General features: G+C 33.5%; 3 protein-coding genes and 1 long non-coding RNA gene across 9 annotated transcripts in view; 2 read left to right on the forward strand and 2 right to left on the reverse strand.

The window, feature by feature from the left end:
- The window catches only part of LOC127144264 (uncharacterized), a 2,117-nt gene extending 1,932 nt beyond the window's left edge, over positions 1–185 (reverse strand). Inside the window, exon 1 of the long non-coding RNA XR_007815869.1 lies at positions 1–185. This exon is cut by the window's left edge and continues 1,285 nt beyond it. This is a non-coding gene — a long non-coding RNA (uncharacterized LOC127144264).
- Positions 186–15,561: 15,376 nt separating this feature from the next.
- LOC103500177 (uncharacterized) lies at positions 15,562–30,290 on the forward strand. Of its 3 annotated transcripts, none has more exons than XM_051080015.1 (6): positions 15,562–15,711; positions 16,148–16,264; positions 17,287–17,555; positions 17,971–18,182; positions 29,404–29,659; positions 29,761–30,290. In XM_051080015.1, the coding sequence occupies exons 3-6, from the start codon at positions 17,301–17,303 to the stop codon at positions 30,058–30,060; spliced, it is 1,023 nt and encodes a 340-aa protein (XP_050935972.1). In that variant the 5' UTR covers positions 15,562–15,711; positions 16,148–16,264; positions 17,287–17,300; the 3' UTR covers positions 30,061–30,290. The 3 variants fall into 3 exon arrangements, with proteins under 3 accessions (XP_050935972.1, XP_050935973.1, XP_016902785.2); XM_051080016.1 differs by lacking the exons at positions 29,404–29,659; positions 29,761–30,290 and adding exons at positions 18,288–18,543; positions 19,048–19,473 and having other exon boundaries at positions 17,298–17,555; XM_017047296.2 differs by lacking the exons at positions 16,148–16,264; positions 29,404–29,659; positions 29,761–30,290 and adding exons at positions 18,288–18,543; positions 19,048–19,473 and having other exon boundaries at positions 15,637–15,711; positions 17,298–17,555.
- Positions 30,291–31,022: 732 nt separating this feature from the next.
- Positions 31,023–33,256, reverse strand: LOC127144284 (uncharacterized). The gene is made up of 8 exons (XM_051080017.1): positions 33,140–33,256; positions 32,636–33,048; positions 32,322–32,563; positions 32,087–32,254; positions 31,917–32,021; positions 31,753–31,825; positions 31,570–31,665; positions 31,023–31,488 (listed from the first exon to the last, which is right to left on the reverse strand). Exons 2-8 carry the CDS (start codon positions 32,669–32,671, stop codon positions 31,405–31,407), a joined length of 804 nt encoding a protein of 267 aa, XP_050935974.1. The 5' UTR covers positions 32,672–33,048; positions 33,140–33,256; the 3' UTR covers positions 31,023–31,404.
- A 20,006-nt stretch (positions 33,257–53,262) lies between these two features.
- Positions 53,263–72,089, forward strand: part of LOC103500119 (uncharacterized) — a 21,482-nt gene continuing 2,655 nt past the window's right edge. Inside the window, exons 1-5 of one of the 4 annotated variants that reach the window (XM_008463332.3) lie at positions 53,263–53,390; positions 53,540–53,648; positions 61,851–62,114; positions 62,876–63,087; positions 63,171–63,426. In XM_008463332.3, the coding sequence (XP_008461554.2) occupies positions 61,863–62,114; positions 62,876–63,087; positions 63,171–63,426 (720 nt within the window). In that variant the 5' untranslated portion in view covers positions 53,263–53,390; positions 53,540–53,648; positions 61,851–61,862. The other 3 variants (XM_008463328.3, XM_051080436.1, XM_051080435.1) reach the window with 3 other exon arrangements.

Raw genomic sequence — 72,089 nt, forward strand, 5'->3', positions numbered from 1 at the left:
TACCCAATCAAGAACCTCAAGTGGCATTATATTCTCAAAAGTCGAGTTCTCTATATTTAATCGAGTCCCCTCGCAGTTGTCCATAAGATGACCTACATAAAGTAAGGACTATATCATGAACGTGGATGAAATTAGTGTTGGAATTTATGTCATAAAACTCGTAGTTTGTAATCATATTCGATTCAATAAAGTCGTTAGTGAGAAATTAAATACTATAATCTTAAAGCCAATAAATTTAACTAAGGTTCCAAGGCTATTTTTGAGTAAACTTAAACTTGATGTAGGGACATAAACATGGATCAAGAGTATATAGCCTAAATAGTCTTATAGTATACGAATAAGATTAATCTTATTCTGGGGACACTATGAGTGTGGCCCGCATTGTAGTTAGTACAAAAGATGTGATCATGAATTGTTCAGGTAGAGACATGGAAGTGGGGGCATCCTATGTAAAACGTTTACATAAAACTGGAACCATGAAATAGTCACTTTTAAGTTATAACGTCGTTGACTTTAATAAAATGGATTATTTTGTTCATAGATATCCAAGGTAACTTCATCTTAATCCTCTGTTAACTATGAACTCCTGTTCACACAAAGTTATCCTTATCTGCATAGGTGAGGACAGCTCATTAGTACTGGCCTAATAAGCCTCTCATTTCGGCTTAAGACCAGATGGATAGCTGAGGACATAGGGCAAGACGAAATTCACTCCTAACCACTTTAAAGTTAGGTAGGTTGTTCCCTTAAAAGACTGAATTCAAATCTCGAACAAGGGCCCCACCCTCTCATTGGCAGTCGGTTTATTGGTTGGACCTAAACCAATTGTTCAATAGTAGATGAAAAGAACTTAGTTTCGAGGGTAAAATGGTATTTTCACCCAGTCAAGATTAAGAATTATCATGGTTATATCACGTGGACACAAATATATTATAGTGAGGAGAGTGCGACTAGGGGACTTTAATAGAATGACCAATTAGTTAATGAATGTTGATTAGCTTGGTCTAAAAAAATTTAGCAAGTTAATGTCAGATCGTTGGAGCCCATAATCTATACGTCCATTAGATTCCACGCTAGCTCACATAGAATTAACTTAGAACGCTTTGTTAGAATAATTTGAATTATTCGAATAAGGTAAAGAGAGAGAAACCGACGAATGTAAGGCAACAGTGTTGTCATGGTTAGAAACAAGCAAATGTTGTTTTTGTAGCACCTATTGCAAGTTGTTGTCGTCGTTGTGGTCGTCGTGTCATTGTTGGTTGTCGAAGGATGGACATAAACAAAGAAAATGAATAACAATCTATAGCACCATCAACACCATAACTATTTACAAAGAAGAATAAAAACCATTATATTTCCTACCAAGTATTCAAAAATCATTATATACGATTTGCTCAAAAGACGTTGATTTAGACCATTGCCTATTGGCTCTTATAAACTGTATAACTAACGAATGACATGTAGTTTTAGGTTTTTCTATTGAATCTAATTTCCATTTAGCCATCTGCATAGTGATTATACTCGGGAACTAGAAACAAAAATCATCAGGGTACGTCGTCAGTCATACAAAACATGGCAATCTCATTTCATTTTATGAAATTCCATCAACCGACAGAACAAGCTAAAGTTATTACTCAATTGTCATATACAAAATAAATTTTCAAAACCACCACCAAGTCAATGCAAAAAGAAAACAAGTCAATGCACCGACATCCTAATAAAGAAATCAAGATCTCGAAAGAGCCAATGCAAGAAACAACGCAACAATCAGAATATCAAGAAGCATTGGACAAGCCAAAACTCTCAATCAAAATAGCAAGCAAATAGCTCGAACAAACACAGACAAATGAATTAGGCAAAGAAAGCAGATCCACAAGTATATTCCAAGCAGAATTAAGAAAATAACAAAAAAAAAATGCTAACTTATTTTGGGTTGCTTTTTCTTATATTGATTTGTTAACCTATGTAAGTCACTAAGATTGAGTTCAAGAAATGGTCTCCAAGACGAGAGCAAAACAATGTCTAATTTGAGCAAGCAATCCAACACTTTCCCACCATAGTAACACTAAGAACAAAAATGAGCGCTACAACTTCAAGCTAGAGTAACAATGAATCTAAAATACTCACAAAATTAATATCGCCAACAGGCTATTGCCAATTACTTCCGCAGCAATGTGAAAAAGAAAATAAAATCAAAATGTATTGAATTATAGAAAAATCACACTCTATTTAAGACGTGGAAGGTTTTCTCCAAGAAGGTATACTATTACTGGTCAATCTAAATCTAATAACATTATCTGACCCGTTAATCTGCCAGATTACCTTCAATGTATACCATGTAAGCAAAATTTAAAACCAATTCACAATTGCTTCAACAGGAATTTTATGATCCATAAAACATAATAATGGCTAATACACTGAATGTCATGCCGATATAATCATATTCTCACTTAAACTATCCATTAATTCCTGTGACATGAATTTGGGAGTGAAAAAAACTAAACGAATACGAAGAATTACAGTTTCTTTACTCAATCCATACGTTAATAAGTGAGCGACGTTTAAGATGTTTCCAAATTCATATTCCTGCAGTACAGTCTCATAATCAAGGAAAAATAGATTAAACGATATGTTCCATTCCATTGTCCTCATTCCAGTGAGAAAATAGTTATATAGATGAAACTGAAAGTGCAATTTTAGGGTCTGGAATGGGGTGGAAATGGAAGAAATTACCATATAGGTTGATTATGCGGTCCAAGCAAGCCTCAGCCAATTCTTCATCGAAACCGAGTTTCGCTGCCAAGCTTAACAATCGAGCTCTCTCCAATTCCAAGTCGTGTCCGCCCATTGCGATATAGATTAGTGAGGAAAAAAAACCAAAAGCCATCCTTCGAGTACTTCTGAGAAAAAATCAAGCCACGTCCCAAACGCACTTGAGCCTCCACTATTCCATGGCCTCCATAGAATTCGGAAAAATTCCTTTGAATGAGACTCTACAGTCAAAAAAACCCCTTCAAATAAGAGACCCATGCGGCTGAAACTGCTTTAGAAACTGGAGACTCACAAATCATCCCACTGTTGCAAATCGGCCGCTGAACTGATGCTCACAAGGAGAACTCAAATTCCATTTAGGGAGGAGAAGGAGAAAAAAGAACTTGACAAATTGCCAAAAATAGGTTAAAAAAAGAGGTTTAAATGACTTTTGGCACAAGTTTTCAAAAGAAAGACTTTTAGGACAATTTGGGTGTGAATGGACAAAAATACCCTTCTTTTCCTTTCTCTCTTCCACGTTTGCTTTCCCTTCTCTCCACGATTGATTCCTTCTCTTTCGCGTATAGTTCCCTTTCCCTTCTCTTTTCTTTCGCGTAGAACACCTGAACCTACTCCGCCCATCATCGCTTACCCTTCGTCGGTCGTTATCCAGTGCATTTCGTCGCTCCTCTTCGAACCATTCAATCAACTTCGAGCGTTTTCTCTTATGTGGGTGAGTTTCATGTCTAACCCATTTTCAATTTATTTGTTGTAAGTAAATGTTTGGTTGGGTTATTTGTTGCTATTTTCATCCGTAATTGTCTGATTTTTGGAATGGACTTATTTGCTGTAAATTAGTTTAGTCAAATTTTGGTTTTAGGTTCTTAGAAAGTTTAATGGGTAGTGAAAAATGAATTGAACTAGAGGATGAGGATTTAGTTGGATCAAATAGAGGAGGAGTAAGCAATAGGAATAGAAGGAATGGAGGTTTTTTTTTTTATCTCGCATGTTCCAAACTTTCACTATTTATTTCAAAATCAAATTGGTACACCTCCTAATCCATTTAGAGTTATTATTTGCATGTTTAGTAACTCTCTTAGGCCCTCATGCTTTATCTCGCACGTATCTCGCACACATCTCGCACACATCTCGCATGTATCTCGCACATTCCAAACTTTCACTATTTATTTCAAAATGAAATTCGTACACTTCCTAATCCATTTAGAGCTATTCTATGCATGTTTAGTAACTCTCTTAGGCCCTCATGCTTTATCTCGCACGTATCTCGCACACATCTCGCACGTATCTCGCAGGTTTCAAACTTTCACTATTTATTTCATAATCAAATTGGTACACCTCCTAATCCATTTAGAGCTATTCTTTGCATGTTTAGTAACTCTCTTAGGCCCTCATGCTTTATCTCACACACATCTCGCACGTTCCAAACTTTCACTATTTATTTCAAAATCAAATTGGTACACCTCCTAATCCATTTAGAGCTATTCTTTGCATGTTTAGTAACTCTCTTAAGCCCGCACACATCTTGCAATTATTTTTGTTATTTCTTTACATCTTGCACGCATCTTGTAGGTTCTTAAGTTCAAATCAATTTTTGAAGATACAAAGCTACTTAAGGTAGTTTAAGGATGGCACATGTTCGGATTTTAGTGCGTCATGGTAGTGCATGGGATGAGCGACGAAGAAAATATGAAGGAGTGTTAAAAAGCATTGTTGTCGATAAAGAAATAACGCACAAAGATTTACAGTATGAATTATATGACCTTGCAAAAGTTGACCCTACAAAGTTCGACATAAAGATAAGATGTATATATGAGATAAAAGGGGAAAAGGAAGCTCCTCCATTTGAGTTAAGCAATGACCGTGATTTGAAGTTTTATATTCTTAGTGAAAATCCATTGGAGGTCCCCCTATACCTATCATTTGAGCCTACAAGCAACCGCACATGAAAGTGTTAAACAAATATTACAATTCAGTATCTGGGAGCAACCAAGTTCAAAATTTAAACCCTCATCCTCCAATTGGAATGGATACATTAGATGAGAATGAAGTTGATATTGGTGAAGTTCAGGTTGGCTTGTGTGATAACATGATAGGGACCAATTCGGCTATATGGGAATCATATGAGTCATATATCATTCAAAAGATGATACTTTTACATGGGAGTCAGTTGAGATGTACAATGAATTGTTTGACATCCCAGAACAAAGAGATGCTCCTATAAAAGATTGCAAAGGAAAAGGTAAAGTTGACTACAGCTCCTCTAGTCGGAAGTTGAAGACAAAAGGAAGTGGCTGGTCCGAATAAAGTTGTACAAGTGAAGAGTTGGATGTAGGACAAATCTTTTTTTGCAAGAGAGATTTGTCAATGAGATTAAGTGTGTTGGCAATGAAAAAAAATTTCAGTTTGTAGTAAAAAAGTCTACAAAAGAGGTTCTTTTCGTTAGATGCATCGACAACAAGTGTGGTTGGAGATTGCGAGCGGTTAAACTGAAGGATTCAAATATATTCAAGATTAAAAAGTTGTGAAAGTTCATTCATGTTCTCTTGAGTTTTTGAATCGTGACCATAGGCAAGCAAAATCTTAGGTTGTTGGAGAATTAATAAAGTTGAAATTCAAGGGAGCCGGTCGCATATACAAACCACGTGATATCATAGAAGACATGAGGCAAGACTATGACATAAATATGAGTTATGAGAAAGCATGGCGAGTGCGAGGGTCTCCTGAAGAGTCATATAATCTTTTGCGTAGATATGGTGAAGCACTCAAATTTACAAATCCAGGTACAATATTTCACATGGAACTCGAAGATGATCGTTTCTTTAAATATCTTTTTATGGTTGTTGGTCCATGTGTTAGAGGATTCTTAAATTGCATTAGACCGGTCATAGTCATGGACGGAACATTTCTTAAGAACAAATATCGGGGTCAGTTAGTAGTGGTCGTTTGCTTAGATTGCAACAATCAGATCTATCCTCTAGCCTTTGGAGTAGTTGATAGAGAAAAAGATGACTCAATACAGTGGTTCTTAGAAAAATTGAAAGGTGCAATAGGGGAGGTGCCTAATCTAGGCTTCGTGACAGATCGAAAAACATGCTTCTCCAAGGGTATTTCATCAGTTTTCCCCTCTGCATTCCACGGCCTTTGTGTCCAATATTTGAGTCAAAATTTGCATGATAAATATAACAATGACACGGTTGCTACTTTGTTTTATAATGCATCGAGAACATATCGTGAATCAACGTTTGTAGAAGCGTGGAGACATCTTCTTGCATTTCCAAATGGTTCAGGGAAATATTTAAATGATGTTGGAATAGCACGGTGGTCTCGTGTTCATTGCCCAAGAAGACGATATAACATGATGACAACAAATATAGCAGAGTCCATGAATTCTATACTGAAAAAACCTAGAGATTTGCCTATTGCTTCATTCCTTGAACATGTTCGAGCTTTGCTACAACGTTGGTTTTGGGAGCATCGAGAAGAAGGCATTAAAGTGACGTCTACATTGACCAAATGGGCAGAGTTAGTTATTCAAAAGAAACAAGAAGGAGCTTTGACAATGAAGGTCAACCCAATTGACTGTTACCAATTTCATGTCAAAGATTTAGATAAGGAGGAGGTCGTAAATCTTCAGACTAAAGAATGCACTTGCAAGGAGTTTCAAGCTGAGCAACTACCATGCTCACATGCCATTGCTGCAACACGGGATCGTAATATAAATGTTTATAGTTTATGTGCTAATTATTACACTAATGAATGTTTGTTGGCTGCATATGCTGAGGTCGTCTACCCAGTTGGGAATCAGTCAGATTGGAAGACAAGCGAAGACTACGTACATATAACTGTTTAACGTGTATGTAGTCAAAAGAGTTGATCGACCGAAGAAAAAAAAGGATTCCAAGTGTTGGTGAAGCTCTGAAATTGCATAAGTGTGGTCGGTGTAAACAAATAGGTCACAACAGATTAACGTGTATCAATCCAATTTCATATACCGACAAGTCGAGCATACAAGATTAGAAATTTCTCTACCAATGTACTAATTATTACACTAATTAATGAATGTTTGTTAATGATGTGTTTTCTTAATGATGTGTCCCAACATTTTTACTTTCTGTGCTTCCAGATGGATGAAGAAGACAAAAATAACAATTGGCTTATTCATTTAAGAACACAAGAAACTGGTTTTAGGATCGTTTAAAAATAACTAAACGTTCGTTTAAAAATATCTAAATGATCGTTTAAAAATAACTAAACGGTCGGTTAAAAACAATCAAACCATCGTGTAAAAACAACCAAACGATCGTTTGAAAATAACTAAAGGATCGGTTAAACAAAACTAAAGTAAACGATCGTTTGATAACAACTAAACGATCGGTTGAACAAAACTAAACGATCGGTTAAAAAAACAAAACATCGTGTAAAAATAACCAAACGATCGTTTGAAAACAACTAAACGATCAATTAAACAAAACTAAACGATCGATCAAACAAAACTAAACGATCGTTTAAAACAACCAATCGATCGTTTGAAATAACTCAACGATTGATTATAAAAAACTAAACGATCGTTTTAGTTTTAAACGATCTTTTAAAACAACGAAACACAACCGCGAATTGTTTACAACCACGATTCAGCATTTTGAAAAAAAAGTACGCGAATTTACAATATTGCCCCTTTGGTAAAAACAACCGATATATACGTTACGCCTTCTTCGTTCATTTTCCGTCACTTCGCAATACACAACCGCACTGATCACTCACCTTCGTTTTCTCTCAGTCCATTGTTCTCTCAGACCATTTTTGTCTCAGTCCATATTTTTCGTCAACGTCAAAAGGTATTTTCCCGAACTTTTCCTACTATAACGTATACACTTTTCCTTTCTTTATATTTCAAACGTTTCGACTTCTATCTTGAAAAACTATCATTGTGTTCTTAAATTATTATTGTGAAGCGTTTAGGGTTTCGGATTTGACTTCTATCTTCAATATAGTTCTCCAAATTTTTAAATTTATTACTTTCCGATTAACTATATTTTCAGGATGGTTGTACCTAGTGACAAGTATTTACCTAGTGACATTTGACAAACAAGTTTAGGATGTGCCACAAGATATATATAAATATATAAACAAGTGGTTTCACAATCGTTTGAAAACAACTAAACGATCGTTTAACATAACTAAACGATCGTTAAAAAACAACTAAACGATCGTATAAAATAACTAAACGATCGTTTAAAACAACTAAACGATCGTTTAAAATAACTAAACGATCGTTTAATTTTAAATGTATGCATAAGTTTTGAAGTAAGAAGTAAGAAGTCACATACCTGTAATGCATGCGGAAATCCATTGATAATATATTTTTTTGTCTGTGTTGATTTCTTATTTCCCTTGGCATATTGCTTGTCCAAGGCTCTTTTCAAGGCACTTAGCGTGTATCCAAAAACAATCCCACCCCAATCATAATTATTAAATGTATTCCAATCATCAGCAATCTTGAAAAAACCAATGTCGACTTTGGTTCGCCTATCTTTTCCCAACAAAGATATCTCTATAAAGTAGACTAAAGCTAATTTCACAATATCATCGTCATCACCCTCGTATTCCAAAAATATATCCTCTAAGTCGTTAACATAAATACACTCCTTGTCTTCGAAAAACTTCTCCAACAGTCGACTATTCCCAACCAACTGAATATAGTTCTCTTTAGGACCCCATAGTCCAGTTATGATGTTAAACTCTCTCCTACCGAAAGTACAAACAACGCCCCCTAGTAAAAAACTTATAGAATCCTTTCCTTCATCTTCCACCTCCCTTAACAGTAAGTAGTGGATGAGTGGCCCATTAAAGACAATATTTAGGTCCAAAAAGTGCTCAAACTTTGTTTTCCTAAATAAGGCTAATTGATCGGGTTTGAGTTTGGCCTTAATATTATGTGTTGTCTTTTCTAAATGAGACAAAAAACTTACTAGGGAATAAAAATTATTTGGAAGGATTAATCTTGTACAAGGATCCGTCAGTCGATGTCGATGTCATGATTGAAGCCTGAAGAAAAAGGAACAAATTCCAACAAATAAGTCGATTCCAAAACCAAACATTTACAGCAAATATATTGAAAATGGGTTACAGATAAAACTCAATGAAATAAGAGAAAACACTCAAAGTTGATTGAATGGTTCGAAAAGGAGAAGCGACGAAATCCACTAGAGGATCGACGAACAATCGGAGTATCTTCGAAGAGCAGAGCGGGAAATTTCAAAAGCCAACGAAAGGAGATGTTTTTTTTTTTTTTTACTTCAGGTGTTCTACGCGAAAGAGAAGGAAAAGTGAACGTGGGTAGTCGAAAAATTCAATGAAGAGGGATAGAAATTTAATGAGGGCATTTTTGTCCATTCACACCTAAATTGTCCTAAAAGTCTTTCTTTTGAAAACTTGTCCCAAAAGTCATTTAAACCTCTTTTTTTAACCTATTTTTGGCAATTTTTCAAAAGAACTTGATGGGTAAAAGCAGAGTGATTTTATCTAAGTCAAATAAATAATGGGGTTTTTTCAAAAAAAAAAAATATATAAAAAACGTAAAAATATTTTAGAACAATTTAAATTTAAAAAATGGAAGAAGACTGAGGCCTAAAATACAAAGAATGATCTGCCAACCACGCCGTTAGCACGCTTAATATATTTGCGATTGTTTAGATTTGGTTATTGTTTGATACGCGATCGTTTAGATGTGGCTACAATTTATATGTGATCGTTTATATATGGATACAATTTATCTTTTCAATTACATCCTTTAATTTTGTTACACATCGTTTAATTTGGTTACGTTTAAATTTGGTTATTTAGATTTGATCGTTTAGATTTTTTTATACAAGCATTTACTTGTTTTACATAATCATTCACATTTGGCTACTTCAATCCAAATGATATCCAAATGATGTTTTTTTAAAATTCTTTATACACAATCTTTTAGATTTTTCTATTTTTTGTACACGACGTAGAAAAAAGGAAGAAAATGAAGACGATGGAAAGAAAACGCAGCAAAAAAAAAAAAAAAGAGGAAAAGTAGAAAGACGATGGAAAAGCAAAAAAAAAGGAGGAAAAGAAGAAAAGCGATGGAAAGATAAACGACGTAAATAAAGAATTGAAAAATAAGAAAGATGATGGAAAGAAATTCCATGAAAAAAATAGGAAGGAAGAAAGATGAAATCGGAGGAGGAAGACGATGAAAGAAATAGCAGGAGGAAGATAAATAGATGGAAGGGCAAACCTAGAATATTTAAAAAATGGCTAACTTTATGGAATTTGTTATACGGGTCGTAAATAGTTTGGTGTTTTGTTACATTTATTTAAGTTTTCCATAAATAATTATAATTTTATTATTTATATTTAATGATATTTAAAAAAAATTTATAGATTCATGATACTTAAAAAGTATCCTAAATTTTTTAAATTCGAAATATTTCGTCTTTTTCTGTCAAAAATGAACTTTTTTGGCATTGATAACACTGTTTCAACTTCCAACTTCAATTTTGGCTATACTCATATTTCTTATAGTGTTACGAGATATGCAAAATAAATAGTATTTATTTATAAATAAAATCTTATTTATTATATATATAAATTGGTTCAAAATTGGGTACACAGTCATTTAAATTTGTTTATGATGGAATAAAAAACTAGAGACATGCAGCAGCGGAAGATATATATCATGTTTTACTCTCTATGCATCTAAACTAGAGACATGTACCATGCGATGAACCTAAATGAAGAGATAGGATGGTAGGCGATGTACTTACCTTTGAAGTTCTCAACTTCTTCTTTGGTCCAAAACTTCTTCTCTTCCTGAAAATCACGAGCAATGACAACCACCAAGTTGACCTGCTATGCTCAGGACCAAGAACGGAGTTGTGGGACTCAGTTATGCGAAGAGAATTTTGGAGAGAGATGGAAGTCAATCATTTAGGTGTTTTTTCAGAGAAAAACCCATCCTCTTCTCATTCGGTAATGAGAAGTTTTTATATAAAATTTTTATGCAAATTGCATGTAAATTATTTTATATCTTATCAACACCTAATCAATTCATTAATTCTTTAATGAAATTAGTGGTGTTTAATTCATAATTAGTTGACATTGCCCATTAACCATTAATTAATAAAGTAATTAGCCAAAGAGGCATTTTGGTCATTTGACCAACTTAAGTCAAAGTTAAACTTTGACTTTTACTATTTTTTCCGTCTTGACTAATTCCAACCTCCCGAGTATGAATCCGTATTCATTTTTCTCAAATTCAAATCATATTTGAATATAAATCCGGTCAAAGTTCAAAATCAACATGTTGACTTTTGACTGTTTTCTAAACTTTTCAAGCTTTTAAATATGAATCTATATTTATATTTATTTAAATCATATTTAAACACAAAACTTAAAGTTTATTTCTACCGACTTATATCTTATATATTTGTCGGTTTCTTTCTCTTATCTTTATTCGAACGATTCAAATTACTTCAACATACTTGTTCTTAATTGAATCCATATAAGCTAGTAGGGGAACCTAATGGACCTATAGATCATGGGCTCCAACGATCCGAGACTAACTGGCTAAACTCTTTTAGACCAAAGTTAATCAACATTCATTAACTAAAGAGTCATTCCACTAAAGACTCTTAGCTGCACTCCCCTCACTATAGATATATTTCTGTCCACCTGATGTAACCATAATGAGTAAGTCGATCCTTCACAGGTTGTTCGTAATCTTGGCTGGGTCAAAATACCTTTTTACCCCCGAGATTACATCTTGCTCCTTAAGACCCACTGATCCACTATTGAACAATTGATTTAATGCCCAACCTATAAACCATAATCTTTCTCGGGCCAATGAGAAGGTGAGCCCCTTGTTCAAGACTTGGATTCAGTCCTTAAAGGAACAACCTATCTACTATCCCAGAAGTGGGTAGGAGTGAATTCCCTCTTGCACCCTATGTCCTTAGCTATCCACTCGGTCTTACCCCTGAAATGAGAGGCTTATTGGGCCAGCGATGTTGAGCTACCCTTACCTATGTAGATCTAAGGATACTACCGAATGAACAAAAGTTCATAGTTAGCTCAGGATTAAGATCAAGTTACCTGGGTCATCATAAATGAAATAGTCAGTTTATAGTTTACGGTGTTATAACTAAAAGTGACTACTTCGTGGTTCCAGTCTTATGCAAACCATTTACATAGGATGCCCACACTCCCATGTCTCTACATGAACGATTTAGGATTACATCGTTTGTACTAACTACGGAGCGGACCGCATCCATAGTGTTTATCCAGAATAAGGCGCCAAACCTTATTCATACACTATAAACCATTTGGGCTATTAACTTGAACTTAATCTATGTTTATGTTTCCACATAAAGTTCAAGTATATATGACAAACTAGTAAATAGCCTTGGGACCTTAAAAAATATTGGTTTTAATATTATAGCATTCAATAATAAATTGTATTGAATCAAATAACAAAGTATGAGTTTTAGGACACAAATTCCAACAGTTTATACGATCGTTTATTTTTTCGAAATTCTTTAGTACACGATTATTTAGATTTAGCTAAACAATTTTTTGTTTTATTTTTTTTTGTATACAATTGTTTACTTTTTTTTTTACACGATCGTTTATATTTGGCTACTTAAATCTAAACAATTTTTTTCCAATATTCTTAATACACGATCTTCTAGATTTAATTACCCTAATCTAAATGATGTAAAAAAAATTCAATATTCTTTATGCACGATCGATTTGATTACGCTAATCTAAACGACGTAAAAAAAAGAGAAGATGAAAGACGAAAAAAAACAGAAGAAAGACGATAGAAAGAAATCTGGAAAGAAATTACAACGGAAAAAAAAAAAAGAAGAGGAAAGGAAGAAAGAAGTACAATAGAAAACAATTGCAGCGAGGGGGAGAAGAAAGATAGAAGGGTAAACCTGAAATATTTAAAAAGTGACTAACTTTATGGGCTTTGTTACATGGACTGTAAATATTTTAGCAGTTTGTTATATTTATTAAAAAATCCCTATTATAAATCTAATACACAAATTTTGTATATTTAATCTACCAAATCGTCCTAATTTTCGTAAAATAATTTGCCTTAATTTATTTAACTACAATGTTTATTTTCAACATTTTTTAAGTATACGTTATGTTTCAATAAATTGATTTTTATGAATCTGACACGCAACCTGCAAAAATTAAATAAGTGCAAATAAGGGAAACTATTGTAAATGTAACAAAACACCAAACTATTTATGGCTCGTGTAACAAAGCCCATAAAATTAGCCATTTTTTAAATATTCTAGGTTTACCCTTCCATATTTCTTTCTTCGCGATTCGTCTTCCACCTCTATTTCGTCCTCCTCCTCTATTTCGTCTTCTCCGTTCTTTCCTGTGATTTCGTCTTTTTTCTTTCCTCTTTTTCTTTTCTGTGATTTCTTTCCATCATCTTTCTTTTTTTTCAATTTTTTATTTACGTCGTTTAATCTTTCAATCGTTTTTCTTCTTTTCCTCTTCTTATTTTTTCTCTTCGATTTCTTTCCATTGTCTTTCTACTTTTCCTTTTTTTTTATGTGTTTGCATTTAGGTAACCAAATCTAAACGACTTTGTATAAGACTGTGTAAAAAATAGTAAAATCTAATGTGTATAAGATTGTATACAAAAAAAATAGCAAAATCTAGAAGATTGTGTATAAAGAATCTTAAAAAAAATCATTTAGATTGAAGTAGCCAAATGTAAACGATCGTGTAAAAAAAAGTAAACGATTCTGTAAAAAAAAATAAAAGATTGTGTATAAAGAATCTTAAAAAAAATCATTTAGATTGGAGTAGCCAAATGTAAACGATCGTTTAAAAAAAGTAAACAATCGTGTAAAAAAAATAAAAGATTGTGTATAAAAAATCTTGAAAAAAATTCATTTTGATTGAAGTAGCCAATGTAAACGATCGTGTAAAAAACAGTAAATGATCATGTAAAAAAAGTAAACGATCATGTAAAAAAAGTAAACAAAATTACAATCGTGTACCAAATTTACAATCGTGTAACAAAATTAAACGATGGAATTGAAAAACTCATATCTAAACGATCGCATATAAATTGTAGTCATATCTAAACGATCGCGTTGTAGCCATATCTAAACGATCGCGTATAAGTTATAGTTATATCTAAACGATCGTATTGTAGCCATTATCTAAACAATCGTGTATAAATTGTAGTCATATCTAAACGATCAATAACCAAATCTAAACGATCAATGACCAAATCTAAACGATCGCAAATATATTAGGCGCGTGTTGTTGACGGCGTAGTTGACTTTGACATTTTTTGTATTTTACACGGTAGGCCTTTGGGTTTTTTCCATTTTCGGAATTGTTCTATTGAGTGTAAATATTTTGCTACTTTTTTATATTTTTGAAAAAAACCCTGCAAATAACAATTAACGCTTTTACCAACTCTAGTTTTATTTTATAGTGAAAAATTACAATGAATCTAGTTTAGGTTTCTCCTCAATTTATTTTGGTCTACTTTTAAAATATTAACTTTAATTTTTATTTTGTTCAACGGTGATTTATATACTTTCAAAATATTTATTTTAGTCATTTTGCAACAATTTCTAGATAAAAAATTCATGAACCTACCACCTCCATAACAAAATATTTGTGAAATTACAACCCCATCAATTTTTGTTTTAATAAAATAGTTTTCATAGTTTTCTAATTGTTGTAATCAATTTATGGTAATTTGTTAAACCCATTGTTTTTTTTTTTTTTTTTATTGAATTGACATTCCTTAGATATTTAATTAAGCTAATTAACAAATAACAATGAGGTTGAGATTGATATCAAAATTTTAATTTCACAAATATATTGATATGAATTTAAACGTAGAGTTGATTGAAGGTAATTAAATTAAAATTTTAATTGTGTAATCACACTAAATTACCTCATTCAAGAGTAAAGAAAGAAATTAAAATTTTAATTATGTAATTGTACCAAATTCATAACTGAAAAACAAGCTGTATTTTTAAATAAAAATATTAAAATTAACAAAACTCATAAATATAAAAATTATAAATGAGAAAAAAAATGGATAGAGGAAGAGTTGAGGAAGGATTGAGAAAGAGTTGAGGAAGAATTGAAGAAGAGTTGAGGAAGACGTCAGGAAGGGTCGAGGAAAATTTGAAGAAGGGTTGAGGAAAGAGTTTAAGGGGGTAAAACTATGATTATGATAACCCTTCCTCCAAACATGCCCTTGAGATTTAGGACATCCCAACCGTTTCTTTTCCAAAGCCCATGCTAGTTTTTTGGTTGCAAAATCTAAAGAAATCTTTAGGTATAAAAAGAAGAGCTTGATCTTTCTAATTTGACAAAATAAATTTTAAAAGTAGGTCCATATATAATCGAGACTTCTTACTGTTACAAAATTGTTGGAAAAAAACAAACCCAAACCAGATAATACAATATACTTGATATCATCGTTAATACACTATACACCTTTGATACATTTTAAGTATATCGAAGAAATGTGAACTAATCCTTCAAACGTTAGAGAAATGTGTGATTAAGAGAGTTCAATCCAACTAATATAGTTCACAAGGTTACTTCAAATTATATTTTATTTGCATTATAAATTTATTTTCTTAATTACGACCTCTCATAAAACAAAACCACCTTTCTTTTTCAAACCGCTATAATATCCTTCTCCTTCAATTTTCAACCTTTCTTTTCCTCTTTTAACCCTTTCTTGTTCTCTTGCTTCTATAATCTATACCCTAAAACTAAGACAGCTTGATTAGTACTCCATAAATAATTTTCTTTTCTCTTTTTCTTTAGCTCTTCTATGCATCATCGAACTCTTCGCTTCAAGCAATCCACAAGTTTCCATGCATTTTCCGCTGCCATGAGGTATAATTTCTTCTCTCTATGGTGTTCTTTTTTTCTTTTTCTTTTTTTTTTAATTTTCGACTAGAATTGGGAGATTTTATCATCGTTATCGAAATTATCAAGCCTCCATGTGTCTGCTGTAGAGTAAATCGATGGTCCAGATTCGTGATGAATCTTCCCAATAATTTCTAAGTAAAAAGTAGAGTATCTAAGTTGCAAAGTGAAAAAGCGTGTGACATGCTTCAAATATCATATTCATAAATAATAATACGACATAAGTTGAGAAAATGTATTTATAAATGGTTTTAGATTGAGGCCAGATTTGGCATTAGATTATGTTCTTACCAATTTTTATTTGAAACAAGCACTAATCTTATAAGTAAACCTTTAAATCTATTCCGTTTTCGGAGGAATGACAGAATTTACGTTTCATTTTTCATGATGAAATTTAATACAGAATATGATATACGTTATGGCATGCAAGACCATATATGAAAACAACTAATAATACAGCTCACTACACACAACGCAAAGAACAACTCTGCCCTTACCCACTCTTCATCACTTACTCGTTGTAAGTTTAATTCAATCCTTCCTTTTCTTTGTTTTTCCTTTGGTAGATTATTTTTTTTTTTTTTTTTTTTTTTTTTTGATAATCATGTGTTCTTTTACTAATTTTGTTCGCCGTTCAATTAAATTTTTAGGCTTTGGTTTTTTTTATTATATTCTATGTTCAATCCTAATTTCTAATCTCTTTGGCAATAATTTCTTTCATTTTTTTCCAGAAGTTAAATTTGAATAGTTTTTTGTTAATATTTTTTGTATTTATAAATCAAATGTGGAATAATTTTTAATAGTTTTCCGTTTTTGTGTAATAGTAATTACACCTATAATACATTTAAATACCATTAACATTTGTCACTTACTAGCCATTTCATTTTACATTGATAACATTTGAATACAGGGGTATCATGGCAGTCTCAAATTATTCTTTTTTTTTTTTTTACTTTTTTTTTTCTCTATACAAAAATCTAAGTATTTATATGAAAAGTTTGTAAATGTTTAAGTTCCATCGGCCATCTAATTGATATTAGGCCTCAATGTTAGATTGACCATTAAATTTGACATAAAAGTTTGGAGTTGTGGTGATGAATGGAGAAAACAGATTTCGTAATTATCGTACTTTAAGTTGTACCTTTAGTTAATGACAACAAGAATAACTATAGTAATATAAGAAAATCAAGTGAAGGCATATTAATTTTTGGTAATCTAGTTCGATGACTTAACATTTACATTTGGGGTCCTTAGATCATATATTGCTTGTGTAGTAATTGACGATTAAAATGTTATAACCGTGGAAAAACAACACTCTATTTGCTATATTTTGTAAATATTTTGTTAAATTTGCTATTTTTGATAATTTCTCTTTTAAAAAATTGTTTTTGTTTTTGGAATTTAGCTAAGAATCAACCCTTGTACTTAAAAAAATATTCAAATTATTATAAAAATTAAAAGGACATGAACAGATTTAAACTAAAAAAACAAACCCTAAATAATTAATAAAATAAGATTTAATAAGTAATTTATGTTCTTTAGTTCTTTTTCAGGCCATGATTATTATAGCAACAATATTTGCATTTGCATTGGGGATTGTTGGATGGATTTATGTAGCACTCAAACCACCAAGCCCAAAGATATGTGGAACACCAAATGGTCCTCAAGTAACTTCACCTAGAGTTAAGCTCAATGATGGAAGGCATTTGGCCTACAAAGAATTTGGAGTTCCCAAGGAAAAGGCTCAATACAAGATCATTCTTTCACATGGCTATAATGCTTCCAAAGATATGCACATAGCTGTTTCTCAGGTATGACCCTCTCACTATTCTAATCCTCTTCTTTATGAATGTCTTTTCCTAACAAGTTTGATGTTTTAAAGACTCACATAGCTACGGTTATTGAGAGGTTCATAAATCTATTAGACATCACTTACGATCACAGTGTTTTTATTGATGTTGCCGATTAGCTAAAATTAGAAATGTATTGATTTATCATGTGTGAACCTCAAAGTTGTATACGTATTTATGTTATTTACATTATATATGACTTTATATAAACTCTCTGACGCAGTATAATAAACTATTCTCTTCCTTTGTTAGCAGACGTAGTTAGTTAACACGTTGTTAGCGGATGTATGTGTCAATTTTCCTACCTTTTATGTTTTATGTTATTTTTTGTTGGTTGATTTTCCATAACCATATCGATAATAATGAATGATTTTAGGAATTTATGGAGGAGGTTAAAGCATACATGGTAATATATGACAGAGCTGGTTATGGTGAGAGTGATCCATATCCATCACGCTCAGTAAAGACAGAAGCATTTGACATCGAAGAATTAGCAGACAAATTGAAGCTTGGAAGCAAATTTTATGTTATTGGATGTTCACTGGGAGCATACCCTATATGGGGTTGTCTAAAATACATTCCACACAGGCATATAATTATAACTATATTTAATTTTTTGTCTCTACTATATTAATTAATTTATAATTATTGTTTTTCACTTTGATTAAATATCTTAATTAATTAATTTTGCAGACTCCTAGGAGCTTCCTTGGTAGTTCCTTTTGTGAATTATTGGTGGCCTTCCATTCCATCAACATTATCAATACAATCATTTTGGAAACTTCCTTTATGTTTCAAGTTTACATTTGGAATTGCACATTACACTCCTTGGTTATATTATTGGTGGACCAAACAAAAATGGTATCGATCAACGGGGATAGAAGTTTTGTTTACTAATTCAGATTTGGAGATATTAAAGGACGTCGTGAACTGCCCAACAAATTTTAAGGTATTTTTCTTATTTATTTCAAATAAATCTTACCATCCTTTATTTTCTTTTTCTTTTTGGAAATGTATTGATTGTGTTTTCATCCGTGGGTGCTACAATATAGCAAAATTATGTATTACTTTTGCAGAAATTTTATAAATTGGTTAATACTTGTTTGATTATATATTTGTACAATTGAATTGAATGTAGTAAAAAGGTCTTTTTTAATGATTAAAGTTAGTAGTCAAATAAAATTTTCGGATGATCAATTTGTTTTTAAACATTACAAATGAACTAAGATGTTTTTAAATATAGTAAAATATCTTTGATAGATAAATGTTGAAAGACGTTGATAGATTACCCTGCCATCTATTACCGATCCAAAATAACTCTCATATTTTCCAAACGTCATATAATAATTATGGTTTCAAAGAACATATGTTTCATATAATTTCTGTACTCAAAAATAATTGTTTGGAACATTTCTATGTCTCTTCTAATATTTTTACTTCCAACCAAGTTCAGGAAAAAATAAGACAGCAAGGTGATTATGAATGTCTTCATCGAGACGTATTGGTTTCTTTTGGAAAATGGGAGTTTGATCCCACTGAATTGACAAATCCATCCACTGAGAGTATAAGATCTGTTCATATGTGGCAAGGCGGTGCAGATCGTGTCATCCCGATCGAATTTAGTCGTTTTGTGGCACAGAAACTTCCATGGATACAGTATCATGAGGTTCCCAATGCTGGCCATTTAATAGTTCATGAAGGTGAAAGCCTTAAAGCCATAATAAGGGCACTTATAGCTGAATAACTTTATTCTCCTTCTGCTCATTTACTATACTGTTCTTTGTGCTCTTAGTTTTCTGAGGTGTTTGGACTATATATGTTAAGAAAGCTTCGTTATAGTGACGGATCATATTTTTTTAATTTATTATTTTGAGTTTAAGTTTCTCTTCTTATAAATATAGTTATGTTGTATCTAAAAAGGGAACATGTGGTCTATTTTGAATACATTTTTAAGTGTTCAAATAAAATATTTGATAACTATTTTAAATCGTATTTATATATAAAAAATTTAAACAAAAATGAGTTTTTTGAAAACACATCTCATGTCAATCCAAATCGACATGTGTTGTTTGGAGTAACACGAGTCGAAGTGATGGCCTCTTTTGTTTCTAACAGAGAGGTTTGTACAGAAGTTTTATTATGATCTTCACTTATGAATACTTACATGAATCAAGTTCTTTATATAGAGGAACTTGGTAACTGATTTGTAACTAATTAGCTACTAAGTTATAACAGAATGAGGGTTTATCAACTCTTAATACTCCCCCTCATCAAGTTAGAAGATGTGAATGTCAATGATTCCTAATTTGGACGTTAGTCGAGATAGCGTAGATGATGGTAGTACTTCAATGAACATATCTACTAAGTGTATGTTGGATTTGATGAGTAGGAACCTTGAGAAATCCATCAACAATCTTATCTCAAATGAAGTGGTAATAAATCTCTATATGTTTGGTTCCTTGATGAAATGTTGGGTTACAAGCAATTGCAATTGCTGCTTGGTATTCAGCTTTTGCAGAGGAACTTGAGACAGTTGCTTGTTTTTTGGATTTCCGAGAGATTATAGAATCTCCTAAGAAAATGCAGAACTCAGTTATGGATCTTCTAATGTGAAGACCATGCTCCCCATTCGGCATCACTGAAAAGCCTTTAGAAGAAAGCAGGTAATTAGTTTTATTAGAACACCTTTATGTTGAAGATCTTTTTAAGTATTTCAATATAATAAATGGTGTGCAGCATCTAAATGGGTTTCTGTGGGTTTTTGGATGAATTGGTTGAGGCGAAGAATGACAAAGCAAATGTTTGGTATGGATATTTTAGAGATATATTAGTCTTCCATAGTCTTATGTAACAAGTAATGTCCTCTTCAATAAGGAGTTCTCCTTCATCTTTTGAATCCCATAAGAAGGAATCGAATATATTTAGGGTCCGTTTGGTAGCGATCATGTTTTTCGTTTCCTATTTCTAATTTTTTAAAAAACAACGATAACGTTCTCTGTTTTTCGTTTTCAAAATAATTAGAAACGTTCTTAAAAACTTGAATTTGGGGAACAAAAGAGTTTCTCCTATTCCCATTTATCTTAGTTCTCAGATTTCGTGATTTGTCTTTCTTTTCTCCTATTTGTCTTCTCTCTTCTCCTCCGATGTTTCTCTTCGTTCTTCGGCTAGGGCTCCATTTCTCCGTTCGCCTTCTTCAATCTCTTACTCATTCCATCTCTTCGTTCGCCTTCTTCATTCTCCGATCATGGTGGCTCTTCCTACTCCGTGAAATTCAATTCCTCATGGCAGCAGATCTACAAGTGCAAGAGAAAAAAATAATAAAAAAAAGATGGGATGGGTAACGCAAACGCAGGATGGGTAACTCAATCCCTTACGGCAGAAGAGAGATTATGGAGAAAAGGATTTCGGTGAATTGCTGCAAGTGCAAGAAAAAAAATAGAAAAATATGGTTTTTTTTAAGTTCCCCTTTTTTTCCACTTGCGAAAGAGACAAACAAACGCAAATAGTTGAAGGAAGATAAAGGAAATTTGATCCATGGTCGGTGTTTTGCCCATTCCTTTTTGGTGTTGCCATAACTGGCCCCTTGATTACCAAGATGACTACCGAATTTTCTGAGGAAGAGGTGAAGAATTCTCCCTTTGTACGGAGGCACAATCAATGAATCCTTTAATGGGGGGATTAGTGGCATTGGAAAATTTTAGATGTTTTTCATTTGTCACTGAGTTGCTTTTCATCTGTTGAAATATGTTTATGGGTGATTTTGAAGGTGATAACAATTTTAGATTATTGACCTTTCGGTGAAGTAAATTAGGATCATGTTGGTGTATTCATCTGTCATATGATTGAGAATTGTAAGAAAAAGTGCACGTTTTAAAGTATATCCGATAGCATGTTGCACAATTCACAATTATATGTTTAATGTAGGACATTATTAAGAAAACAAGAAATAAAAAACACGAAAAAAGAAACAGTTATCAAACATGTTTGCTGTTTATGTTTATTTTTTTCAAACATATTTTTATTTCTTGTTCTAAAAAAAGAAACAACGAACAAAAAACAAAAAATGGAAAACAGAAAACGAAGAATGGAAATGTTACCAAACCGGCTCTTAGTTTCCAGATAATTGTGTAGGAATTGAATCCCATGACAGGAAGCGGTTTATCATTGCTCTTTTTTAAAAAAAAAATTACGAAGATGAAATTGTACATAATTAAATTAAAGGAAGATTATAAAAAATGGCAAATTTGACAAACTATTCACAAAATATAGCAAAAGTATAGATTCTATAAATAATAAACATTGATATGCTTCAATTATGACATTGATAAACAGCGATAAAAATTTAATTATGATAAACAACAGTAGAAATTTAATTATCAATTTCTATCATTGATAGAATAATTTTTTTAATATTTTATAAATATTTAATTTATTTCACTATATTTGAAAGTAAATTAAACCTACACAAAACACATCGCATATGGTAAAATCTAATTTGGGGCTAAATTTCAATTTACAAATTAATTACCTTTGAAGACGGCCATTCTTCACATTTATCTCTAAATCTTGATCTCCTCATTTCTCATAAACTAATTTAGTATAACTAAATAATAATCAATTAATTTAATGATTAAGTGATTAATTTACTTGAATATCTCATATTTAATTTAATATAAATTTAATCATATTCAAAATTCACTTCTCTTTCATAACTTTTATCAAATATGTTGACATTAATATAGAAAAGTTTTTATATAAATTCTAGATAAATTTTTATAAATATAATAAACTAATGAAAAATTTACGACTCGCCTGACAAAATGAAAATATCCATAAAGGTGGTCATCTTTTAAAAATATTCCGATTTTATGATCTCTTCTTCCTCTAGGATTTTTTTCCTTTGCATCGTCTTTTTTTCTCTTTCTTTTTTCTACTGTCTTTTTTCCAAACTGTTTTAAGATGATACACAAGAGAAATATAAAACATTTTTAGATTTGAATTTAACTCTTTTATTTAAGAAATATGAAATAAAGCAATGATAAGAAACATGCTTAATAGATTTAAGTAACCAAATTTAAAGGCGTGTACAAAAATAGTACCAAAAGAATCTTAAAAAAATCATTGGACAGTCAAATATAAACGATCGTGTATAAAAAAAATAAACGATAAACGATCGTGTATAAAAAAATCTAATCGTGTACAAAGGATCTTAAAGAAAAATCGTTTAAATTTGATTATTCAAATACTAAATCTAAACAATTATGTTAGGAAACGTGACAAACCAATAGCCAAATAACCACAAAGTAAGCAGCGACAAAAGTAATATGTGATACAAATTACAGCACGCTTGGAGGAATTTTATCGAGCAAATTCAAGATACAAATTAATATGCTCTGTCATATCAGACTTTAATATTGACCAAACACCAAGGAACTGAGAGAACATTAATGCCTCTTATACCGAAACCAAAACTACCGAAAACCGCCTCTTTTAATCGGAGACCTATGTGTCGAACACCCACTCAACAATTGAATGACCCACGGCTAAACCATATGATCTACGCTTGAGTACGATGAAATCCGCTGCTGAATGACGCTAAGACCAATCAAAACCTCGACAAAAATCGCCACGCAACTGCCCGTCGAATCACGCCGTAGCTGCCCAAAAACCGAGACCCAAACGCCCGAAAATGCCACCTCTAACCCGACGGAAACAACCCGTCGAAGTTGGCTGTCTCTTCGCCGAAAATCGTGACACAACCGCCGCGACCTAAACGCCCAAGACCCGAGCGTTCCAAACCGCTGTGGACGCCGACCTGTAGTGCGCCGTCAACGTCGCTCTCTCTCTCTTCTCTGTGAATTGCGGCGGCCTCTATGTCTTTTTCAATTTCTTCTTTTCTTTTTAATAACCTATAGGAAGAAGATAAGCTTAATTTCAAAAATGCCATTGAAGCATAATTATAGTTTTATCTTCAATTAAAAAAACCCAATTTAAACCTACTTACACATTCGTCTTTTTACAAATTATCCAAACAATAACCAAATAATAGTTAACAATAGCGTTGTTGACGGGACATTCTTCTTATTTTTCCGGTACACTTTTTCTATTTTCGAAATTGTGTAAATATTTTATGGTTTTGTTATATTTTTTAAAATATTCCTAAATTCTATTTATATTAATTTAATATTTAAATAAAATTCAAATGTATTTATTCTCCAAAATAAAAATGCAAACCAAAATCTCAATTTAAATTAATTCCATTTCAAGTGTCTAAAAATAAATTCCATTTTTGATAGTTCCTCAAATGTTATATCTTCTGGCTTTTTTGGTTTATATTTCATTGATCATAACGAAAATATATATAAAATGCAGGAATGGAAAACACTTTTTAAATTAATTCCATTTCAAGTGTGTTAAAATTTTAAAAATAAATGATGTTTTTGTAAAATGACACAGAATCAATAAAAGGTTCACCATATAGAGATTTTTTTAAAAAATATTATCGAAATTATTGATGTCCATTAGTGTTAATATCTAAAATTATGCTATATTTTATAAATATTATTATCCCTTTTGTTATATTTGAAGATACTTAAAACATGTATTTATTATGAAATAAGAGAGTAAAGAACACAGAGTTAGAAAGAAAATAGATACAGAATGTATTCCCAATTTAATTGTATTTCTCAAAGGTCTCAATGATCACTACTTACAGAGTTTACGAGATGTAAAAAACGGTAAACATACGGCGAAGATAATGAAGAACATATTTAAGGAAAAAGAGTATATTATTCATATTTTTTAAAATCCGCATCATTAAATCTAATCTTTTGTTAGGAAAACCTTTGTGGGACAAAATTATAGTGATAAAAAGAACTATCTTAATCACATTTGAGAACTCCTTTATTATAGGTGAATCCTCATAACAATAATAAAAATGACTTCGATTAAACAAATTGGTAAGTAACCCCAAGAAAGTTAAATGTTTTTACTTGGAAATGTTGATAAAAAATTCAAGAAGAAAAGAGAATTTGTTCCTAACTTAGGATTTCTAGTTCTCCAAAATATAATTGATTAAACTAGATTGAAAGTTCTAAATATGCATTCTAACACAAGGGCACAAAAAGAAAAAAAACAAACATAAAGCTCGAGAGATGAAACTTTATAAGAAATTTTATTCATATTCAAGTGAGGTGGTATAAAAAAAATGTAGAAACTACAACCATATATATCAATGAAAAATGTTATAAAAAATAACACTACATTTAATGTTTATGTCATTTCAACTACTCTAATAATAAATGAAACTACGTAAACCTAAAGCGATACATATACAAATTTAATCACTTTCATGAATCTAAATTTCTAGATTCATCACGTCACGAACCGGCAAATTCTTGAAGGGTTACAACTCTCCCTGTTTGAAAGCTTAACTTGAGAGGTAAACCCTTTAATTCTCAAACTCCTGATTTAATGTCAAGTATTTTCCATATCATTAAAAACATAGCTTGAGCTTCAATTGAGCTTGTTTTAGCTGATTGAGTTTCACATTTATGTTGTAGAACTTCATGGTCCTTGTGGATCAGCTACTTAATTATCCAATAGTCAAAGGAAAAAGATGGGCATCACGTTTACTTCCCTTGATCATGAAACATCACTGGATAACTCTCGGTTGTCACATGCAAATTTAGTGTGCTAACTTCTCAAATATTGTTGCAGGTAACACCTTCGTCAATCTGTCTTTCGAGTCATGTTTTGAAGAAAGGTTGTTAGATAGTAATGCTGACATTTGACGCTTCATTGTCTTCATATAAGAACACTATGCATAGCCTCCTTCATCATTCAAGATGTCATCATGGATTTGAAGTAGTTGTTATGATCTGCTTCATATACTGTGTCACAATATAATTTTTTTCCTCCTGTACCAAGTAAAATGTCTATGATCTACCTCACATGGATTAGATAAATTAATAACATACATCTTCACAGTCAACTACATCACAATTAAATCTATTAGAATAAAAAAACTTCATGTGAGTTGATTCTCATAACACATGTGTAACTCTATTTCATTATATCTTTCTTCGAAAGAATATTATATTTAATTAACAAAATTACTAAAAATATTATAGATGGTAGTATATAGACTAGCCGGTAAAGATATATAAATGCACTTATTTATTTCTACAATTCTTCAAGGCCAAAAATATTTTGTTATTTTATGATCTATGATCGTTAAGGAATAAAATATGTTATGGAGGGGTCTCAACTATTGTTATTGAAAGTTCGAGAGGTAACTCATTGTTTGTAACAATACTATTGCTCATTTCACTATGCATTAATTTAAATCGTCAAGATATTTGTGTTTAAGTTCAGTCTGCTAACTTTGCTCGGAATACAGTTTTATAAGAGTTTTTCTGTTTTGTTTGCTATATTTGTCACTTGTGGTGAATTGTTCGAAATGACTAACATGTAGCAAATTGAAACTACACATAATTAATTTTTATTACCGTTACGTTTTGGAGTTGTGTTAATCATAGAGAATAACCGACTTTGGCTATTTAACACCGAGGTCGCATTGATTCGACTTTCATGGTAGTGAGATTTATCCACGACACAGCAACCTATGTGTTAGATTGTATGGAATATCAGTATTTCATTGATGATTCATCCATAATAATCACAGATTACAACCCTATATATAACCATATTAAAACACACTAAAGGAAAGAATATATAAGAATAATATAATATTTCCTAAGAATAATATTTCCCAAAAATACTCTAATTATGTCAATACCCTCCCTCAAACTAAAGATTATAACAAACTTGAGTTTGTTAGGAAAACTTACTAAGCAAATCAGTAGATATAGGATAGAATCAGGAACCCACGAAGAACAAAATCACAAAGAACTTCTAGGCGGGAGACAGATCCCACGAAGAACGAAAGGAAGAACTTCTGAGATGGAGACATAGATCCTTATATAAAGATCTATAAAAGAACCTACGAAGTTTGTAAGTAATTTTACAAACTGAATCACAACGGAGGACAGAGAGCTTCGTCTTGAAGCAAACGGAGATCGGAGAATGGGGCGGTGGAGAGTAGAACATGAGACTAGATTTTACGGAGACCGAAGAGCGGCTGAGAAAGGGGGTTTTGTTGTTTTCACGGAGAGTAGACGGAGCTGATGCAGATGGTCGACGGATTGATTTTTAGGGATGACGGATGAGTTTCGCTGAGGGAATGCGACAGAGTTGCAAAGTTGAAGGCGGCGGCGGCGACGGACAGAGCTAAAACGACGGAGTTTTGTTGTTGATCGCTGTCGAAAACAGTGATCTGAGCTACGCGGGGACATCACTGTGCGTGGTCGGGATCGTTCGTGGACGGAGTTTCAAGCTCGGCTTCGGAGGTGACGGAGAAGCCAACGATCGAAACTTTTCGACTGAGACAATAAAGAGATTTCGGCTTCAGATGCGATGGGCGGAGGTTCGCGGACGGCGGATGGAGAGGGAGTCACCGCAACGAAACGCGACGGGGAGCGGAGCTTCGCAGACGGCGGACTGTTCAACAATGACTGGGTCGTTGTCAGAGCTGAACAGAAGAGAAGAAAGTGGAGGCTTGTTCACGGGCGAAGAAGAAGAAAGGGGAAGGGTTTTTTTTTTTAATGTGGAAACAAATAGTAGAATGAGAGATTACATTTTGGTCTGCTGGGTCTGCCTCCGTCAATGACTAGTCATAGACGGAGGCAGAGATCGAACAATGAGAAAGAAACCTAAAGCTCTGATACCATGTTAGATTGTATGGAATATCAGTATTTCATTGATGATTCATCCATAATAATCACAGATTACAACCCTATATATAACCATATTAAAACACACTAAAGGAAAGAATATATAAGAATAATATAATATTTCCTAAGAATAATATTTCCCAAAAATACTCTAATTATGTCAATACTATGTTTAAGCTACCTGAAACACATCTTATTCAAAAGTTAGCAATCCTTTCTCCACAATGTTATTTTTAATTTAGGTTTGGTTTTTTTTTCGTTAAAAAAATTGTGTAGGTTTCTTTCCAAAATTTCAATTCTGTTAAAGAAACTGGCCTCAATTTTCTTGTCAAATTTTGAAAACAAAATCAATTTTTTCTCCATAGATAATGAAACTGTAAAATTTATTGGTGAAAGTACTCTTAAACCAAAAATAAAGAACTAACCATGATCAGGTAACTATTTCATTTTCTACTTCTGGTTTATTTTATTTTCTCTTCATTTTGTACGATGATTGCATTTTTCTAAAATACAAGAGTTGAATTCTTAATCCAATTTGAAAACAAGAACAAGTTTTTAAACACTACTTTTTTTAAAAAAGAATTGACTTGGTTTTTTAAAATGTTGATGAAGAGTAAATAACAAAGCGTAAAATTTAGACACGAGATGAATATTTGTATGCTTTATTAAAAAAAGAAGTTGTTACCAACCCGAGCCTTTCTTAACCATTTTATATTTGATTTTTGAAAATTACAATTGTTTTCTTTCAAGTACTCACAATTTTCAAATTTCCAATATAGACATTTGAATTTCAAACCATTTTAGGGTAATCAAACAAGGCCTTAGAATTAAAATGCTTTAAAAAGATGTTACCAAATGAGACTTAAACATAATTAGTAAGGCCAAAGGACCTAATTAGTTATAAGTAGTTATTGAAGAGAAACGTTAGGAACCAACTAAATAATCAAAGAAACAAATTGGCAGCACAACTACCAACAAATTCTCTTAGTTTGTTGCCCTATAATTTCTTGTGTTCAGTTATAATTACCAACCCCTTCCTTCCTTTCCATATTTATAGTTATTTAGAGATAGATTTGAAACTTGGGTTGATCACACATCCTCCATCCCCGACCAATTCTCGCCCATGTCCTTTCAACTCTTGTGTTCATCATAAGGTTAATTACCATTCCTTCTCTCTCTCTCTCTCTCTCTCTCTCTCTCTCTCTCTCTCTCTCTCTCTCTCTCTCTCTCTCTCTCTCTCTCTCTTTGTACTGTTCAGTTCATTATTGTCTTTGTAGCCTATTTTATACATATACTTTGTAGGATTTATATATATATTTGTTTGGTTTGGTTTGGTTTGGTTTTTACAGGGAATTGATGACTAATAGTGGTGAAGCAATTGGAGTATCATTATTTGTAGTGGGGATTGTTGGATGGGTTTATAAATCACTTAAACCTCCAGCTCCAAAGATATGTGGAACGCCAAATGGGCCTCCAATAACTTCACCGAGAATTAAGCTCAATGATGGAAGGCATTTAGCCTACAAAGAAGTTGGAGTTCCTAAGGAAAAGGCAAAATACAAAGTCATTTTGTGTCATGGCTATGATACTTCAAAACATATGCACCTAGCTCTTTCACAAGGACGACATTACACATTGAATTAACTAGCGTATGCATTTTTATCATACTTAAATAAGTTTTGATATTATGGATGACTTTTTATATATGATGATTAGGAGTTTATGGAGGAGCTTAATGTATACATATTACTATATGATAGAGCTGGTTATGGAGAGAGCGACCCATATCCATCACGCTCGGTAAAATCAGAAGCATTTGACATTCAAGAATTAGCTGACCAATTGGAACTTGGCAACCAATTTTATGTACTTGGAGCTTCCTTGGGGACATACCCTGTTTGGAGTTGCCTAAAATACATTCCACACAGGCAAATATAAAATTATTTTTTTAAGAATTTCATCATCAGTTATTGTATATATTTCTTGGAAGGGTAATGAATTAATTAAATTTACAGACTCCTAGGAGCTTGCTTGGTAGTTCCTTTTGTTAATTATTGGTGGCATGCAACTCCATCAGCTTTAGCAAAAAGATCATTTGAGCAGCTTCCTAAATCTTTCCAACTTACATTTGGAATTGCACATCACACACCCTGGTTATATTACTGGTGGACCAAACAAAAATGGTTCCCTTCAATGATGGATGAAGGGATGTTCACTGATTCAGATTTCGAGTTATTCATGGGGGTCATGAACACCCTCGATAATCGACCCGTACGTACGCTTTTCTACTCCTTCAAGTCAACACATGTTAATCTTATTATTAATAATGTATCATGTTAAATTTGTATGATGTATTATTATTTGTGACACAGGAAAAAAGAAGACAACAGGGGGAACATGAAAGTCTTCATCGAGACCTATTTGTATCATTCGGAAATTGGGATTTTGATCCAATTGAAATGGCAAATCCATTCACTCATTGTAATAGTAATAAGAGTTGTGTTCAAATGTGGCAAGGTAGTGCAGACCGTGTCGTCCCGGTCGAATTGAATCGTTTTCTAGCAAGGAAACTTCCATGGATTGAGTATCATGAGATTCCCAATGCTGGCCATATGTTATTTCATGATCATCGAAGCTTAGAGGCCATCATGAGGGCACTTCTACCTCCATAACTTTTAAAGTATAAAAGTTAAATAATGCATATATTTTGTATCAAGGAACTTTGTATAACGTTTTATCGAGGAACCCTTTATAGTTTGTTCAATAAAACAATGCATGATTTTGTTTCTACAAGTTAAAAATACAATTTCATCTTTAGACTTTCATGAATTGTTATCTTACTTGTCATTTTGTAACCGATTAGTTTTTGAACTTTAATATAGAACAAGTATATGTTTTAAAATTTATCATAGCCTTTCAATATTGTTGGTATCAAACCCTTTTAATAAAGTTCAAATTCATTACGATTCATTTCAAATTTCATTTTTAGGGAGAAGACACTACTACAAAAACTGACTCTCTTGACGGTTTGAAACTGTCAAGAATGAGTATTCTTGACGTTTTCAAAACCGTCGTTGAATCCAGTGTCAAGAAATGCCATTTTCTTGACGGTTGTAAAAAGTGTCAAGAATTGATATCGTTGACACTTTTTAACCGTCAAGTATTCAATTTTTCATGACAGTTGAGAGCCGTCAAGAGAATACGTTTTTATGACTGTTTTAAACCATCAAGAATGAGATGATGAAGCCCGAAAACCGTCAAGAATACGATTATTCATGACATTTCAAAACCGTCAAGAGTAAATTTTTCATGACATTTTAAAACCGTCAAGTATTCAATTTTCATGACATTTACAAACCGTCAAGAGTTCAGTTTTCATGACATTTAATAACCGTCAAGAGTACTCTTTGCCATGACATTTGGAACCGTCAAGAGTGCTTTTTAATGACATTTTAGAACCGTCAAGAATTTTGTTATTTATGACATTTGCAAGCCATCAAGAAATATATTGTTAATGACATTTGAAAACCGTCAAGCAACTTTTCATTTTTTTAATTGTAATTTATTTTATATTATTCTTTCTGTATTATGCTCCCCTTGGTCCAAAAATTCAACTACATATAAACAACAAATATACATCAAATGGCAACTAAACATCATCCATTCAATATCATTTCCAAAACTTTGCATCATATTCATATATCATTAACAAAACCAATATATATATATATATATATATAAACAATTTCAACAGATTTCCAAGAATTGAACTAAACATCATCTATTTAACTAACCTAGCCCAAAAGTATATCATCCCCAATCCATAAACTTTCATAATGGCAACCCCCTACATATATGAACAGTTCACCTATCAACAATTCACCTAAACTCTAATCCTCTACAAAGTCTCAAAAGTATATCAATTAACCTCTACCCTCCAGATGAACATTTCAAAAAATCAGCCACAAAAAATAAAGTTAATTTCCTTTTGCAGAGATGACGTCATAAGTCCTAGATCACATGTACGAACCCAAAAACTCTACCAACTCAACCCGCACCTCATCTAACTCGGCTTGTGAGTATGATTTTCGTGTATCAATCTGTAGACATGCAAAATAAATGAATTAGTATTCATGAAAATTATTATACGTACAAAAGAAATAGTTTGATATATAACATACCGAATCCGAGATGACAATGCTTCCCCTATTTACAATTTCTCTCATATACTTCATGACATAGTATCCACACGTAGTGCTCCCGACTTGTAGTGGACACTATAAAAACAATAAATTAGAATAACGGACTAGTCTTAATTGCTAGTTATCTACAAAATACAATTGAATTTAAATATTTATACTTGCCTTTACTGTTCGCCATAAAGTTTGTTTCCTGCTTTTATTAATGTTCTTTTGCGAGTGAAATATTGCTATTGCTCTATTTTGCCAAGATAAGATTGCACATATCTTAGAATATTGTACATGCATTAGAATTAAGAGCACTACATGATATAAAAGATTAAACTTACGTGTCGGTTACATATCTTGTAGTTGCTTTTGATGTTGTCCTTAGCGAGTCAAGGTAAAACACTGTATCCTCATACGCATTTATAGCAAGCAGTGCCCAATGACCCCTAATTATACAAAAATGTAAGTACTATTTTATTGTAAATGCAACCAATACCCTAACTAAACTTACCCGGGATTAAAAGGAGCAAGAACTACTTGGTCGGGTTTGGACACCATCAATCTACTACACAAGTTTCGAATTCGAGATTCTTGTGTGTTTCCAGAAGAGATCAGGGACGGATCTACAAAGACATACTGCATATTTTCTTTCGAACCACTAACAGACGAATACAAGTACCTACAAAATATATAAACTCGTAAAAGAGATACATAAATTTAGATGCAAAGGAATGAAATCGACTTACATCATATAGGCCACCAATGTAAACGTTTTCACTTCGTTCATGTTACAAAGATCAACGATATCCTCTCGAAGCACAGAAGTCTTTCGACTATCGCCAAAAAGGTCAGCAGGTAGTGAAAAAGTGATGCTGGAATCTTTCTCCATTACCTTCTCAGCATATCTGAGAATCGACTTCAACGCTAATGGCAAAGTTGATGTCGATTCACATACAACTTCTGTAGGCATTTTTATTAAGTCCCTCTCCTAATTCAAGAACATCCAAATTCAGTAAGACGTACAATATTAGACATTCGAGTTTAATAGTGGATTACATACCTTCAAGACGTCCAACTCTGGTTCATTCATCTTCATCACCTCCTTCCCTTTCTTTTCCTTATGTTTTGGTTTGTCCAACGATTCCACTTCTATTCTCTTACCCTTCTCTTCAATCCCCTCTAACACTATTGGCCTTGAACAACTCCCGTGTGCAGACAACGGTGTAGATAAGTTTGAGCGAATTTGTGCCTCTAATTCACTAACTCGCCTACGGAGCTCTTCATTCTCAACTAGAATGTTCGCCTCATCTTTTGATGTTTTCTTAACTGAATGAAAGTACGTTGTTGGAGTAACGTATCCACAACCCCACGCACACGACCATTGTGCTCTTTCGTACCCAATGCTTGTGTTAATACATCATTCGAACAGTGTCTATTCACAGATGATGAATCTGTATTCATTGATATCTCATCCTAAAAAAGATAGCAAAATTAATGTAAGTTATAGAAATGATTGCTTATGTAATGGATAATTGAAATGTGTGATTTACATATAATGACTTACTATTTTATGGACGACTTGCTGAATGTCGTCGTTGTCGTACTGTCCTTGCTTGTTAACTCGAGCTTTCTTCCATAGTTTAGCTCGATCAACATAAACTTCATTTGAACCATCCTTCTTCATTCGAGAACATGGAGTTCAATTGGTAAACATATTAGCTTGTATGCCATTTTTGGTATAAAGCAAATTTACAAGAAACAAACAACAAACTTACAACTTTTTATGCAACCATTTACAAGAAACAAACCCCCCCCCCCCCAACTTTTTATACAACCACTTTTAACTAGTTCCAAACCCAACTTTAGAGTATGAGAGGTAGAACTTGCATTTACTTTTTTCTTTTTTCCTTTTTTCTTTTTATAAAACTTCAGCATTTTTGGACCATGGCCCATTCTTGTATCTATACTTTGTGCAAAGGTTTATTTGAGTTTAGAGAATTTGGACCAACTCAAAAATTTTCAATTGGTTGGATTGGTTATTATAAGATTCAAGAAATGTGGTCTCCAACATAATGCTTAGATTTTTGGCTTGTGTTAGATTATATAAAACTCTAAAAGAAGACACGGTTTATTTCTTTCACCTTTAATTCAAATTCTCCATTTTCATTTTTATGTTTTGGTTTTTCTATAAACAACCTTTTTCTTTCAACCAAAAAAAGAGAAATCACAGCATTCATTCCCTTTTCTTTGTTATTCTGTTTATATTATCTCAATTCATCCATATCATTTTTCTTCTTCTCTCTTTCAAATCCTTCCAAAACTGTGATAAAATGACAAAATGAGTATGATAAAATGAACTATGAACTCAAAATCAAAACTCAGAAATCAAAACTATGATAAAATGACTTCAATTTTGAACTCAGAAATCAAAACCATGGCAGCAAAGTCACTTCAATTTTGAACTCAAACTCAGAAATCAAAACTATGATAAAATGACTTCAATTTTGAACTCAGAAATCAGAACCATGGCAGCCAAGTAACTTCAATTTTGAACTCAAACTCAGAAATCAAAACTATGATAAAATGACTTACGGCGGTTGTCGTCAGGCGGTTGTCGTCGGAAGAGACGCGGCGGTTGTAGACGAAGCTGCTGTCGTCGGAAGAGACGCGGCGGTTGTAGTCGAAGCTGCTGTCGTCGAATCGGAAGAGACGCGGAGGTGATACGGCGGTGGTCGTCGTCGTCGTCGAAGGTTTCGTCGTCGTCGAAGAGACGCGAAGGTGATACGGAGGTGAATGGCGCGAGGTGGTGGCCTTTCGCGATGAGGAAGAAGAAGAATGAAAGCCACGCGAAGCGTCTAGGGTTTTTTTTAGATAAATAAATTTAATAATAATAATAAAATTTAAAAAATTTAAAAAATAATATAAAATAATAATAAAATAATAATATATTTTTAAAAAAATAGGTTTTTTTTAAAAACATTCTTGACGTTTTTAAAACGTCAAGAAATATCAATAAATTTGAAAATGAAATTTTTTGACGTTTTAAAACGTCAAGAATTTAACGACATTTCTTGACAGTTTTAAAACGTCAAGGATAAATATATACATTTGACGTTTTAAAAAAACGTCAAGAATATCAAACTCATGATAATTCTTGACGTTTTAAAAATGTCAAAAATGTAAAATAAACAACTTGACGGTTCCAAAACGTCAAGGAAACATTGCATATTACTTGACGTTTCAAAACCGTCAAGAATTCTGTAAATTGCCTCCCCTCCGCCTTTTAATCAAAATTCTTGACGGTTTTTTCATTAAACCGCCCCTTTCTTGACGGTTTTTCAAGAAACCGTCAAGAAAAGAAAAAATCAACCGTCAAGAAAGGGTCTTTTTCTAGTAGTGAGAGTTTGATAAATTTAATAAGTTCACCTTAAATAAATATTATTCTTCAAGTTTCTTATTATTTCAAGAGATTGAATTTTGAAGATCCAGACTCTACGTTCACCTATACGTCTGTGTCTAAGTTTGTGGTCCCAGCAGTAAGATGCAAGGAAGCGCGATGAGACCGTCGATCAACAGTAATCCGCCTTAGCACATGTAAGTATAGATTCTCAGTCCAGAAATTTTATTTCTAGAATAAATAGAATTTTTTAAAAATAAACGTTTATAGTATGAGAATTTAAAATTTTTAAATGTCTAATTTTCTGAAGAAATTTTTGTCTTTTAAATTTTTTTCCAAAGAGCTTTCTCAAAAAGAAATTGAGGAGCAACATACTACTTCCTCCAATACAAATGATGTTACAAATGAATCAATTTAGATTGCAAAAATAGAAAATGATTTTCTCAATTGGGAATTTTCAAACTTGATTAAAAAACAATTTACTTTTCAAATAATTTTAATTTCAAAGAAAATCTTTGTGTAAAAATCGTTGAAAGAAGAATCTCAGTCTATAGCAAAGTTGATTCCATACAATTATTTCTAAGAAATGATATTGAAAAACATAAAAAAAAGAGTTTTAATTTCTTCACATAGGTGTTGTCCAAGTAGCCTTAATTTCAATGTTTAGATTTGGACTAGATACACCAATCCTAGCAATTTTACGTGATAAACGTCATATAGATTTTTCAAATTCTTTATTAGGAGTAATTGAATCACATTTGGCTAATGGCCCTGTCTATTTTAATTGTTTTACAAATTTTATGGTGTATCCTAATGATCCACACATTCTTAAAACCTTGGCCTAAATGTAGGCCAAGGATTAAATTTTGAAGTAGGAATTAAAAACTTATAAACCCTTGTTTACCAAGTCAGTTATAAAGTTTCGACAACTACCATGCATCCAAAAGCTTTATTGTCGTCAACTAAAGAAAAACCATGTTACATTGATAGAAACAAATCTCAATAAATCATTTGTTAGTGTTCCAAAACTCCTTTCTTGGGAAGAAGTTACCAAAAATCTCCGTTAGATTTTGAACAACGCTTTTATCCCTCAAAAGAAAGAAAAAGAGGTTCCCTATATCATTGAACATCCTGATGGAAAAGTGGAGATCAAATTTGAAAACAAATTGCCTAGGTTCCCTGTTGTTACAGAAAATATGAATTCTCCAGAATTCATGAGTTCAAGACCAAGTACATCCAGTATTAGAAGTGTGCCAATATCTAATCTAAAAATTAAATCTATTAGATTAGATCAAGGACAAGGAATACCAAATATTATTTATGAAGAAAATCTCCCAAATTCTCCAACTCAAATAGAGATGGATACAAGTTCTCGATTAAATGTAATTATTTCATAATAAAATTTTGAGCTTGACAAAGAATCCCTTCAAAAGAAATTTATGTCTAAAAAAACATATTTAAAGAATTACCTTTTTCAAAAACTACTCTAAAATAGATAGGAAGTTGTTCAGGGAAGAGTATTTCAAAAACCTTAAAATTATACTTCAAGAATATATTGCATTTTTTAGATAGTTCAACCGAAGGAAAGTGTAATGACCCAACTTTTCAGTGTAAGCTAAGGTTATTACTTACTACTAAAACACGACATCCAACATAAAAACTCAATAAATGTCATGTTCAAAATTCATTAAAACTTCAAGATGTAATAAAATCGTCTTCGGACCTTATTTCAATTCAATTTCAAAAGTTGCAAAACATAGTCTATGGAATTTCAAACAAAACAAACAAACAAATGTTCTAACCAGAACTTAAATTTAAAATTCTCAAAACGAAAACAACAAAGACATTGAGCGGAAGCATTAAAACTAGATATTTTCATATGGCCTTCACGCATCCTTCTTGTCCCTCGCTGGTTTGTGTCGAACATTACCTTTACCTGAAAAAGTTAAACATAAAAGGGTGAGTATAAAATACACCCAGTAAAAGACCCACTAATGGTCCTATTAGGGTAATAACAATTAGCTTCTTATTAAGGGGTACCCTGCACGTAACAATCTAGTGGTCCCGCGCACACATCAATTAGTCTAGTGATCCTAAAGGATACACATATCAGTCTAGTGATCCTGTCGGATAGACAACATGTGGTGATCCCATAGGACACCGTGCCTGCAAGGTACACTACCCCATAGATAAAGCTAATTATTACCCCTCAGTTCATTCTAAATAATCTACAACTGTCACATCATAATATAGCTCAAACTAACAGTCCAGTCTCTAAGTATAATCAGTCAAACAGTCTAGGTTCAGTTAACAGTATCGTCTGTCACTAAACATATATCCAATCCACACAATAAAATCCTACCATCTAAATCCAGTCAAGATCAAACCATCGCTACGTAACTACACCTGACAGTGACACCATTTACACCTAACTAGTAGCACAAACCACAAGTAAATCTAAATTAACTATGCATAACGCCAATGTTCAGTCTGCAACACAGTTCATCAGTATATACAAACTACACATAATAGTCCAGAACTCATACTCCATCAATAGCACAGCCCAACCGTATGATAAGCTACACATAACAGCTCAAACATCACTACTCCATTAACAGCACAACCCATCAGTATGTATAAACTACGTATAACAGTTAAATCGTCTATACTCTGTCAATAGCATAACCCATCAATATATTGAAGTTGATGGTTCAGGCTCAGCTTAAGCAAATAGACAAACGACGTGCACAACTTGAGCAACCAAGAAATCGGCTCGGACGGTGCGCACGACTCAGGTCTGGTGCACGACTTGAAGAAGCGCGGTGGTGGATGAAGAGAGGACGAGTATGGTCGATGGCTTGGTTCATGGGAATGTGACGGTCAGGCGACAATGAAACACTTGCCGAAAGGAATGCAGCATCGACAGCGTGCGACAGGACTCTAACACGAGGGACGACTGCGAGCTTTACATGACGACACGATGAGGTTTGGCTCACCTTAACGAACCAAGGACACAGCGGAGGGATGGGCATCGCTGACGGTTTGACGAGGAGGAGGAGAAGAAGATCAAAGTCGGGAGGGGGGCTGCGGTTGGAGAGAAGAAGAAGAAGAGAAGATTTTAGGTTTTTAAAATAATAATAATAATAATGATAATAATAATAATAATAATAATAATAATAATAATAATAATAATAATAATAATATTATTATTATTATTATTATTATTATTATTATTATTATTATTATTATTATTATTATTATATTATATTATTTATTTCATTATTATTTTATATTATCACCTAAAATATTTTCCTTTCCCTTTTCTTTTCCTTTTTTCTCACCAAACCCAAATAATATAACACCTAACAAAATAAAATCTTCAAAATTTTGGATAAAAGTGTTAAGAAATTACCTCAAAATTTTGGGGCGTTATAGAAAGAGTTGGATAACCTTTGTACAATTAAAGAAAAGGAATCGTGGAAAACTGAAAGAGGAGATATCAAAGTTGATTATCCTTCAATGGAAGATGTTGAGTGTTCAAAAGTTTTTATAACGAAAATGTTAGAGCAAAACCTTTTCAAATTATCAAGGAATCCAAAGAACACAAGGCTCCAACAAATAAAGAAATAAAGAGTATCCAAGTTCAAACTAATTATTCTAACAAAATGCTTTCTTCAATTGCAAGCCAAGTTTTCAAGCTAGAAGAAATTATCAATCATCTTACTCAAGAAGAAACTCCTAATCTTTTCTAACCCTTAGAAAATGTTAAGATAAAAACTCAAAAACAAAAACTTCTTGAAGAAATTAATAAATGCCTAAGCAACATGAAGGGTGAGAATTTAATAAATGTCCTTAATGAAGAAGATGTAGCTCAATTCATGGAAGACTTCGAAAATCTTTCAGACAACGAAGAGGATAAACAAATCAATAAAAATAAACTTTGGAAGATTTGTTAACAAAAGGGATCAAATTAATTTTCATCATTGACCTTCATTTCCAGGCAAAGGTCTAGAGCAAAGAAAAATATATGTCATAAATACAGAGTTCAATGGAGGTCCATATATGTATGGAATATTGATGGAACCCTGGAATATCAAATCTATGACATATTAAATAATATGTTTAACTTGCTCCATAGCCTATGAATCCAACAATCATTCAAATGGAGAAACTATTATGCTTCTAATCAATGGATTTAGTGGAAGTTTCAGATTATGGTAAGATCAGGCCTTAACCGATGAACAAAAAAAAGCCACTAAAAATCATAAGACACGAGTTAAAAGGACAATTAAAACTGAAGATGGAACTTCAGCAACTCAAAAAGTTGAAGAAGAGCAAGAGGACGCTGTAGAAGTTCTTCTTTACACAATCAACCGACATTTTGGTTTAGGATGTAAAAATGATATAGACAACCAGAGGAAAATAATAAAAAATCTAAAATGTTCCTTTATAGGAAACTTTAGATGGTACAGAGATATGTTCTTATTTAGGATTTATATCTTCAATGATTGCAATGCCAGACATTGAAAAGAAATGTTCATTGATGGACTTCTAAGCTTCATGGCAGAAAGAGTTTATAACTCTGTGAACAAAGCATATCACGAGAAAGTACCTTGAGAGAACCTTACCTATGGCCAATTAACTTGCATGATCATAGAATGTGGATAAGATATTTGCAGTGAAATAAAAATTCAAACCAAATTTCAAAAGCATTCAAATCTTCACAAGAGAGAAATAAAAACTTTTTTTTTATCTCAATATGGATTTAAGAAAGCCAAAAAATCAGAATCTTCCTCAAGAAAAATTTGTCCAAAAAAACTATAATATGAGATTCACATGTAGGAAATCTTGAAGGTATAAAAAACCTTACATCCCTAAAAGGCATCACAAATATTCAAATTACAAAAAACCTGCAAAAAAACAACAAAAGGAAGTTAAAAAAAGGGGGAAATCAAATAAAAAGGTTCTTTTTTTGTTATAAGTGTAAAAAAGGACATTATGTCAATAAGTGTCTGCAAATAGGAATCCAGGAAATACACGAAGAAGAATATTCTTTAGATTCATCCTATATGTCTAACTTTCAATTGCAGGAAATTGCAAATGAAACCAATTCATAAATTCGAGCCCATCTTTCTCAAATGAAGGACCAAGAGCATGTGGGTGTATTAAAGACCCATGTAAATGTGTTTTAAACGAATTAAATATGTTTTAAACTGAAAAGGGATTAGTAACAAAGAAATTTGGAGAAGAATTAATTTTTGAATTTATCTCTCCAATTTTTCCCCATAAACTTTTAGAAATTAATATTTTGGAAAATGAACAAATGAAAAGAAAACAAAAACAAATTAGTTTTTTATAAGAGGAAATTGATTATAAAAGGACCGAAGAAAATTTGAAAGAATTTTCAATTCAAAATAGGATAAAAGAAATTCAATTCAAAATTGAAAAAGAAAATTGATCCAATTTACCAAATGCATTTTGGAAAAGAAAAAAGCACATCGTTGATTTTCCATATTCCAAAGAATTCAAAGAATCAAGTATCCCAACAAAGACTAGACCGATTCAAATAAATCCAGACTTGCTAACACATTGCAGAAAAGAAATACAAGACTTATTATATGTAAAAGTCTAATAAGGCCCTAAAAAAGCCCATGGTCGTTGTTGTTTTTTATGTCAATAATGTCGCCGGAAAAGAGCATGGAGTTCCAAGGTTAGTAATCAACTATAAACCTATAAACAAAGTTTTGGAATGGATTATATATCCAATTCCTATAAACAAAATTTACTCAAAAGAATTGCAAATGAAAAAATATTTTCAAAATTTGATATGAAATCCAGATTTTGGCAAATTCAAACTTCTAAAAAAGATAAAACAAAATTATTGTTAATGTTCCGTTCGGACAATACGAATGGAATGTAATGTCTTTTGGGCTAAAAAATGTCCAATCATAAGTTTTAAAAATCATGAATAATATTTTCAATGATTTCCAAGATTTTACAATTGTTTATATTGGTGATGTTTTAGTCTTTCTCCAAATATGGAAAAATATTTTAAATATATCAATATTTTTATAGATATCATAAAAAAAAATGTTTTGGTAGTCTCCCTTACCAAAAGTTAAAATTATTTAAAACAAAAATAAGATTTTTGAGTTTTGAAATACACCTAGGAAAAATTAAACCCATTCAAAGCTCGTTTAAGTTTGCTTCAAATTTTCTTGACCAAATTTTAGATATAAAATCCAACTTCAAAGATTTTTGGGCTATCTAAATTATGTGTCTGATTTTTCCAAAACCTCAATCCCATTTGCAAACCACTATACCAAATGTTGAAGAAAAGTCCAAAACCATGGTCTGACAAATACACCCAAACTGTTCAAAAAATTAATTCTTTAGTCAAATCAATCTCTTGTCTCGGTCTCATTAATTCAAAAGCAAACCTTATCGTGAAACTGATGCCTCTGATATAGAATATGGAGGAATTCTCAAATAGTGTCTAGATAATACCGAATCAATAATCTAATTTCACTCAAGAATTTGGAACGATACACAAAAAAATTACTCAACGGTGAAAAAATTACTTGCAATAGTTCTCTGTGTTCAAAAATTTTAAGGAGAACTAATCAATAAAAGATTCATTATCAAAACAGATTCTAGAGCCTCAAAATTCGTGTTAGAAAAAGATGTAAAAAATCTTGTTTCAAAACAAATTTTTGCGAGATGGCAAGCCATTTTTTCTTGCTTTGATTCCGAAGTTAAGTTTATAAAAGGAGAGCAAAACCGCCTAGTTGATTACCTCTCAAGGGAGTCTTCTACTCCTTCTACTACTTATTCTCAAGTCGATCGTCACTCTCGATAAACGGTTCGTACCAGCACCCAAGATCAAAATCTATTTTAAAAAACCGATCGTTGTCTATGATCCTATTACAGAATTCAAATATCAAAGTCTTACTCTAGATGAGACAATTTCAAAAATATTTCTTAAGAGTTTGAATTTCCATTCAAAAGACCTCAGAAAAACAATAAAATTCTATGAGTTTATTCTAGTTGACACCAATTCTATAGAAATAACTCATGTTCCAAATAAAAATGATTCTTCAAATTTTTCTTATTTAAAATTAAAAACTTTTAAAACAATCAATCCACCCATTGGAGTCAAAGAATTTTTACAGAAAAATCTCTTTCAAAGCCTTTTGCTCCTCAATCTTACTCTTACCAAGATTACATCAAAGTTTAGTTTAGAGTATTTTGATTTTCAAGTACAAACGATTCAAGGTTCATTTCATTTTGTCAAAATGCCAACAAAATCAATTTTCCTTTATGGTTCATTCAATGGTGGAATAATTTTGGTCTTACAGACGATATTCTACCAACACCACTTCAAGAATCTTATATTTAATTTTCAAGAACTATACAAAAGAATTCATTTCATAATTTGATGAGATTCTGCCTTTATTTTCAAATTCCATGGATATTTTATTGGAGCTTCAATACAACACCATATCCTCAGTACAAAATGTTAGTAAAAAACTCAAGATCAAATGTTGGAAAAAAAATACAATTTTCAACATGTCACACCATCAAACACATGAAAGAATGGTAAACAAAGAATCATTATCTACAAGACATTGATCAAAGAGAGAACGCCGAGTTCCTAAATGATAAATCAAAACTTCTTGTATCACTTGCTCATACTACAACTGATGTAAATTTCTAAAGGTTATTATCAATAGCAGAAAATGCATCATCATCTTCAAAATTAGCATCTTCCTCCATACAAGAAGACAAAGAACAAGAAAATCCAGAATACGATCTAAATGACCAATTTCTTGACTCATAGTCTACGTGAGCTCTGAATCCAGGATTCTCGACTCACAGCCTATGTGAGCTTCAAACCCATATACATGTTTCAAAAGAAAAATAGGTTTATTGTAGTCTTCCGAAAGAAGATATCTATTCAAATTATTATATTAGTTATAAAAAAATAAAAAATATATAAAATAAAATAAGTAATGTATATTCACATCCCTAGTGTAATTAATGAGTAAACTTTGTAAATATTCTAGTTTACTTTATAAATATTGCTCTGTCATCTAGAAATACATGAAAAAATTGAAGATAACAAGCGCAATTCAAGAACAAGTCCAAGAGCTAAAATGAAATTGTGTATATTTCATGAAATGTTCGACTATGTTTGATGGTCTCAACCATAGGTCGCAATATTGGAGCTCGGTGAGTCCATTGATCAGTTTGTAATCCGTTGTAGGAAATATGAGTAATGATATACATAATTACAACTTGTAAGAAAGGACAACAAATATTCTTCAAGAATAGAAAGAAGGCTTCAATTATTCATTGGTTTATTTGGCCAACAACTTCATTGGATGTTTTCTTAGGAATTGTAAATGATAATTAAGATATTTAAGTGAATTGTACAATTATTTAAAGAAAAGTACTAGTTATTAGATGTAATAATATTAAAGTAAAATAATTAAAGTAGTATAGGTTTTAATTAATTTGGTGGAATTTTGCATCCATCTCTTAATTTATTTTCATTTTAGGTACGCAAATGGATTCTTAAATTATCCATCATTTATATTTTCTATAAATAAGTTAAGATTTTAGGTTTTTAAGATCAACGAGAATCTTATCAAATAAGGAGTCATGTCCTGTCTGATTCAATCTTATCTGTTAATTTTTTTATTTCAATTGTGTTTCAGGGTCTATAAATAGACTTTCAAGTTGTAATCCAAAGCACTTCGTGAAATATTATCAAGCTCCTAAACACCATAACCTCTCCAGATTTGCATCCAAACCTGAGTGTTCTGTCTTTACCTTCAAATTTCATCACTTTCCTATTAGTTTCAGTTCAAGCATCCTTCATAAACTTTGTAAGAAATAGAAATATCTTTCTAACCCGATAAATCCCGACTTCTAGCTTCTTTTGTGTAGTTTGAAATCATCAATAAAACAAAGGTATGTAAAATGAACCAAAAATCTGTCATGGTTAAGGTTCAACTTGAGTTTTTCTTGTCTTCTTCAACCCAAAATCTAGAAAGCACTTCTTCTCTCTTTCTTCAGTATTTACCTCTATTTGCTCTAAAAATTTGGATGGAAAATGATAGGGTTTTGAGCTTGGCAATGAGTGGGTTTAAAGCATCGAAATTCATTTCCCACTTTCTTCCTTTTTCTCTTCTTTTCTTTTTATTCCTTTTCTTTTCTTCCTTTTCTCTTTACTTCCTTCTTTTATTTTCTTTTTGAAATGAATATAAAAACTAACTCTTTTTGTCTTTGCTTTTTTCCCTTCAATTGCTTAGTCATTGGTTCCTTTACAATAAAAAAATTATAACTTGTAGAAATACAAGTTATTATAGGCTTTTAGCTAGAATATTGAAGCCTTAATGCATAAATTTGTAAGAAAATATGTAGGAAAGTAAAGAAATTGGACAGGTTGGGCATAACGAATCACAAAAGAGCTTTATGTCTGTTTATTGCTTTTCGGTTGTCTTATTGCAAGATTGTGAGAAGAAGAAGAGCCCAGCGATAAAACGTCTGGCGAGGATGATGCATATGGCCAACTAGGTGAAAAAAATAACAAGGCTAGGCAATTTGAAGCACTAGCAAAAAAAAAAAAAAAAAAGTGGTTGGCGTGAATACCAGAAACATGGAAAAGGACACATGCGGTGTAGACATGGCTTTAACAGAAGTAAATAGAGTCTATGTTGTCCTATCACATCATAACTCGCCTATAAATAGAGGCTTCTTCTTTATTGTCCATGTGTGAAAGTTGTCTAAAATACGGAAATCAAACTTGCTTCTTCCATCTTTTCTTTGTTTTAGGTGAGTGTCTGAAAGAGAAAGAGCTCAACCATTTTCCCCTCAGGATAAAATGGCAAAAATCAGAGCCAATGAGTATGAAAACTCATACTACGTAGCTTGTCTCATTTTCTTGTAATTCATTTTGTAATTTATTAGCATTGATTTGTAAGATCGACTTCATGGCCAAGAGGCCTAAAACTTTATTCATAATATTGATACATTCTTTCTACCATCCTCTCATATTTCTTTGTCTCTTCATTCTTTATACATTTAATTGATTGTTAATAACATGTAGAAATACAAGTTATTGTAGCCTTTTTTATAAAATAACGAGGCCAAAATGTAGAAGAAATGTATAAAAATGCTACGTTTATGTTGAAAAAGCATAAGTATTTAGAAATACACTTTACATAGCATCCATGTCTGTTTTACCACATTTCAGTGTCTTAACGCATGAATAAAAGCAAAAGAAGAGATTAGTGAATCGTAGAGGATATCGCGCAAGAGCTAAGCGAGAAGAGCCCGTCTAACAAGAACAAATGCTAGGCGAGGAGCTTCATCACTACGCAAGAATGGTTCACTAGAAGACAAGAATGATAGTAGGAGATGATGGACTTGACAATGGTTGCATTCGAAGCTGACATGATTAGAAGAATAAAAGTTTTCCACTGAAAGTTGCCTATATATGTTTATGTTCGACCAAATCCTAGAGAAGCCTTTCTACCGTCTGTAAAAGTAACATTCTTCTTCTCTAATCAGTGAGAGCTTGAAGTTTAAATAGAGAGAAGCTCATCTCCCATTTCCCCTAAAGTTGTAAACGTTGTCCATTCTCTTTTCTTCCCATTTTTGTATTCTTTGTAATATATGTTGTTCATATTGTACATTTTTTAATATATAGCATGTTTATGCCCTTTCAATCTACCATTTCTGCCTTATTCACCTATCAATATGTTATTTGTAGTTTAGTCTTGTGATAAATTCTTGATAATAAGTTCAACTTATAATTCTTATCACGTTTGTTGAGCTATAGTCATCACTTGGTCAGTGCTTATCGCAACTACCCTAGAGGACAAGTAGCAAGGATATGGCTAATGCGTGCAAGAAGGAGTTTAGAGACAAACTCGACCATGGCGAGATAACTTCCACTATTTGTATCCCGAAAGGAGAACAAGTGTGGGTTTAGGCACTGAGAGGTTGCCATCCTTAAAAAGAAAGTACTATAAGTCTTATAAGTGAAATCTTCTAAATATATCTCGCCTAGTTAGGTTGAGTCATTTGTACCCTGACAGGAGGACAATTATGGTGTTTAAAGACTCTGAGAGGAGCTTACCTTAATCATAGACTAGTTATGAGGGTCATATCGCATCAAGACTTTCACGACCTATCGCCTAATAATATATAGACATTCCTTCAACTATTCTTAATACAAGTTAGTTCGCATCTTCATTTTGCATCCATCCAATTCACCTTTTATAGAATCTCTAGTGTACATAAGTAGTTATAGTTTTGCTTACATTTATTTATTCATTATTCATTATTCATTATTCATTATTCATTATTCTTATACCGCTTAAATGATGAGTAAATTCTATAACTAACCTCAATTCCCTGTGTTCAACTTTGGATCATTCAGATAAACCTACTGTTTCACTTATACTTGGACAAGCAATAGAAAAACATGAAATCAACAAGAACTTAGCTTTCATGCGATAAAGAGATACATAGTAAGTAATTTGCATACCATGATCATTGTCGAGAGGACGACGATGGTGTAGCTTCGCCTCTACCTCTTCTAGATGACGAAACGGTGCAGCTCGACCTCTATCTCTCCGAAATGACAATGGTGCAGCTCGACCTCCACCTCTCCAAAAGGACGATGGTGCAACTCCACCTCTGCCTCTCCAAGATGATGATGATGGCATAGCTCCGCCTCTGCCTCTCCAAAATGACGATGGTACAGCTTCGCCTCTGCCTTTCTAAAATGAAGATGGTGCAACTTTGCCTTCATCTTTGCAAGATGACGACAATGGTACAACTCCACCTCTGCAGCTCCATGATGACGATGATGGTGTCGTCTGTCTCCACCTCCACCTCTCTAAGATGATCGATGGTGCAGCTCAACCTCTACGTCTCCAAAATGATTATGGTGCAGCTCCACCTTCGTCTCTACAAGATCATGGCGGTACAGCTTTGCCCCTTCAAAAGGATGGTGGTGTTTGATCGTTCCTACTAGAAGTAGAATAGCTAATGGCAAAGTAGATGCCTGATCATTTCTAGTAGAAGTAGGACCGCCAACGATATAGTAAAGGTGTCTGATCATTCCTACTAGAAGTGGCAAATATTGCTAATGGCAAAGTAGATTTCTTATCGTTTCTAGTAGAAGTGGGATCATTGACAACAGAGTCAAAGATCGTTTCTACTAGAAGTGGGATCGCTAATGGCAACGTAGATGTCTGACCATTCCTAATAAAAAAAAGTATTGTTAACGGCAAAATGAAGGTGCCCGATTGTTTATATTAAAAGTAGGATTGCTGACAGCAAAGTAGATGCCTAATCGTTTCTACTAGAAGTGTGATCGCTGAAGGCAGAGCAAGATGCCTGATCATTCCTACTAGAAGTGGGATCTATTGGACCGATATGACAACCCCAAAGGGGGTGAATAAAGTTTAATTAAACTTTTTAACAAATAAGCCTAAATTAAACTAATTATATAAATTTTAAATTAAATAAAGAAATTAGGTAAAATATGTTAAATAACAATATTGATAAAAACTATGCAATAAAGTATGCAATCAAATTAACTCAACCAACAAGAATATGTAACTAAAATTAAATGCAAAAATAATTAGAAGAGAGTTCGAGAAAACCGTAATTTTATAGTGGTTCGGTCAAACTGGACCTACATCCACTTTTCCAAGCACCTCTTGGAATTTTAATTGAAAACCTTCTATTGATTCTTTTCACGGGTTAGGATCAAACCGTCACAATATGTTGAAGTTTCAAATTACACAAAAGAACATCTCTCTAAAAGAGTGATTATACAATTTTAAGCTCACAATAATTAATCCTCACAATACAATAAAAAAAAGTTCTCTCAATGACAAGATGAAAAGAATGAAAATTGAAAACTTTAGAGAGAATAACAATGATGGCTTTTGCAACTTTTGAGGATTGTAAAGATAAACAAAGTTCTTAAAAAAATTTGGGAAAAATGAAGTATTTAAAAAGAAGGGAAAATTGAAATCCAAAATCATTTTGGGTCATTGGATGTAAGTAAAAGAAAAGTGAATGGTTGAGATTTAAACTCAATTAGCTGTTAGACACAACACAAATAACAATTTAATAATAGTATGTCTTTTTTTAAAAAAAAAAATTAGCCCAATAAAACAAGTTCACAATATTTTTAAGAAAACTAGCCGTTAGACACAAAGATAAATAATAATATAATAATATATCATTTTTAAAATAATTTATTTAAAGCCCAATAAAACAACTTCACAATCTTTAGAAAAAAACTAGCCGTTAGACACAAAGATAAATAATAATATTAAATTTATTTTCTTTTTAAAAACCAATAAAAGAAACAAAAGCAAAAATAAAAACAAAAGCCACATGTGTTACCTCTCCATTGCTCCAAGTGACTTTCTCTAATTGGATTAAGTTGATTATTTGGCTGTCACATCACCATCTCGTGTATTTTTCCGTTTAAGCTTCTTTCAGCAATATTTTCTTTGTTTGAACTCTGACTCACACCCTTTAATTTCAAGCTTTACGTTTGAACTATTCGAAATAATAAATTTGTCAATAAAAAGATTTAGATTTGTTATCATCAAAACATTAATTAATCAATTTGAGATTAAGGGTCAAAAAGCCAACAATCTTCCCTTTTTTTTTGATGATGACAAATCATTGAAGAAAGATAACTTGAAACACACATAACCACAGAAACACACATGATCAACAAGTAATTCTATTATCAAGTTTATGTATATCAAGAATGTATATCACCATAATGTTCATGTATCTGTTTCACCACAAAGATCAAACTTGGAAATAATTAAAAAGAGATACTTATCCCCCTAATTAGTTATCCCTCTAAAAAATATGCATTTTCAATAGAAACAATTATGCAACAAATTCATAAAAACATATTTTTCTTATACTTCTCCCCTTTGGAATCATAAAAAGGAATAACAAGGAAGTAAACTCTTCCTAACAAATTATAAACACATACAAAATGTCTAATTCTCCCTCTATCAATATGCATTCGGTGACAATATCAAGTAAGATATAAAATCATGATGCATCACAACGAATAATACCAAGCTCAAGCCTATTTTTACAAAAACTTTCTTCATTCAAAAGCTTGGTAAATATATATGCTAATTGATTATTAGAGCCCACAAACTCAAGAGTAATATGACCATTTCACACATGCTCTCCAATAAAGTGATGTCTAATGTTCTAGAATGATGTATAGGATTTTTAGTCAAATTGATGGCACTACTATTATCATAAAATATAGGCACATTATCAAATTTTAATCCAAAATCACAAAAAGTTTGTTTCATCCAGAGAATTTGTGCACAACAACTAGCAACATCAATATATTCCACTTCGGTAGTGGATAAAGCAACTGAATTTTGCTTTTTACTAAACCAAGATACTAAGGAACTACCAAGAAATTGAAAAGTCCCGCTAGTACTTTTACGATCAAGTAAACTACCGGCAAAATCCGCATCGGAATATCCTACCAAATTAAACTCAACATTTCTAGGATATCATAATCCAACATCAATAGTTCCAAGCAAATATTTAAGTATCCTTTTAACGGCATGCAAATCTGATTCTTTGGGAAAAGATTGAAATCTAGCACAAAAACATACACTAAACATGATATCGGGTCTCCTAGCGGTCAAATAAAGTAAGGATCCAATCATACCTCGATAAGTCTTTATATTCACAAATTTACCTTTTTCATCTATGTCAAGCTTAGTGGTAGTGCTCATGGGAGTTTTTGCAATTTTACCTTCATTGAATTTGAATCTCTTGAGCAAATCCCTTGTGTATTTTTCTTGACTTATGAAGATGTCATCCTTGAGTTGTTTGATTTGAAAACCAAGGAAGAAACTAAGTTCTCCCATCATACTCATCTCAAACTCATTATGCATACACTTGGAAAATTCTTCACACAAGGATGAATTAGTAGAACCAAACATAATATCATCCACATAAATTTGCACTATAAGCATGTCATTGTTTTTAATCTTAATAAAGAGAGTATTATCAATTTTCCCGTCTTAAAGTCATTCTCAAGTAAAAATTTGTTAAGTCTATCATACCAAGCTCTTGGAGCTTGTTTTAAGCCATAAAGAGCCTTTTTCAACTTATAAACATGATAAAGTAAATCAAAACTTTCAAAATCCGAAGGTTGTTCTATGTAAACTTCCTCCACAATATAACCATTTAAAAAAGTACTTTTTACATCCATTTGATACAAAATGAAATTATTATAAGAAGCAAAAGCAAGCAACATTCTAATAGCTTCTAATCTAGCAACCGGTGCAAAAGTCTCTTCATAATCTATACCTTCTTTTGACAATAACCTTGAGCTACAAGTCTTGCTTTATTTCTAATGATATTTCCATTCTCATCCATCTTATTTCTAAAAACCCATTTAGTTCCAATTATAGATGTATTAGAAGGTATAGGGACTAATTCCCAAACTTTGTTCCTTTCAAATTGATTTAATTCTTCTTGCATAGCTAAAATCCAAAACTCATCACATTTAGCATCTTTAAAACTTCTAGGTTCAATTTAAGGCACAAAAGCAAGATTACAAAATAAATTAAGAGAAGAACGAGTTTTCACACCTTGTTCATGATTACCAAGAATTAAATCTTTGGGATGAGATGAGCATATCTCCACTCTTTAGGCAAGGATGAAGAATCATCTTCTTTCTTTTCTATGATGTTCACATCTTGCATACTTGGAACAATTTCTTTGCCTTTGTCACTAACAAGTAAATCTCCAAAATCTTTTTCTAAATCATCACTACAAATAAACTCATTAGAAACATTATTACAAGATTCATCAAACACAACATGCATAGATTCCTCAATAACTAAAGTTTTCTATTCAAAATAATAAATTTGTCAATAAAAAGATTTAGATTTGTTATCATCAAAACATTAATTAATTAATTTAAGATTAAAGGCCAAAATGCCAACAGGATCGTTGACGGCAGAGCCAAGGTGTTTGATCATTCATACTAGAAGTGGGATTGCTAACGGAAAGTAGATGTCCGATCGTTCCTAGTAGAAATGGGATCGCTGATGGTAAAGTCAAGGTGCATGCCTAATCATTCCTACTAGAAGTGGGATCGCTTATGGAAAAGTAGATGTTCGGATCGTTCCTAGTAAAAGTGGTATTACTGACGGCAAAAAAAAGTCACCCTTGCAAAAGATACTGAACGGAAAAAAAAAAGACAGAGAAAAAAACTCATCTTTTGATATTAGGTTTGAAAGAAAAAAAAAAGTTATTCCCTCATAGGCGTGACAATATTGGTTCCTGCAAAAAAATAGGGAAAAAGGGGTAGAAAGTTAGAGAAATAAAAAAGAAAAGAAAAGAGAAAGTAAAAAATAAAAAAATAAAAAGAAGAAAAGAAAAGAAAAGGAAAAAAGAGAAGTTTTTTTTTTCCATACCTTTCTTCGTAGGATTGCTTACTTTTACTTGATAAGAAAAGAATCAGTCATATTTATAGGGTCAACTCCAATTTCTAATAGTATTTGAAATGATATAAAATCTTTTTTTAATAATAAAATAGAAAAAAATCCAAGAATATTATGTTATTCTAAAAGTTTTTATTTAGGGATAAATCATGAATTTCACATTTGAGATAATTAAAATCTCTAAGCCATTCAAATTTCCAATTTTGAATTAAATTTAGTCGTACCATAGATTTTATTCCAAATTTCACCCAAAGTTCAAAAATCAAGTCAAATTAACTTGCATATATGACCTCAATTTTCATCTCAAATTTGACCTGAAGCCCTCAATCCAATTTTATCTCAAGATTGAGAACTCCTATTTATCTCAAAATTAAAATTAATCTTTTCAAATTTTTGTACATCCTCAAGACAAGTTAGGTTATAGTTAAAAGTTCTTCCTTATCTCAAATTAAAATTTGGTTATTTTTCAAATTTTATCCATATTCAAATTTAAATTTTTTTATCCTCAAATCAAATTAAATTACGAATAAAACTTCAAACTTGTCTCGAACTAAGGTTAGGACATATTTGATCCTTATACCAAATTCAAATGAAACTTATATACTAAATTCATAGTTTGATTAATTTGATATGTCGAATTGAGCAAAAATAAAATGTTCATCTTTTGACTTCTAACTTTATTTTTTTTTTTAGATTCATCCACCTATGTACATGCATAATTCTCGAAAATGGACATTAGTTGAATAAAAAATTTCGGACTAATCACAAATTGTCACGTCATTTACCATATTAACGATGAAAAATACAAACAATTGAATTTAAAACTAATTAAAAGTTGACATGTGTCCCAGATTGAGATTGAAGACATAAACTCGTCAATTCTGATGATAACACATGTTTTCATTATGATCATTGGTCAAATTAAATATTATTTACTTGCTAAAGTTCAATTGAGCCAAAAAAAAAAAAAATTATTTAGTCCAAATGCTAAATATAATCCAAATCCATGTGTGTTGAGCCCATGGGTCTGGTCCCAAACCAAATAAGCCCAAACTCATAAAGGTCACCAAAGAATTCTTAAATAGAAGAGTTTCATTTGTGGGGGATAAACAAAGTTTTTACTACAACAAAGTCTTAGAGAATTCTCCTAAGAACCATGTGTTCGAAGATACAAGCTTACTTAAGCTTACGTCCAAGACTTCGACTATTTAGCTTCCTCAAATCAAACCTAGGCATTCAATCAAGAGACTCTTTTGCTTCCTCAAATCAAGCGTAGTCATTTCGCTTACTCAAATCTAGCGTAGGCATCCAATCAGGAGAGAATCAAAGGATCAAATACTCGAGATTGAACTGCATGACATTAAATCAACACAAACACAACATAAACGTAAGTTCAACTTCACAAATTAAATTTTTTTAACAATCTCATGTGAATATATATATTTCGTATAGTTTGGTTTTATACAAACTCTTTGTATAAGATATCTCCAATTTCCACTTATATGTCTTTACATAAACGATTTGGATCAAATAGTTTGTAACGTTTGCAAAATCAACCAACCAAAAAAGGGGAGGAAGAAAGTAAAAAATGTAGTTTTTATTTTTTTTATAATTCTTTTTGCAGGACGGCAGCCGCAAACGACGGAGGAAAAATGTACATTGAGGTTAAAGTTGTAATTTGTCACATAAGTAAAGGGTCAAAATTCTTTAGTACATTTGGGCCTAAAAAGGCCCTTTGTGCGATTCTTCTCAATTTGGTCGGGATATGGTTATCTACCTTTCAATGGTACGTTAGGCCATGTTTAAATTGTGCAAAACCAAAACTATGTGAACCGTCGATCTCGCTCCACTTGGAGCATTTCATTTTGGTGGGTTTTCTTTTCTGATTCTTCTTCTTCTTTTCTATTCATGTTCTGAAATCCTGTTCTTGATCATTGTTGCTTATGAGAAATACATGATTATTTGGAATGCGTCCTGGATTTCCCTCCTAATTAATTGTTTTTGTTTTATTCTGTAGCGTTTTACGTTCTCCTCGAAGTGAAGGAGTACTGCTACACTCGAGTGTAGCAGTTCAGCCTGTGATCGGAGACCTGTAAAGGAATTTATCTTCCTTTGAATCTTCTCAGGTATTTTACCTTTCTGGCTGTGAAATTTGTTTATGTGATGCCCTATTCTGTTGTTGAGCCAAACTGTCATTTTTCTTTCACAGAATTAGGGCAATCTGAAATGTTTAAGGAAACTGTTTAAGGACTTCTTTGATCCAAAATAGTGGTCATTTTCACAAATAACATTGGAATGTTTTTTAGTATATGCAGATATTGAGTTTCATAATCTAAATTGTTGAGATATACACATAGTCTTTAATTGAGCTCATTTCATTGTTGTGAAATAATAATTATACAAAATTTATAACATAAAACATGTTCATCAATAATAGTTGATATTTAGCCTGATCTTTAGTTGGTGACTGCAAGCATTTTTGTAATTTATTAAACCAAACACATTTTGAACCATGGATTAAATTGGGATGTAGATTCTTAATCAGTTGCCAAATACATTCAACTATGCACTGATTCATTGACCTCTTGTTTTCAAATTTTTGTTTTTCAGATTACTATCCAAACACACCCTTATCTTCCATTTGTTCTTTTTCCTCACCTGATTCGACAGATGTGTGGATGAAAATAGGGAATGAGTGATAGTTAGATTCGTCATTTGAGTTAAAATCTTATATCATCGTTTTGTCTGCATTGCAATAGTTAATCTATGTATTAGCCTTATTGATCATTAATAATAATATAAGAGCTGGTTTTAACAAATACATTGATTAGCCTCATTTGATAATATATTTTTTTATTTGTTTTTTTTTTTGAAGATTAAACCTATAAACACACCTACACCTTCATCTCTAGGTTTCTTTACTTTGTTATTCAACCAATGTTTTATAAAATTAAGTTATGTTTTGGGAAAAAAAAAGTTTTAAAAAATATGTTTATATTTTTAGAATTTAGCTTAAAATTCAACTACTTTACTTAGGTAAGATTAAACCCATGGTAAGAATTGAGGGTCAGTTCAATGGAGGCATTAAAGTGATGGCTAATCTATTATTAGTTGGAAGTAGGATTTATTTGTGATTATTGGAGACATAATGCAGTACATGCCCAAGAATATTTTGTATTATGGACTCTCTTATTTAGAAAGTCACTTTAACACTTGCATTTTCACTTGCACTTTCTATTTGATGTCATTCAGAGCTTAACCAAGTAGATAAATCCAGGAGGGTTATTTTCGTTGCATAAAATTGGTGAAATTTCTGCTCCATGTGATTCATATAATACATCATTGGTCCATTTATTAGTAGTTAATCTATACTGCACAAATTCACTGTGTACTCCATAGCAAGCATATTATAGTGCAATCGTTCTATTCAAGAAGAGAGGTATCTCTTTTTTCTATTAGGTTAGATTGTGAAAGATGATACAACAAGAAGAATATTTTTTTGGTAAAAGAAACATTTTATTGATAAATGAAATCTAAGAAAACTCCCAAACATCAAAGAGATTAAAAAAGTGATGCTAACCAGTGATGCGAAAAGATAAACTAAAGAGAGGGAACAATTCTTATTTACACGTGTAAAATTCATAACTCAAATAATTCTTGTTGTTTTTATAGACTTTGTTTAGTCAGGCAAATTGTTTTGCGAAAAATTCAACGATTTGGTAAATTAAATATATGAAATTTGTGTATTGGAATTAGAATAATAATTTTAAAAAAGAATTAATAATTTTTGCTCATGTTCCACGTAATTGACTTCAGTTTATAACTCCCTTCCTAGAAACTATTTTCTTCTTCATATATCGTTTCGTTTGAATGAAATTATATTGCAAGTCATTGGTTTAAATCAATGGTTAAATACTCGCAATTTGTGTATTGCATTTAGAATATCAATTAAAAGACAAAAGTATAATTTTTTCACACCTAATGACCCAATGTTAAAAAAGGTTGAAAATGGAAGTCGTCTTTAAAGAAATTACTGGAAATTGTTTTATGAAAACTAGACGATTTGATAAATTAAATATATATAATTTGTGTATTAGAGTTAGAATACGAATTTAAAAAAAAAAAAAAATTTATTGGCATGAAACGCTTGCCTAAAAAACTTTGTAAATGGACATGGTATTTAAGAAAACTAATGGAACTTGTTTTACGAAAATATGACAATTTGGTAAATTAAATAAATTAAATATACAAATATTTGTGTATTGGATTTAGAATACAAATTTTAAAAAAAAAAAAAAATTCATAATCCTTCTCACATAACCCTTCCCCCAAACATATCTTATCATAACCACCTCATCCTTTTTACATAACTCTTTCCTCAAACACATATTATCATAACCCAAGGATTATTATAATCCTTTTCCCTCATAACCCAATCCTTCCCCCAAACGGCTGCTAAAAGGTATCGATCTTTATTGTAATAGTAATGGATCGTACACCAGAATCACAGTAGAATAACTAGGGCACAATCACAGACGATCGTCCTTAACTCCGTATCTCTCACTCTCGAGAAGATACTCTCCAATCTCTAATTCACTAACTCAATGCCTCTGTGAATAATTATTACTCTCCTGAATGACCTTTACCCCTTACAGTTCCCTTGCCCGTGCTACTCATTCCTTGCACTATTGGCAGCTTAACGTTTCTTTCCCCTTCTTAAGGTGGAATTCAGGAAATTGCTTCCTAAGTCACATCGTATACTGGTAACCCTTTTCAAGCTACCAGTGCTTTCCACTCTATAATCTGGATTCTTACGATACCCATACACTTCTTTCGGTTCTATCTCCCACTCAAATCTCTTGGAGAGTGGAGAGAAGGTAGGTAGTGCTACCTTTTATTGTCCCAATGCATTCTTCAACTGAGATACATGGAACATTAGATGGAGGCTTCTTCCGGCAAGGTTAGTTGATATGCTACTTTTCCTACTTTCACCTCAACATAATATAGGCCAAAATACTTAGGAGACAACTTCTCATTTCTTCTAACTCGCACAGAACACTGTCTATATGGGCGTAGTTTAAGGAAAACATAATCACCCACCTTGTACTCTACTTCACGTCTTTTTTGATCAACATACTTTTTCATTCTCTCCTGTGCTACCCTTAGGTGTTCTTTCAGCATTCCCAGCATGATATCTCTTTCACGTAATTGATGATCTCAAGTGGAATTCGATGTAGACTGCTCACTACACTCAATCAAAGCAGAAAGTACATGACATACAAAGCTTGAAACGGAGTGATACCATTTGAGATGTGATAATTGGTACTATACCAGTACTCTGCCTAATGCAGCCATGAATACCACTGAGTTGGTTGTGGTTTGTTCACCACATAAGCATTGCAAATATGATTCTACACTTTTGTTCACTACTTATTGCCTATCTGACTGTGGGTGGTATGCTATGCTTCTATTCAATTTTTTCTCTGCCAATTGAAACAACTCTTACGAAAAATGGCTAAAAAACACCTTATCCTTGTCTGAGACTATCAATTTAGGAAAACAATGAAGGCACACGATTTCCTTAATGAAAGTGGCTGCCACACTTTTAGCTGTGAAAGGGTGTTTCAACCCAATGAGATGACTATATTTGGTCAATTGATCTATCACCACAAAGACCACATCAAGTCCTTGAGACTTTGGTAATCCTTCAATAAAATCCATGGAAATATCTTCCCACACCGTATTTGAAATTGCTAATGACAGTGGTAATCCAGGTGGTGTCATGGCCAATTATTTATTTCTCTGACACACTGTCACACCCCCTCTCGGATCACCTACTCTCGACACAAGAGATGGCGTGATGTCAACTGAAGTCGCTACGCTACCCTTCAGAACAACACCAGTGGACCCTGACTACTAAACCTTTTGTAATGCTAAACGACTTTGAGTAAATTAACATATGCAACGGATTAACATGATAAGCACAAATTAAACAAACTTCATTACATAAACCTCAAAATAAGTTAATGCTAAATGCCAATGATTACAGACTATACTTTAAGATTGAACATAAACTAAACAACTAAACTTAACCCTAAACTTATGTACAACATAAGAGGGAACCTTAGTACTAACCAACAGCAGCAAAAACTATCAATGACTTTGGAGAGCGGACTGGAGACTACGATCAGGTTCTCGTATCACGATCTCTTCTTGAAAAGTAGAAAAACATTTGAAAAGGGTGAGCTATATAGCCCAATGAGTGACGGTTTTGTAAAACATACTTTTGGAATAAGTAAACTTTATTCTATTTCACAAGTCATTCATAAAACATAACTTAAACATAAAATGTTAAAATTCTTTTCGCTTTTGGAAATATCACTTTCTATCTTTTAGAAGCTCTTTTGCTTTCTAAAACAAATCTTTGCATTCTTGTCTTTGTTAGTTCTATACCCTGGAAACTTGGTCACGATAGTAACTAGCTCGATCTATCGTGCCTGAAACTCGATCATGATTATATCATGCTTGAACTCGATCATGATGATGTCATGCCTGAACTCGGTCATGATGATGTCACGCCTAAACTCGATCAAGATAGCAAAGCGGCGTTCATACTATCCTGCTTAAACTCTGTGGTAGCGACTTAGTGGTCAGCATACCATATACCCCCGGAAACTCTGTGCACATTGACCGTTGATAACTCGATATGTAGAACAAACATGGTATTCTTGCTTAAAATCTTTCTCATTAAATTCATGTGTTTCAAGCATCTTTCTAAAACAAGTAACATTTCTATAAACTCAAAGCATACTTATAATCATTGCTTTGCAAATCCCATCAATAAACTTGTCCATAAATACATGCTTTATTAAAACATTTCTAACTTATGCTTTGGAAACGTTTTCTAGATAAGCACTCAAATACTTTTCATAAACATGCTTGTAATTCGAGATATAATAATCAACTCAGTTCAATAGTCATTCCAAAACATTCTTAAACAATAGCATGTAAAACTTATTCAAAAACTTTATTTAGAAATCATTTTGTCTCTCACTGATGGAGCTTAGATCCTCGGCTCGTAAACTTGCCCAATCACCCTTTGACATGAAATAATGGGAAATAATTCCATTTAATTCCCTTTAATCATAAAAATATAAGAACTTCACTTAAATTTCCCAAAAATCACAAAAACAACCTAAAATCACCAATTGACGTGGGCTGGCACGCAAGGACGAGCAGTAGAGGTCGACATGCGCCTGGGCAAGCCTTGCCGCGTGCTAACCTTGCAAGGGCACGCGGTGCGCCTCACTTGGCCACGTGCCTTGCATCTCGCGTGGCCCTCCTTGCGCTTAGGGCTTGTTGCGCACCTTCTTGGCTGCAAGTGCCTTGCGCAGGCTATGCGTCAAACACAAGCCCATCTGCACTATGCTAACCTCTTTCAACCCAAATCCACGCCCATCTTGCCTAGCAACCCCTGACACTCTACAAACGACCACACTGCCCCGAACTCTATTTCTCGACCAGAACTTAAGTCCCACTTTAGAGGTTAATATCTTAAAATCCGTAACTCAAATAGAAATATTTCCTTCTACAAAGTTGCTGGAAAGTCTAAACTTTCTTACCTCAAAATTTCAGTCGAAAACTCCACGATATGCGTTCGGTAGCCTCCTTAGAGTGAAGACTGCTTAGATTCCTCCGAAAATGACCTTTCTCCCTTCTTCAACCTAAACTCAACTTTCCTCTACTCAAATTTAATTGGCAGCCCCAACTTAGAAAATAGACTCAATTTGTGAACTTTTGAGAGTAATTTCCGCCAAAACACACAAGTAAATTGGGAGAAATTTTGTTCTAAAGTGACCTATTTATATTGAGCTTTGCATGCAAAGTTTCTGACACCTCCTACTTGCTGAAATTTAATCTAGGCATGCAACGGATACCTGTAAAGCACTTCACCGACTCCACCTTTTTATCATCTCGCCTAACTTTACTTAAAACGCCTAAGCAAAATGCCTTGAGCCTTTGGAATGTCTTGCTAACCTCTTTAGCCTTGGCCGCAAGCCTCATCTTGTGCACACAAGTCTCCTCACTTAGCTTCCCACACCTTACTAACCTCTATGGTTGAGTCTTCAGCCTCTTGGCTGCCTAGCTTAACGGCCAATAACCTCTCAAGACAAGTCTTCTCGCCTAGTCCAAAATGCCTACCTCACCTGGAGGTTATTCACTTCTCGGCCACACGCACACAACTCAAGCTTGCCGCCTACCCTTGTCTAAACACCTAGATAACCTATTTGCAGGTTATTTTCTCCTCTTTTGGCCGCCTACCAAGCACAAAATGCCTAGCCAAAGGACTTGGCCAATTTTCCCACTTTTTCAACTTCACCTCCTTAACTTTTAAACCATTCTTTCTTAACCTTCCTTCTTCCCACCGACCATGGCACAATTACAATGACACTTCTCAAGCTTATCCTTCCACCTTAACTTCACTCAAAACTAACCTTTCGAACTCTTTTGGAAAACCCAAGTTTCTTAGGATTCGGGGTTTACAATTTCTCTCCCCCTTAAGAAATTTCATCCTCGAAATTTCAAACAACTCCAGATCATAACATTTTACTTAACTTTAAATAAAAAACTTTTGTCCGGTGTCTCCTCCACTTCCTGTTGACCTAGAGCATACATTTTTCCTCGTTGTCGTGGTCTACCCACTACTCCTTTTTGCTTGATATCACTCGTTCCTTCTCCTCCAGAAGTTGCCACTTTTGGTTGATTAACCGTTTGTCATTGAATTTGTGAATCCGCTTGCAAATCAAACTTTAATTGAGGATAATTTCTTCTAAAATGTCCAGTTGCTTGCATTGATAACAAATATCTGCTCCAACCAAACATTGTCTCCAATGGTACCTTCCACAACTATTGCACAAAGGTTTCCTAACTGTGTTAGCCATAAATTCCTGTCCTGACTGTGAAACTGTAGTTAACCTTGTTGGTTGACTAAAACTTCTTTGCCCTAGTTTTGAGTAGTCACTCCCCATGCTTAGTTCTTGTGATAGCTGTCCAGTAGAACGAGTCTTGAAATCCTTCTTCCCTAACACTCCGGGAACAAAATGCTTTTGATCTTCAGTGTGTTGATGACACGTGACTCAGATATTCAGTGTGTTGATGACACGTAACTTCAAGAGGGAGAAATAGACATATAAGACATCCGATGCAGTAATCGATCACCAATATTGATGGCACCCCAGCTAAGCTCCCAAAAAAAAAGTGTAATCTTTTTTTGGGTAGGTCTTTCTAGATGGCCTGAGTATTAGATCAAATAATAATCGAATCTGTAGCGCCCACAAGATCAGCCATGAGACATTAACCATAGATATTATAGATGGGTCACGCAACCATATCCAAAAAACAGAAGAGGAGTGCTATCTGAAAAAAGCCAAATGATTAGATAAGGAAGGCCTTTAAAGAATCTCCAGTTCATTAAGATTATGTCTTAACTGTAAATCCCAAGCAGTAGAAGATGGAACCCATACATTAGCCACAGTAGCTTCCGGCAGCTACATAATACAACATAGTTGCAGATACATAGTAGAAAGAACATCACTAAAGCCATGAATGCCTAAAACATGTAGATACGCCATCACCAATCCAATGTTGAATTTGAGGAGCAATCAAGTTAATAAACTGACAAATATACCTCAATGAAGCCTTGCATGAAACACGAGTTATTGGAGTAGGCCAAGTACAATTTGGGGTATAATATTTAGCCACAACAAAATTTCTCCATAACACATTACGATCAGATAAAACCTCCAAATCCATTTAGCCAGAAAGGCAGAATTGCAATGCTTAAATACCAAGGCCATCCGAAAGTTGTGGATGCTGTGAAATCAACCAATTTACATTGCGCATGCCACCATCACCATCCGATCCTTCCTGAAAGAAATCACTTAGCAACTTATCAAGACATTTAATGACAGATACTAGAGCCTTAAATGAAGAAAAATAATGTAGGAATACTAGAAAGAGTAGCCTGTATGAGCGTATGCCTGCCACCTTTCGAGATGTATGTTTACTTCCGATTATGAAGTTTATGCTGAAATTTCGAAACATCTAATACAGATTTTTCATTATAAATTTTAAAAAGTACCGATTGGTTCTTAGACCAACTGAGTAGTTTCACTTCTATAATTGCACTGTCCTGAAATATTTGTGATAACTAGTAGATAATTGATCACCTATATGCTACCAATAAACTTTCTTTAATAACCGGTACAAAGCCTGATTTTTTTTTTTTTTAAATTTTTCAATACATGGCTATAGTAATGAAGCTTTAGCTTTTCCAGGAAATGATTACACCAATAGGAGTAGCATTTGCAGTGGGTCTTCTTGGATGGGTTTATCGATCACTGAAACCTTCACCTTCAAAGATATGTGGATCAGAAAATGGCCCGCCAGTGACTTCACCTAGAGTAATGCTCAATGATGGGAGGCATTTGGCCTACAGAGTATTTGGAGTTCCAAAGGAAGAGGCTCAATACAAAATCATTATGTGCCATGGCTTCAATAGCTCCAAAGATATGTACTTACCTGCTTCTCAAGTATGAGACCGTTATTATCTGCTTAGTTATTATCTTTATCTGAGCAGTCTTTAGGATTTTTTGCAGTTATAAATTTATTCAAGTTCTTGAATCTTTTGAACTTTGTCCTTGAGATGGGTTGAAAATTTTGTTTCTAAGTTCCACGCGTCGGTGATAAGTAACGGGCGTGAATGAATAAACTATAAATTATGGTATTGTGCTGTATTTGAGAATTCCTTTAGCTTAAACCTCGTGTCATTTAATGCTTCCTCAAATCTTAGTGTGTGCCTGACGTTATTTGGCAGTTTAATCAAAGGGGTGACAATTTAAGTGAAAATTATTAAATCACTAATTCACCCAAAAACTTAAGCCAGTGATCGAAGGAAAATTTAATTATATATCACTAACACTCCCTAATTTAAAGGTCCAACAAGTGGAAATTAATTTTAATTGGGGAGGAAATGACAATGTAGGGGCTTGAACGCAGGACCTCCCTGAACCATATACCCTGATATCATATTAAATCTTCAATTCACCCAAAAGCTTAAACTAGTGGTTGAAGGAAAATTTAATTATATATCACTAACAAAAATATAAGGCATCTATTTTGTTTTAGGTGATAATATATTTCTGACTCTCGTAATTTAATCCTAGCCTTATCATATTATCTTTCCATGTTTATGTTTCAAAGCCCCCTACTTCGCTGATCAATTGAAGTGTGAATCCCTTTGCTTCTGTCTTATTATTCGATCATATATTCAATTTTTTTTTTTTTTTTTCAGGAATTTATGGATGAACTCAAGATATGTATAGTATTATATGACAGAGCTGGTTATGGAGAGAGTGACCCGTATCCAGCGCGTTCGGTGAAGTCTGAAGCATTTGATATTCAAGAATTAGCAGACAAATTGCACCTTGGCACAAAATTTTATGTAATTGGATGTTCAATTGGAGCATCGGGTATTTGGAGCTGTCTGAAATACATTCCACAAAGGTGCTTTGTCATTTCACTGCGATCAACTGTATTTCAATTCACTTTTTTGGCCTTTTTATACACTTTCACCAACCATTATGCAGACTTTTAGGAGCGTCCCTAGTGGTTCCCTTTGCGAATTTCTGGTGGCCTTCAGTTCCTTCAGCTTTATCACGACAGGCTTTTAGGAAGCTTCCTCAATCTTACCAACGGACGTTTCAGATTGCACATTACACACCTTGGTTATACCACTGGTGGATTACTCAAAAATGGTTCCCAACATTGGGGGCTGATGGCATGTTCAGTGATTCAGATCTAGAGATATTAAAGAGACTGTCCGGAGGCTTAAACCATAACCCGGTACTTTTCCTCTCTGTAATAAATCAATGTTTGATTAGCATATGAAGATTCTAGATGCATGTGTTAGACCCCAATCAAGTTAGTTTACCAAAGAAGAAAAAAAAAACAATAATAAATAAACAATAATAAGTAATAGAATTAGTTAAGAAAAGAGGTTAGCAGATTAGTTAGAAAGCACGTGTTAAATATGCTAAGAAGAAGTCGGCAAACAGTGTGTATAAATAGATGGTTATAGGCGGGAAGAAGATATGAAAAATTTAGTGAATTTCTGTACTTGAATCTTGAGAAGCAAGATCAAGAGGTTGTAACAGAATTGATATCTCATCAATTCTGAGTGTGAGATATTTCTGAAATAAAGGAGGAAGAATATTCTTGAAAGGAGTCCTATCAAATTGGTATCAGAGCCGTGATCCGACAAAATGGTCGAAACCAGAATCGAGGAAAGACTCGAAGTAATCGATCAAGAAATCGCACTGATGAAGAAAGAACTCGAGAAAATGCCGATCATCGAGTTAAGCCTAAACGACATTGCGAAGAATATGCAGACGATGCGATCTCAGTCGGATAAACAAGAACAAATGTTGTTGATGATAATGGAAACCATGGCCAAAGATCGAACCACAACCAGTGAACGAAATGAGGAACCCAATGCGCACATGTCTATGACAAATAAAGGAAAAGAGAAAGAAGCAACCTCCAGCAAATCGGCCATATCGGGCCGAAATAATGCCGACGACCGAAACGAAGGAAAAACAGAGACTGAAGAAGTTACGCCGGACCGGAATAAACTCAAGAAAGTCGAAATGCCCGTGTTCATCGGAGAAGACCCAGATTCATGGCTCTTCCGCGCCGAAAGGTACTTTCAGATCCATAAACTTTCCGATTCTGAGAAAATGCTTGTTTCCACGATTAGTTTTGATGGTCCTGCATTGGTATCGATCTCAAGAAGAAAGAGAAAAATTCATTAGCTGGTCAAACCTGAAGGAGAGATTATTAGTAAGGTTTAGATCGAGCAGGGATGGAACAATATTAGGAAAATTCTTACGGGTCAAACAAGAAACTACAGTCGATGAGTATCGAAACTTGTTTGATAAACTAGTCGCGCCATTAAGTGATGTCCCAGATTCTGTTGTCGAGGACACCTTCATGAATGGTTTGTTTCCATGGATAAGAGCAGAAGTGGTATTTTGTCGACCGAAAGGATTGGCCGAAATGATGGAAGTCGCGCAGCTGGTTGGGAATAGAGAACTCATTCGAAATGAAGCCAATTTGAATGGCTTCGCGGGCGGGAAATATCCTCCACAGAGTACAGCGAACAACAGAGGGACGACAAACACCATTAGTGACAACAAAGGGAATGTCACCTTTCCAATGCGAACCATCACCCTGAGAAGCTCCAATAACATCGAAATCCGTAAAGACGCCAACTCAAGAAGATTGTCCGACGCAGAATTCCAAGCTCGAAAAGAAAAAGGGCTCTGTTTTAGATGCAACGATAAATACTCGGCTGATCATAAATGCAAAATGAAAGAACTACGTGAGCTGAAGATGTTTGTTGTGATAAAAGAAGGTGAGGAATACGAAATAATTGAAGAAAATACTGCCGAAGAAAAAACACTAGCAGTATTGCAAGTAAAAGAACAGAAAACTTTTGTGGAATTATCTTTAAATTCTGTCGTTGGATTATGATCCTGGCACAATGAAAGTTAAAGGAAAGCTTCAAGAGAAAGAGGTGATTATTCTCATAGATTGTGGGGCTACTCACAATTTTATTTTTGAGAAATTAGTAAAATCATTACAATTACCGATCAAAGAGACTGCTCATTACGGCGTTATACTGGGATCGGGAACAGCAATACAAGGTAAAGGTGTGTGTGAAGATGTAGAAATTCAATTAATGAATTGGAAGGTGAAGGAAGAATTTCTATCGCTGGACCTCGGAGGGGTTGATGTTGTGTTGGGTATGCAATGGCTTCATTCACTTGAAGTAACAGTAGTTGATTGGAAAAACCTTACACTTACGTTTTCTAGTGAAGGGAAACAAGTTTCGATAAAAGGGGATCCTAGCCTTACTAAATCACGAATCAGTCTCAAGAGTATGTTTAAGACTTGGCTTGATCACGATGAAGGATTTTTGATCGAATGTAGAGCGATACAAGTTTGTGAAGAGAATGAGCAGACTAATACAACAACTGTTACCCTTGAAGTTGAACCCCTGCAAAACATGTTGAAACAATTCGGAGATGTTTTTGACTGGCCGGAAAAGCTCCCACCAAGAAGAAAAATTGAACATCAAATACATCTCAAAGAAGGGACTAACCCAATAAACATTAGACCTTATAGATATGGGTTTCAACAAAAAGCAGAAATGGAAAAACTAGTGGAGGAAATGCTAACTTCAGGGATTATTAGGCCAAGTAATAGCCCCTTTTCAATCCCGGTACTGTTAGTTAAAAAGAAAGATGGCAGTTGGCGTTTCTGTGTCGATTACCGTGCAGTAAACAACGCTACAATTCCAGATAAATTCCCGATATCGGTGGTTGAAGAACTATTTGATGAGTTAAATGGTGCAACTGTGTTCTCAAAGATAGACCTCAAGTCAGGATATCATCAAATAAGAATGGTTGACGAGGATATCCCAAAAACGGCTTTTCGCACTCATGAAGGTCATTACGAGTTTCTTGTTATGTAGTTTGGATTAACCAACGCTCCTGCCACTTTTCAAGCCTTGATGAACAACATCTTTAGACCATTTTTGAGAAAATTTGTTTTGGTCTTCTTTGATGATATCCTGATCTACAGCAAAAATGAGAAGGACCACGTAGAGCATATTGAAAAGGTCTTCCTCACATTAAGAAGACATGCCTTATTTGCCAACAAAAAAAAGTGTAATTTTGGTCAGCAAAAGATTGAATATTTGGGGCACATCATATCAGGGGAAGGAGTAGTAGATTCTGAAAAAATCAAAGCAGTTGCGGATTGGCCATGCCCAACAAACATAAGAGAAGTCCGGGGATTCCTTGGATTAACAGGCTACTATAGGAGATTCGTCCAACATTATGGGTCAATAGCTGCCCCTTTAACTCAACTCCTTAAAAAGGGTGGATTTAAATGGAACGAAGAATCCGAAAAAGCATTCTTAAAATTGAAGTCTGCAATGATGTCCCTACCAATATTGGCTTTACCCAGTTTTGAACTTCCCTTTGAAATAGAAACAGATGCGTCCGATTTTGAAGTGGGGGCCGTGTTAGTTCAATCAAAGAGACCCATTGCCTTCTATAGTCATACACTATCCATGAGAGATAGAGCTCGACCTGTATACGAACGCGAGTTGATGGTTGTTGTACTATCCGTACAAAGATGGAGACCATATCTGCTGGGGGCGAAATTTATTGTAAAAACAGATTAGAAATCACTAAAATTCTTGCTGGAGCAGAGGGTTATCCAACCGCAATATCAAAAATGGGTGTCTAAATTACTTGGATATTCATTTGAAGTGGTTTATAAACCAAGCTTAGAAAATAAGGCAGTCGATGCCTTATCGAGAAAACCACCAGACATACAATTAAACGCCATATCAGCCCCGTATTTGGTGGATTTGCAAGTCATAAAAGAAGAGGTGGAAAAAGATGAGAAATTAAAGAAAGTGATAGCCAATTTAAATGAAGAAGATGAAGCTCAAGCCAGTAAATTTACACTGAAGAATGGCCATCTGCACTACAAAAATCGACTGGTAATCTCAAAAACTTTGTCCTTAATTCCAGCAATGTTAAATACTTTTCATGACTCAGTGGTAGGAGGACACTCGGGATTCCTAAGAACATATAAAAGACTAGCAAGTGAGGTATATTGGGAAGGGATGAAATCGGATGTCAAAAAACACTGTGGTTCTTGCATAGCTTGCCAATGTAACAAAAGTTTTGCTCTATCACCAGCCGGACTGTTAATACCACTGGAAATACCTCATCAAGTTTGGAGCGACATCTCTATGGACTTCATTAATGGTCTACCTAAAGCAAAGGGATATGATGTAATACTCGTTGTAGTAGATCGACTCAGCAAATACAGTCATTTTTTGGCCCTTAAACACCCTTACACAGCCAAGTCAGCAGCAGATATTTTTGTAAAAGAAATAGTCCGACTGCACGGATTCCCTTCCTCCATTGTCTCCGACCGGGACAAGATATTTCTCAGCCACTTCTGGAATGAATTGTTCAAAATGGCAGGTACTAAACTCAGGAAAAGCACAGCATATCACCCACAGTCCGATGGACAAACGGAAGTGGTAAACAGAGGCTTGGAAACTTATCTTAGATGTTTCTGTAGTGAACGTCCAAGAGAATGGATTTTATGGCTACCCTGGGTCGAGTATTGGTACAATACTACTTATCAGAAAGCACTTGATATGTCTCCATTCCAAGTGGTGTACGGCCGTAAACCACCAACCTTGTTGTCATACGGAGAAAGGACTTCAAATTCGTCGGTAGATGAACAGCTGAGAGAACTAACAACAAATGAAATTATATGCTGACCGAAAAAGGCGACATGCTGAGTTTCAGATTGATGAATTGGTGTTGCTTAAGATACGTCCATATCGACAAACCACTTTGCGAAGTAAAAGGAATGAGAAGTTATCATCTCGGTATTTTGGACCTTACAAAATTCTGGAAAGAATTGGTGAGGTAGCTTACAGATTGGAATTACCAGTGGATGCGGTTATTCACCCTGTTTTCCATGTCTCTCAATTAAGAAAATTCGTGAGTAATCAGACGAACGTTTTGCCTACACTACAACACGTGACAAAGAAGCTTGAGTGGCAATCTCAATCGGAAGAAGTTCGAGACTACAAACTGGACAAATCTGGGAAATGGGAAGTGTTAATTGCTTGGCAGAACCTACCGGACTATGAAGCTTCTTGGGAAGACTATGATGAAATAAAAAAGTTGTATCCTAATTTACACCTTGAGGACAAGGTGAATTTAAAAGGGGGAAGTAATGTTAGACCCCCAATCAAGTTAGTTTACCAAAGAAGAAAAAAATAAATAAATAAACAATAATAAGTAACAGAATTAGTTAAGAAAAGAGGTTAACAGATTAGTTAGAAAGCACGTGTTAAATATGCTAAGAAGAAGTCGGCAAACAGTGTGTATAAATAGATGGTTATAAGCGGGAAGAAGATATGAAAAATTTAGTGAATTTCTGTACTTGAATCTTGAGAAGCAAGATCAAGAGATTGTAACAGAATTGATATCTCATCAATTCTGAGTGTAAGATATTTCTGAAATAAAGGAGGAAGAATATTCTTGAAAGGAGTCCTATCAGCATGATAGATGCACCCGATCCAACTTTCCTAGTTTCATCTGACTTCTAAGTATTAGACGCAATATGGAAAAATATCTATCACTTATAATTTTTTAGAAAAACTTTCTATAGAATTACAGAAGTATTTTTAGCCAATGAAATAATTTTATGGTGTTTGCTTTTCAGTCACTTGATAATTCTAAATAAGTGCAATATTATTGCATTTAGTGAATCCACATTTTGCTTCTTTCAAGATTTTTTTTTTGAAAGCACGACACTTTACAGTTATCCCAAAATTATTTTTGTAGTATGTGTTTTGGTGATTTTATGTTTTTGAAATGCTACTTTTGACCTCATTTACAAACATCATAATAAATTTGAGAAAGTTTTTAATTAGATAAAAGAACTTTTACCTTTCTAAATGGCGGTCAAACTCTGTTTCATAATTTGATACCTTGGTGCTTTATGATATTATCTCTCTTATTAACAAAAGTTACAAGGAAGAAATAAATAGACAACATGCTTATGATAAAAAGGAAATGAAATTAGGTTAAATCCTTCCTTATGGTCAAGCCCACTAATTCTAATACTCTTCCTCAAGTTGGGACGTAGAAATCATTGAGACCCAACTTGCTGACACATGAGTTAAAGCTTTGTCTGAGAAGCCATTTGGTGAGAACATCAGCAATCTATTGGCTCAAGGGGGTGTAAGGAATGCATATGCTACCATTGTCCAATCTTTATTTAACCAAGTGTCAATCAATCCCCACATGTTTAGTTCTATCATGTTGAACTGGATTGTTGGTGATGCTAATTGTTGCCTTATTATCACAAAATAATTTCAACGGCACCTCACAGTCCTGATGAAGGTTAGATAGGACTTTCTGAAGCCAAATTTTCTCACATATCCCCAAACTCATAGTCCTATACTTAGCTTCAGCACTACTTCTAGCAACAACCCATTGCTTCTTACTCCTCCAGGTCACGAGATTGTCCCATACAAAGGTACAGTAACCGGACGCCAATCAAAATCAGTATAGACCTTAATAGCTCTCTTGTCGGTCGTCCTAAACACCAACCATTTAGTAGGAGTTGTTTTTTAAGTATCTCAGGATTCTATTAATTGCCTACATGAACTGGCTAACAGCACTCACAGCATAGGAGATATCTGATTGAGTATGTGACAAGTAAATCAACTTTCCCGAAGCCGCTGATATTTTTCTTTATCAACTGGAACTTTATCATCTAAATTTTCCAGTTTACAGGTGAATTCAATAGGAGTATCAGCAGAATGACATCTCAGCATATTTGTCTCGGTCAACAAATCAAAGGTATACTTACTCTAAGATACGAAGATACCTTATTTTGATCTAGCTACCTCCATATGAAGGAAATATTTTAGATTCCCCAAGTCTTTGATTTCAAGCTCATCACCCATCTTCTTTTCCAGTTGGATGATCTTAGCGTTGTCATCCCCAGATAAAACAATGTCATCAACATAAACAATCAACGCGACGAACTTTCCAGCCTTGGAGACTTTTATAAACAATGTGTGATTAGGGTGCCCTTGGCTGTATCCTTGGGACTTGACAAAGGTAGTAAACCTATCAAACCATGCTTTCGGTGATTGTTTTAGTTCATACAAGGATTTCTGAAATTTGCAAACCCAATGATCAAACAGGGCTTCAAACCATTGAGGGGGGCTCATGTAGACTTCCTCTTCCAAGTCTCCATTCAAGAACGCTTTCTTAACATCTAGCTGATATGGAGGCCAATCGCAACAAATAATAGGACCCTAATGTTATTTAGTTTTGCAACTGGGGAAAAAGTTTCAGAGTGATTGACGCCATAGGTCTGAGTAAACCCTTTTGCAACTAACCTGGTTTTATGTCTGTCAAGAGTTTCATCTACCTTGTATTTGAGTGTGAACACCCATTTACATCCCACGGTTTTATGTCCCTTAGGGAGAGTACTGTTTTCCACTCAGGGCATTCTAAAGCAATGTGAATATTTTTAGGTATCATGGTAGAGTCGATGTTGGTTGTGAAGGTTCTGAACTCTCATATGAAACATAGTTACAAATGGAGTGCTTTGTGTAGGACCTGGTACCTTTCCTAAGCGCAATAGGAATGTCAAGAGAAGAACCATATACTTATCCAAATTACCTGAATGATCTTGTTCAGCCTCATTATCATCAGTTTCTACTATGACCTTGGTCTCATCAACTCTGTCTTTTTCTTCCATATCTTTAGGAACAGCAATATCAGACCTTTCAATTCTCACTCATTTTTTTGTAAACACGAGTCAATTGAACTAGTCATACATTGATCTCGTGGAAGTTTGGAGTCTTGGACCGGAGCCGGCGGATCAGTAAGGGACTCTATTTCCTTTCTGAGATTCCTGCTATTGTAGGTTTTTCAGGGAACTTGGTTTGTAGGTAGGACCATGGGATGAGGATCAAGGTCAAGTAAGGTAAGAAGGGTATGATAAGGGCCAAAGTTTTGAACATAGGTTGTACACCCAAACACACGAAGAGGAACTTCAGAAATGAGGCGGGTAGAGGGATAAGACTCCTTGAGACAATCTAAGGGTGTCTGGAGGTGGAGGATACAAGAATACATTCTATTGATGAGATAGGCTGTACTAAGAACATCTCCCCATAGATAAGAAGGAAAGAAAGTAAACAACATAAGGGAACGAGCTACTTCCAGAAGATTATGGTTTTATCCCTTGGCAACCTCATTTTGTTGAGGGGTGTAAGCACACGAGCTCTGGTGGGCAATCCTTTTGGAGAATGGAACTCACTAAGGGTATTGTTTTGAAACTCATGACTATTATCACTCCGAAGAATTGCAATTTTTTTTATTGACGTGCGTTTCTACAGTGTGATAGAAGTTCTGGAAGGCAAAGGAGTCCTTAGATTTATCAGTAAGGATGACCTAGGTAAGACGGGTATGATCATCAATAAAGGTCACAAACCACTGTTTCCCAAAGGAGGTAGTGACCTTTGAAGGACCCCAAACGTTGCTATGGATAAGGGTGAACGGTTGAGATTTGGCTTATATGGCTATAATGGAAAGCAAACTCAATGTTGTTTGGCCCGAATATACACATTACAAGAGTAAGAGGAGATATCAACTTTAGAGAAGAGATGGGTAAATAAATACTTCATATATTGAAATCTAGGTGGTCCAATAGGAAATGCCATAATATACGATCTTGTTCAGAAATAGTAAAATATGAAGATAGTAAACTAATCCTAGGATTACTACTAGTAGAGGTATCATGGTCAAGGAGGTAGAGTCCCCTATTATCTCGAGCAGTGCCAATCATCCTCCTCGAGCTCAAGTTCTGAAAAGAAA

The sequence above is a fragment of the Cucumis melo genome, chromosome 12 (assembly GCF_025177605.1).
Source record: "Cucumis melo cultivar AY chromosome 12, USDA_Cmelo_AY_1.0, whole genome shotgun sequence".
NCBI lineage: Eukaryota > Viridiplantae > Streptophyta > Magnoliopsida > Cucurbitales > Cucurbitaceae > Cucumis > Cucumis melo.

Excerpts from the sequence above, each read along its gene's own strand:
- LOC103500177 (XM_051080015.1), top strand. The coding sequence starts at position 17,301 with ATGATTATTATAGCAACAATATTTGCATTTGCATTGGGGATTGTTGGA. Across the intron at positions 17,556-17,970 it reads TGCACATAGCTGTTTCTCAG|GAATTTATGGAGGAGGTTAA; the intron begins GTATGACCCTCT and ends GAATGATTTTAG. Across the intron at positions 18,183-29,403 it reads CTAAAATACATTCCACACAG|ACTCCTAGGAGCTTGCTTGG; the intron begins GCATATAATTAT and ends TTAAATTTACAG.
- LOC127144284 (XM_051080017.1), bottom strand. The coding sequence starts at position 32,671 with ATGAAGATGAATGAACCAGAGTTGGACGTCTTGAAG. Across the intron at positions 32,022-32,086 it reads CTTGCTCCTTTTAATCCCGG|GGGTCATTGGGCACTGCTTG; the intron begins GTAAGTTTAGTT and ends TTGTATAATTAG. Across the intron at positions 31,826-31,916 it reads ACAAGATATGTAACCGACAC|AGCAATAGCAATATTTCACT; the intron begins GTAAGTTTAATC and ends TTGGCAAAATAG.